The sequence below is a fragment of the Apium graveolens genome, chromosome 5 (genome assembly GCF_009905375.1).
Source record: "Apium graveolens cultivar Ventura chromosome 5, ASM990537v1, whole genome shotgun sequence".
Taxonomy (NCBI): domain Eukaryota; kingdom Viridiplantae; phylum Streptophyta; class Magnoliopsida; order Apiales; family Apiaceae; genus Apium; species Apium graveolens.
The window spans coordinates 205,641,242-205,713,330 of record NC_133651.1 but is presented as its reverse complement, the minus strand read 5'-3'; the positions used below and the strand labels follow the sequence as shown (position 1 = coordinate 205,713,330).

General features: G+C 35.1%; 1 protein-coding gene across 1 annotated transcript; it reads right to left on the bottom strand.

Moving 5' to 3' along the window:
- Window positions 1-26,147: 26,147 nt before the first annotated feature.
- On the bottom strand, window positions 26,148-27,314 carry LOC141660604 (uncharacterized). Its single transcript, XM_074467593.1, has one exon. The coding sequence runs from the start codon at window positions 27,312-27,314 to the stop codon at window positions 26,148-26,150; it is 1,167 nt and encodes a 388-aa protein (XP_074323694.1).
- Window positions 27,315-72,089: the final 44,775 nt, after the last annotated feature.

Sequence of the window (72,089 nt, the reverse complement as noted above, 5' to 3'; positions counted from 1 at the left end):
CTTATCTCTAGCATAGGTATTATCAACTGAATCAACAGATATATGTATAAAGATTACGAAACAGGCATGCATATATACCATATCACATGCTACAATATATCGCAAGAATTTGCTAATTAACCATCATGCATTTATCACAAGACAATGCATATACATATATACATCACAACAACAGTATAGCGGGTAGAAAACTTGCCTGAGTGCTCCCGGATAGGCTTAAGCTTAGAGTGGGTCCGCTAACCTATGAACAACAACATAAATCGGAATTAAACCCCGGTCGCTTAAGAAACTAGACTTTAACCATTTAGAGTCCTAACGTTCGCTTTCGCGCTTAACGATTTACTTAAGTCGCTCGAGTATCCTCGGCTCCACCAGTTTTAATAAATTAACCATTAAGGGTTTTAAGGCGATTCTTTCGCGAGTGTATTACCAACTGCCTAATACACTTTAATAAATGTTTCATACTCCAATTAGCCCTTTTAGGTCATTAACATATGTTTCAAATTAAGGCGAGGGGTAATGGTTCGTTCGCGAAACGTCGTTACCTAAAACGGTCGTTTCTCCTAAACCGTACATCGGAATCTAACGAACCACATATCAAAACGAAGCTCGTAACATGAACTATCTAAGCATGGAAATGGTCAAAACCTAGCAGGGAGTTCTCGGGTCCTAATGTTATGAACAAAAGCAGTCTAAAGTAAATCGAACATTACGACGGCTATGTTTACGCGATTTCCCAAATTTTTACCATTCCAAAGCATATCAATCCAACTACCAATCAACAACAACTCAAGATACACATCAATGCTACTGATTTCAGTCATAATAAGCTCAAGGATCTCAATCCAATCATATATTATAACATATCCAAATTCAACTAAACTACTTAACAATTAAGCTCGAACCATACTTATCATTCAAATTACTACTCATCCATCCAAACCATCTCCAAACTTCAACATTCAAACTTATTACTAAAGGGTGTGAAGATTTATACCTTCCTTGGGAGATGTTAAGTTGCTAGGAAGCCTTAGGGAGCCTCCTACAAGCTTGATCTTTTCAAAGAAATCAAGAACACAAAGTTAGGCTTTGAAGTTTCTAAAAGTCCGATTTAAAGAACTGTAAAAATGAGGGTCTTACCATGCTTATTTGGAAGAGACTTGTGAACAAGAGTTGTAGGACATCTCAATACCTTTCCAACCAGCTATGTAACATAACATTTGAATGGGTATTGAAGGAGATATGGCAGTTTGAAGTTGCTGGGTTTGTTTAAGCCGAGAGGTTTCTTCTTGAAATGGGAAAGTCAAGTTCTAATTTTTTGTGTTTTATGATATTTGCTTGGTTGCTTCTCCTTTTTGCCTTGGAAAATGTTTTAGCTTTTTACCATGGTAAATTTTACATGGCCCAAAATCAACCAACAAAACAAAACCCCTTGTCATGCTTATGTCATCTTGCACATGTCATAATGCTTCCACTTGTCCACACCTTGTTGGTTTGATGACATCATCATCCCTAACCTCCTTGATTAACTCCTAATTGTTTGCCTAATGACCGCTGATCTGTTATACGGTTCACTTAACTTTCGTTTTCGTTTATCGTTTGAGGGATCATACCCGGGATCTTATTACTTAGGTTTCTTTAACATTTCTCAATACATTATATTCCTTTCATGATCCTCTCTTATAATCCTTGAATTTAAATCCTTTTTATTCTGTTACCTTATACTCAATTCTTTCTGTATCTGGTAGATTTTCGGGAAAAATCAAAGTGTTCGAATTTGGATTCTGACGATCTTTACATACACTTATTTATCATATAGAGTACTAATAATATCCCAGAAGATCAATAAAAGAGCCCCTTCATAGTGTGGTATGGAAAGTTTTCTTATTCAGCATAATCAGCAAAATCACAATTCATAAGGGTTTCAAAAATTCCAAAAATTGAGGTTATTACAGTCTCCCCTTCTTAAAAGGATTCCGTCCCGGAATCAGTTAGAAAATGAATAGGGATACTTTCTTAGTATTGCACTTTCTAACTCTCGAGTAAATTTTCCCACATTGTGGTCCTACCACCAAACTCTGCCTAGTTTGATAACCCTTCTCCTAAGCACTTGTTCATTTTCACTCTATAACCCTTCCTGGTTGCTCCATATAGGTTACGTCGGGTTGCATGTCTATGCGCTCGTATGCCCCTATTTATCTGGCATCCGAATTACACTTTCTTAACATTGATACGTGGAACACGTTATGAACTTGCTACAGGTTCGGGGGTAGGGCTAGTTCATAGGCTAACTTCCCAATGTCTTAATATATCCAAGGATCCAACAATTCGTGGACTTAAACTTTCCTTTCTTTCCAACCCTCATCAATTCTTTTTAAGGGAATACTCTTAACAATACAAGGTTCCCTCATTCATACTCTTTTTCCTTTCATTGTCAAATTAGCATACTTCTTATGTCCATCTTGGGCTACTCCCAGCCGTCCTCTGATTAGATCTATTATATCCCTGGTCCTTTGGACTACTGCGGGTCCGAGCATCTTGCGCTCTACAACTTCATCCTAACATAAGGGAGATCGACATTGTCTTCCCTCAAGGATCTCATAAGGCGACATCTCGATAATGACATATGATCTATTGTCGTAAGAAAACTCAATCCGTGTTAAGTGATCATTCCAATTTCTTTCAAGTCTATTACACAGACTCTCATTATAGCTTTTAGCATTAGAGCTTTTGCTTCTCAATACCCATTCTTTTCCAGTTCGTAATCGCTACTACCTTCCGTTCCTAATATTATACTGGTTATACTTTTGCTCGTTAGCGTTCTATAACCTTTTAATAACCTCGTCAACCTTAGTATCACGAATGTGTTAGGATTGGAATACCACCGTACTGATACTACTTCCTTTAGCTGCTTCCATCTTCGAAAGCTTGGTCCTTCATATAGAAGTAAAAGAATTTATTGAGAGATCACTATGATCATGAACACTTGTTACATTACATAGTTAGTACAGAAGGTGGCCAGCCTTTAGTACTTGACAAGCAATTAAACAATAGCCGGTATCCTACTCGGCTTCTATCACACAGATAGATAGTCATTCGGCAATACCTCCCCTTCTGGAAGGGTTGTTCTTCTCAGCTTACATGAAATGAAAAGAAGAGAAAAGAATGAACTGAAGAGAATTGTATATACGAAAAAAATATACTGCCACAAAATATCTGGCTTGGAACCTACCTCTGAATCATAGAGGTTTGTCATAGGAGAACAAAACATATGTGTATATATATCAACATCAATTATTATCGCATCGCATTTCGCATGCTTAAATATTTTTGCTATTCCGTCCATCATTCTATGGACCCATGCTCTTCCTTGAGCTTATACACAATCACCTTTGAAACTCCCTCGATATCGAAAATCGAATCTGGGATCTCATTCTAGACATCATCGTTACTAGAATTCTATGCTTGCATCGCAACCTTTCTTGTATAGTAATACGACTCTCTATTGATAAGAAGGAATAAATATTCAATAGGTAGATACTCTACTTAATTAGTCTATCAATGATAACTTATACACTACCACGACCCGATCAGTGGTACTCAGTCTCAACATCCACTCCAATACAACTCTCACGGTTGTAATTAGCTCATTACTTGCAGAATCATTGCTGCATTACTATGGTCCACCACTGACCTACTGTCGTCATTCACTTTCCATGAAATCTTAATATCTAACCATACGGAGTCCATATATGTCGTATAGAATACTTCTAAGGAGTTAACATAATCACCAATCATAATTCATGAAGAACACTCAAAACTCTGACGTACTTTCATGACATGAAGTAGATAAAATTGCAGAAGAGTTTCAGTCAAAGCAACGATAGCAGGTTAATACCATTCTTAATCGTATGCCCTAAATAGAAGACTTAACTCAAGGGTTCATCTAGTCCTTTTTGAAACATGGTCCTGGCTTATCTCAAGATAGTATCTTCTGAGATAGATAGCCCGCTCATGGCGATTACACGAATTAAACCTTTACCAACTACTATTACGGTTGGGTATTGCACAGTCATCAGAAGGAATGTCAATCTTCCAAACCATAATGCAACCCTCATAGCTTTAACCTTCATCACTGTATTTCTTTGGCACAAGCGCCTATAATTATCCTCTTACCTTTAAAGTGTCGGCCACCTCTTTGGCCTTTCCTGATAGTAAAATTTCCTTACAGTCAATGTCATTTTAACCACCTCCAAATAAATTTTCTACCTCATTTCAAACACAGCTTATGTGAAGATGTTTTCCTTAAAATCTGATGAGTAAAAAAAAATCACCATTTTTCCATAAGTTATGGCCTCAGTCTTTAGAGGTTAATCACTGTCACGACTGACTCTCAATCATACTTAGAACATCTTTTATCTTAAGTCCTAATTGCCCTGAACAATTTCGACCATTATCCTTGAATCGTTCCTCCTGTATTCCCTAGATACAGGGCATATCAAGATACCATTTATTAATACCAGAATCATTGTCTATATACTTCTGAAAATTTCTCCACTGATCCTTAAAGGTTGTTGTTACCTTAACCCTTTCCAAATCATACTATCAAAACTCATACTGTCCCTATTAAGGGTGAAATGCCAACCTTTATGCATTCCCCTAGGATTCATTTTAAGTTACCGATGTTCTATCCTTAATTCCTACCTTTAAAAAGGTACATGCATCCTTCCATGGATAGATCAAGTCATATATGCCTGATAAGGGTGTCTTATTCAATCATTCCCACCTCGATAGTATTTGCCTAATTTCACAATAACATCTGTATTCCAAATGAGGTCAATCAATTATGGCCTCCAAAAGATAACAGCGGTTATCCGCTTTTCTTTCCTAATTTGGTAATGACAACAGGGATGTTCTGGAAGATATTGGTCGTGTTCAACGTGAACTTCTTCTTAATAATTCCATATTTACTTTTGTTATTTATCTCAATAGTCATCTTAATGTTGGGATATCTTTCATACCTGGCGTCTCCCTTTCTGGGTATCATGCCACCGGTCTTATACTTCACATTCTTGAAGGTCCTTCCTTCATCCAATTTTCCTAATTTCTTACTTTCTTGTCTCTTCAGTCTATCCGCATCTCATTATTTATCCTTCGAACTATCTCAAGGTTTCCTCGAATCCTCCCAACTTACAGGGGATAAAATATATGTATCTCTTATACCTTCAACCATCAATTTAACTCATGGTGAATCACCCTCATCCTGACGATTACATACTTTTCTATTTCTATTACTACGAGTCTTTAGGGTTTTCTCATACCCAACTCCCTTATCATTCCTCAAACTCTATTGCCTTTATATTCCTTTCCACTTCAGTTTCTTTTTTTTATTTTCCTTTCTCTTATCATTATTTCATGAACCAACACAACATAAGCATTGATTTCATACATCCCGTCATTCTGGATTCGTGTCCTCAGAACGAATCTTGATAACTTTTACAACTTAGATTCATAATTCTTCATACTCGTCTGCCTTTGTTCTGGCTCTAAAGCTTTTACACTATTTCCATAACCTTGGGAAGTACTTTCCTGAAAACAATTGACTGAACTTAAATCAGTTTATTATAATCTCTTGCTCTGTGCCTTCCTTGGCCTTTCATCAGCGGATGGCCTCTCTCTTAGGAGGGTAAGTGACAAAAACAGTCTTTTGTGGTTCGTCAATCATTTAGAATCTCAAATGATTCCTATATTTCCTTTAGCCAGGCTCTTGCCTCGACTGGGTCAACCTGTTCCTTGGAACTCTGAGAGCTTAGTGACTTAAAGGTCCTGAAAGAATTTCTCACCGCATTGTTTCCTCAAGGTGGTGGTTGGGGATAATAGTCTAAGTTTTTTTTAGACAGGTCCATGAATTGCCGTATAGGAGTACCGTCTCGGGTCTCCTTTCCTTACTCGACTTTCTGTTTCCTTAGTATAAAATGTTTCATCCTTCTCCCATACTTGGGGTTATCTTATACGTTAAAATTCTCATTTTCCACTTCATTATGTTATGGGTTCCTTCTATCTTGATGGCGACCTCCCTGACTATCAGGTTCAGGGTTTGCTCTAAATCTTATTCCTCAAACTAGATTTTATCTAAGATCTCATCTTTAAGCTCTTGAACATTTGGAACCCAAATTCTGTAGGAATACCTCATTATTCCCTTCTCATCTTTCTCGGTATTAATCTTTTATCTAATTGTTGGCTCTTTGCCTTCCTTCATCACTTTTTCTGGCACAATATGTTCTTTTCCAATAATTCGGGCTGTATTGCAATCTCAAACAGCTTTTCGGTACCGGCTCCGGTTACCTTCACTTCTATTTCCATTTCCTCAAAATCTCTTATCAACTCTCCCAAAGACATTTTCATCTTGAGTCTCTCCTTTTTACTAAGGGTATCAGCCACCACATTGGCTTTCCCCGAATGATAAAGAATCTCATAATCGTAATCCTTGATTAGCTCTAACCACCTCATTTGGCGCATGTTGAGCTCTTTCTGCGTGAAAATGTACTAGAGCACTTATGGCTTAGGTAATTCTCGCACTTCTCTCCATACAAGGAGTGCCTCCAATCTTTAGGGAAAAACTATTGCCACGAGCCCAAGCTCATGGGTGGGGATATCGAATTTTATATTCCCTTAATTATCTTGACGCGTACGCGATTACCTTACTGTGCTGCATAAGCACGCACCCTAATTCCTTATGCGAAGCGTCAATACAAATCACAAAATCTCCTTTTTCCATCCGGCAATGCCAACATAGGGGCCATCACCAATCTTTACTTCAGTTCTTAAAGGCTGTTCTCTGTCCATTCAAACTTCTTAGTCTTACGAGTAAGCCGCGTCAAAGGGGCTACTATCTTTACAAACTTGAACAAACCTCTGGTAGTGACCGGCCAATCCTACCTCTGGTAGTTTCCCTAACCATGGTCATCAATTCCTCAGTGGTCCTTTATTCATTCTTGTCAGGATCCTTCACGGGATCCTCCTCAGCAACAATCCCTTCTAGGATAACATCCTCAACCGTTATATCCTCAATATGAACATCATCTGGTCCTGCGTTAGGAAGCTCTATCGGATCCACAATCCGATCTCCAATTAGTAATAAAACATCATCGCGTTGTTGCTCCTCAACCTCAGGGTTCGGAGTCCCGCTACCATATACGATAACGAACTACGCTTCTATCACGACATTTATAAGGGTTCCCATAAGGGTTTTGACTGTCAGTACTACGTTAGGTAGCTCGACTATGAACTTGGCAAGAGTTCTTATTATCTTAGTTATTATCTTAACGACACATCATCTCTGAGGTTTATAACGCTTAGCTCTGATACCACTTCTGTAACACCCCCAAATCCGGGGTCGGGGATCCGGGTTGTCACGAGTTCCATTTCCCTCAATAACACCCAATCTTAATAAATAATCAACTACTCTATACTGTGACCCCACAATAAACACACACACCACAAGTTATAGTCTCAGAGATGAATATCCAAAAATAATCACAAGTCGTTTTATTCCACAATTATATGCCAATACACCTTAAAAGGGTTTCTGAATAAATTTACATTTTCCTTGCCATTATTACAATTCATAAATATACATAAGTCTGGTACATCAAGAGTTGAAAGCCTAGCCTATTGGTAGATCCTACCTCAGCTACAATGGCATCAACGCCTACAAGAAACTGCGGAACGTTTCCTATCCGCTCGCGAATTGGGAGCTTGATCCTGTTCATCTTGTCTATCTGATGTTGTGTGATGAAAGAAGAAAGCAAGGGTGAGCAACAAGCCTACCAAAATAATATATATAATAATTAACAATATATGAGCATTCTCATAGTACTCATGAAAGTCTTGGTCAAGAAGAAATGAACCAAGCTGATATCTTAACGCGACCAAGTCACAAAATATTCAGTATATATATATAAATATACTTTTCATAATCTTTGAAATCCTCTAACATGTATAATATACACAGAGTTCCAGTTTATAACTGTATAAAAATATCGTTGCAAGGTGATCTCATATATCTAACCTTGTCTCAACGTTTTTCTGAAAATCTTTGACATGCACAAGATAATCATTTACTAGATATAAGTTTAAAAGATGAAGTTACAACATACTCCAATATACTTATATCTTTTCCGAATACTACTTGAACTACCACCGTTCAATGTATAAATAGTTCCTCCCATAGATTAAGGTACAAGACAAAACTTGTATAGAATCAATCTTTAAAATATCATAAAAATAAAATGAAGTTATGAGATACTTCATTTGATGCAAACATCATTTTGAAAACTCGACCCTGCCAACACTCAACAATCGCCCAACCGTAGCCTTTCTATCGAAGTGCTCTGGGTAGTGTTGCAGAAATATCCAATTGGATGATGAACTCATTACGGGAGTTTGCCGCGCCAGGAAGACCACTTACGATGATCAGTCGTAGTAGTGCAACCCCGCCATTTTCTACATGTAGAGGAGAACCTGTCGGATTTACTTGTCAACCGAACACTGGACTCCTAAGGAATGTACCGTCTTAGCGGAACTTCCAGGCCATTTGGGCCAATATATTAGGGCTGGGCCGGTGCCACTCGACCACTTACGCCACTCCTAGTTCAGATGAAATCCATGACTCTGAAACGTAAAGCTCGTCCCCCCTTTCCCCAAGTAGAAACTTGTTGATACGGCTCCACCAAGAAGTCGTATCTAGTTGGAAAGGAAAACTCACCAATATTTCCCAGGCGATGCCTGTTAATGGATTAACTTGTTCCAAGAATTTTACTTCCCGAGTGTTGGGTAAGTAATCAAAAACTCTTTTATCAAAACAGCAACCTTGTTGCGAATATAAAACACCCCACAGAGCCGGATCCCTCCGGTTTTGAGCGAATATTTAAATCCCCTTTAAAAGGAAGATCTTAAATATAAAAATGAGTTTTGGGATCCGCCCTAACCTTTAAAAAATCATTTTGAAGACTCGAAAACACTTTAAAGAGTGTTTGGAGTAATGCTGATTTAATGAAATAAATCAGTCCCAATATATTAGAAAATATCTGAATATTATTATTTAAATAATATTCTCATAAAGAATAATCTTTATAAGAATAATTGAAGTAGAAGTTTTAAAACTTATACTTGCAATGAATATTAAATAACCAAAGATATACTTATACGAAAGTACTATCTTTATTTGAATAATCAAAAGGGAGTTTGATTATCGACACATTATTCCTTAATAAAATAAAGAATAATAATTAGTAATTAATCGGAGTCATAAGTCCTCGAATGAATATTCAAAATAATATTCATTAATAAAATAAACGGAGTCAAAAGCCCTCGAATGAATATTCAAAATAATATTCATTAAATAAAATAAACGGAGTTATAAGCCCTTGAATTAATATTCAAAATAATATTTATTAATAAAATAAACGGAGTCATAAACCCTCGAATGAATATTCAAAATAATATTCATTAATAAAATAAACGGAGTCATAAGCCCTCGAATGAATATTCAAAATAATATTCATTAATAAAATAAACGGAGTCATAAGCTCTCGAATGAATATTCAAAATAATATTCATTAATAAAATAAACGGAGTCATAAGCCCTCGAATGAATATTCAAAATAATATTCATTAATAAAAATAAAGTTATCGAATAAACCTTATTCGAATAATAGCCTTGAAAACTATTCATATATATATAAATATATAAATATATACTCGGGAACATCGACTCCCGGTTTTAGAAAAATGTTCACCTTTGGGTCCCCTATACTAAGGGTATACGCAAATACCGCTTATCTCTAGCATAGGTATTATCAACTGAATCAACATATATATGTATCAAGATTACGAAACAGGCATGCATATATACCATATCACATGCTACAATATATCGCAAGAATTTGCTAATTAACCATCATGCATTTATCACAAGACAATGCATATACATATATACATCACAACAACAGTATAGCGGGTAGAAAACTTGCCTGAGTGCTCCCAGATAGGCTTAAGCTTAGAGTGGGTCCGATAACCTATGAACAACAACATAAGTCGGAATTAAACCCCGGTCGCTTAAGAAACTAGACTTTAACCATTTAGAGTCCTAACGTTCGCTTTCGCGCTTAACGATTTACTTAAGTCGCTCGAGTATCCTCGGCTCCACCAGTTTTAATAAATTAACCATTAAGGGTTTTAAGGCGATTCTTTCGCGAGTGTATTACCAACTGCCTAATACAGTTTAATAAATGTTTCATACTTCAATTATCCCTTTTAGGTCATTAACATATGTTTCAAATTAAGGCGAGGGGTAATGGTTCGTTCGCGAAACGTCGTTACTTAAAACGGCCGTTTCTCCTAAACCGTACATCGGAATCAAACGAACCACATATCAAAACGAAGCTCGTAACATGAACTATCTAAACATGTCAATGGTAAAAACCTAGCAGGGAGTTCTCGGGTCCTAATGTTATGAACAAAAGCAGTCTAAAGTAAATCGAACATTACGACGGCTATGTTTACCTGATTTCCCAAATTTTTACCATTCCAAATCATATCAATCCAACTACCAATCAACAACAACTCAAGATACACATCAATGCTACTGATTTCAGTCATAATAAGCTCAAGGATCTCAATCCAATCATATATTATAACATCTCCAAATTCAACTAAACTACTTAACAATTAAGCTCGAATCATGCTTATCATTCAAATTACTACTCATCCATCCAAACCATCTCCAAACTTCAACATTCAAACTTATTACTAAAGGGTGTGAAGATTTATATCTTCCTTGTGAGATGTTAAGTTGCTAGGCAGCCTTAGGGAGCCCCCTACAAACTTGATCTTTCCAAAGAAATCAAGAACACAAAGTTAGGCTTTGAAGTTTCTAAAAGTCCGATTTAAAGAACTGTAAAAATGAGGGTCTTACCATGCCTTCTGAACAAGAGTTGTAGGACATCTCAATACCTTTCCAACGAGCTATAGAACACAACATTTGAGTGAGTATTGAAGGAGATATGGCAGTTTGAAGTTGCTGGGTTTGTTTTAGCCGAGAGCTTTCTTCTTGAAATGGGAAAGTCAACTTCTAATTTTTTGTTTTTTATGATATTTGCTTGGTTGTTTCTCCTTTTTGCCTTGGAAAATGTTTTAGCTTTTTACCATGGTAAATTTTACATGGCCCAAAATCAACCAACAAAACAAAACCCCTTGTCATGCTTATGTCATCTTGCACATGTCATAATGCTTCCACTTGTCCACACTTTGTTGGTTTGATGACATAATCATCCCTAACCTCCTTGATTAACTCCTAATTGCTTGCCTAATGACCGCTGATCTGTTATACGGTTCGCTTAACTTTCGTTTTCGTTTATCGTTTGAGGGATCATACCCGGGATCTTATTACTTAGGTTTCTTTAACCTTTCTCAATACATTATATTCCTTTCATGATCCTCTGTTATAATCCTTGAATTTAATTCCTTTTTATTCTGTTACCTTATACTCAATTCTTTCTGTATCTGGTAGATTTTCGGGAAAAATCAAAGTGTTCGAATTTGGATTCTGACGATCTTTACATACACTTATTTATCATATAGAGTACCAATAATATCCCAGAAGATCAATAAAAGAGCCCCTACATAGTGTGGTATGAAAAGTTTTCTTATTAAGCATAATCAGCAAAATCACTATTCATAAGGGTTTCAAAAATTCCAAAAATTGGGGTTATTACACCAAATTGGCCATGAGCTGCTGTAGAACAGATTCCTCCACTGTTGAAAAAGTGCAGCCTTCTGGTAAATGGAGAGCTTTACGAACTGCTCCAGGAGTTACCACATGCTCAACATCATTCACTTCAAAAATAATGCTTGGAGTACCAGTAGCACCACCATTATCAAAATGCCCAGTCCGCCAGAACGTCATAACTTGTTGGCTTGAAATGACTTGAGGTTGGGTCAACGCATACCCAATCTCACTGTGTGCTAGAAGATCTTGCACAAAGTGCAAATCAGATGGAGCTTCAGCATTGTTCAAGATTGCAGCATAGTTGTTGGATACAAACTTGGCTCCATCGATAATCAAATCCTTAGGTCCCATGAGAAAAGTTGAGAAATTAGGTTGCCTGTAAGGTGTTTGATAAAATGTCTGTATGAAAAACCGTCAGTAGATGAGAGAGAATAGAAGTAAAGAGAGAGAGAGAGAGAGATAAAATGTGAAAGTAAATAAAAGATTTTACAATCTTTTCTCTCTTTTACTTATACACGGTAGAAAACGTAACCGTTAGGACACCTGTCAGACATGCAGCAGTAAAGGATAATTAATGGGAACGGGAATTCAGTAATCATTACTTATCACATGCAGTTTTTTAAGGAAAACCCGTTTCACTTACCAAGTAATCCCATTAATCAAGGTAGTTCAGTTTTATTTTAAAATTTAAAACTGTTCCCACTTAGTAAATTATTTTCACTACGAGACCAATATTCTGTAAAAATATGACCAATGAGAGAGTGACCATAAAGAAACCAAGTAAACAAATATTGCCACGTCAGAATCAGAACTTGATTTGTATCAGAGCTAAAACGGTCATAAGAATATGGGTAAATCAGGATTTAAAAATGCATCAGAATATCAAATGACTCAGAGACAAAATCTTGCATAAATATAAAATTTCATTAATATATTGAACAAATAAATTTTATGAAATTTAAATTACATCACAAAATTACAAGATTGTCCTAAGCTACAAATCCTAATATCAACAGCTTTTGTCCTAAGCTAAGAATCCAGACAAAGCTGAAGGTGAAAAGAAACAGGTAGGAGAAATTATTTCTTCTTCCTGCTCTCAACAAAAAGAATAGCGAGACGAATAATTCGCTCCTGCTGTTGGAGAGCTTCCAACCGTTCTGCTTCCAGTCGCTCAAGATGGTGATGGTAGTCCATGTAGAAGAACAAGAGGTCTGTGAGGACCTCTTGGGGAATCGAGTCCCAAATCTTATCAGGAATGGCAGTGACATGCCATTTCTGCTGCCATTCTGTACACCTCAATGTGAGAGTGAAAGTATCATAGTTCAAAGCTAAGTCGTAATGAACCATGGTTGTGATGAGTGAAAAAGAAATGAGTAGGAGGGTTTGAGAGAAAGTGATAGATGTGTTGGCTGAAATGAGGTGTTGGTTTATATAGCCAATAGAATGCCAAGAGACACAAAGAAAATTAAATAGTGATAGGTAAAATTAATTCTACCTCGTCTCCCTAGACTGATGAGAAGAAAAACAGCCATTGGAAGTTTAAAACAGGATTTAATGCGCACACAAAACAAGTATAAATTACTGTGCACAGACGTGTACCACTAACCCAAATTATATCGATTGTTAATGTCTCACCCAAACATATTCTGATTTTTAAATAAGACTGTTTCAGATTTTAACCAAAAATAAGTCAAGTAAAGAATCAGAATTTAATATCAGAACTTAGACGTATATCAGAACTTAACAGTCATCAGAACATGATTTCTTAACTCGAAAAGGAAATGCCTATTTCTGCAATTCTTCACACAAATTATGATTTCATTTCTTCAGAACTTAATCATCAGAACTTCCATCATAACTTGTCCTCAGAATTTATGTAACTAACACTTAAACATTCATCTAAGATACCATTTATCACCACAGTAATTTTCATCATTCATATGGAGTGTATGTGTGTGCAGTAAGCTAAATATCATATAAAGATACAAACTCTGATAGTATAAATGCTGATAAGAAAAATGTTAATATAGACTCTGATGCTAAATCCGCTGTAAATGTTAACAAACTTAATAAGGCTACAGGATCCAAGCAAGTCTGGGTCCTTAAAACTAATCATTAGTGATCTTTGTGATTGCAGGGCAACAGGAAAAACATCCTAGTTCTGGACAGTGGATGCTCAGGACATATGACTGGAAATAAAGCCCTGCTATCTGACTTTGTGGAGAAGGTTGGCCCAAGTGTTTCTTATGGAGATGGCAACATTGGAAAAACATTGGGATATGGCAATATCAATTTTGGGAATGTCATCATTAAAGAAGTAGCTCTGGTCTCAGGACTTAAACACAATCTGCTAAGTGTTAGTCAAAACTGTGACAGAGGTTATCATGTGGATTTCTTTGAAGAACATTGTGAAATTGTAAGCAAATCTACAGGCAAAGTTGTTCTGAAAGGATACAGGCATGGTAACATTTATGAAGTCAAGCTTTCAACAAGTACTGATGGGTCTGCAATCTGTCTGGTGAGTAGAGCATCAATTGAAGAAAGCTGGAATTAGCACAAGAAACTCTCTCATTTAAATTTCAACAATATAAATGAACTGGTCAAGAAAGATCTTGTGAGAGGACTGTCAAAATCAGTATTTGCTCCTGATGGCCTTTGTGATTCATGTCAGAAGGCTAAACAAAAAAAATCTTCATTCAAGAGCAAGACTGAATAATCAATTCTTGAGCCTTATCACCTACTTCATGTAGATCTATTTGGAATATGCTATGGTCATAGTGGATGAGTTCACCAGATACACATGGGTGTATTTCTTGCACATAAAAAGTGAAACTGCATCTATCTTGATCAGTACTTAAGGTTCAGGAGATATTTATCAGGAGATAATATCAGAACTTAAAGGAAACTTTCAGATAAGGAAGGCGGCTGATTGAAAGGAAAGAAGATCAAGACAAATGTAAGAAGAGATATGCATGAAGAAGGAATTCTGTGAAGAATGGAATACTTGGAAGAAAAGATAACTGATTGATATATTTTAGGAAGCAGAATTGTATTCCATATCAATTAGCGATTATCTTGTAACTGTGTGATATATAAACACAGACATAGGATTTACACTATAAGTGTTATCATTATCGAGAATATTATTCATTGTAACCCTAGCAGCTCTCTTGATATTTGTTCATCACTGAGAGAGGACAGTTTCATATTGTAACAGAGTTTATTGCATTAAATAAAGTATGTTTTCTGTTACTTGTGCTATTTGAATTCGATTTGATTGTGCTATACACTGTATTCAACCCCCTTCTACAGTGTGTGTTACCTAACAAATAGCCCTTAATATTAAATGTTTAAATAAAAAATAATTAAGTAAGGGTAATTTAGTAATTTCAGTAAGTACCGACCGACTACCAAATTTTTAATATTTCATTTATTATAATATAGTATATAATACAGAGAGAGTTTTTCTATTATGTGGGCTAGAGCACCGCGGGCTAAAGTTATAAATTTGAACATATTAATTGAGTTAATTTTTGTGTATACACGGTAACCACTATTAAAAACTAGCATAATAACGCGTGTCATTTCTAGAGTTTTATAATGCATGCAATTATAATATTTTTAGTTATTTTCTTATTTGTAAATGTTGTATAATGTCTAACGTATATGAAATATAAGTTGATTGTTTATCAATATTTATCATTTTCAAACAAGACATTATTAAATTACACAACATTTCCCATATAGCTCATTAAGCAAAATACATATTTATATATTCTTATTTGTGTTGTATAATTTGTATTTAATGAATGAATATAAACATAGTAGTCAGTGTACGTTTAAAACGAAACAATTAAGCTTAATATGTAGAATATCGTTGGTATATTTACAAAGAAAAAACTAAAAATTAACATATATGTTAGATACAGAGTTGACTAAATTTTTTAAATTTTATTTAAATAAACTATATGTACTGGTCTATATTATTACTTAGTTCACTACTAACTTATAATTAACTTACTCAATTTAAAAAGATAAAAAATGAATAACTGAATTCAGAATTACTTGCAATCATAATATATAATAATGTAACATTTACACTACTATTAATATAAAAGTTGATTTTAATGAAAAATATTAGTTTTTGAAATTCAACCTATGTATGTATGAAAAAATGTTAGTTTTTTACACTATTGTTAACAAATTAAGTTATATGTGTCTGTGTTAGCATGTAAATTATCGTATTTACATTTCTTAGGAAATTATGATGGTTTCAAATATTTATATGCTAAATATTGGTTCACGTGATTTGCAGGCTATTGCGTGAGCCCGTAGGGTTTTTAACGAGTGCGCAACCGAAGGGTAGCGGCTACGGGTTACCTACGATAAAAAAAATCTAATTTATGTACATGTATAATCATTATTAACATCTAGTGAGACAATTGATTAGTTAAATAACAAATATTTATAATTATTCAGAAATAAAATTATGTAATAAATAAATTGCGATAATTTATATATGGTATTCACATGATCACTGATAACAAACCATACTTATTTTTTACGCAACCGAGTATCAATCACGATTGTAACATAAAAATAAATTATATATTGTAAGGCTTATTATTGGTGTTCATGATTTGTTTTAAGAATTCGATGGAAAAATTATAATTATATTGTTATTTAAACTATTTTTAAGTTTTTTTCATTACAACTCTAATATTTATTCATATAATAATTTGATAATATTGTCTACTATTCTCCTAAAATTAAATATATTAAATTCCATAAAATTTTATAAATATTAGTTGAACTAGTTAATTCCTTCAAATTATTGAACAAGATATATTTTTTTAATAGTATAAAATGAATTGAATCAATGCTACATTATAGTATAAATATAACTTTAATTTGAATAACTCAAAATATTAAAATAATTCAAAATATTTGTACAACATTATCTTGATTAATGAATATTGTATATCTAAAAGAATTCATTTTAAAATGTTTTTTAAAGTGAAAAAAGAAAAATAAATCGATTTAATATATCATCGTAGTTTGAACAAATCTCGTGAGATCTCATATCAAATTTCAAATATTTTAAAAATCGGGACAAGTCCCAAAACACTAATATGCTACTAGTGAAGTTAGTAATTTTAATACAAATAATCAATTGAATTGATCCTATAAATACCACAAACACATTAATTTATATTAATATAAAATATTAAAAAAAATCAAATTATTGGTAATATATTCTCGCCGGACTTGTAATTTAAATTTACTAAAGGTAAAATGTGACAATATTTTTGGGCCGGTCATGTAGTCAAATTAGTATTTTTTGAACAATAGGCTAAGTTCTGATTTCAAATTCAAAATAAACTAAAATTTATTTACTCATTATAATTCGAACTAATCTAAATATTTTAATACAAATCTAGATTATTTATATGTAAGAATATGTCAAATATATGTTAAATATTTCAAATTCTATATGTACATTTTAATTACTTTTTATTATAAAAATATATGAGATATATTTTCAAACTAAAAAATAATAATAATTAAGATAATAATCCATTTATGTACTATGCCTAACTTTATATTTGAAATTTAATTTTTTAAAATTAACTGTACAAATATTCAAGTAACTTTTTTTTGCAGAATTCAAGTAACTATCTTTAAAGTTAAATAAAATATTTATACAGGAGACTTACATATTATGTGTATGATAAAAAGCACATTAGTATGATGTAGTGGTATGAGGTTATATAGAAGAATGAAACATCTCGAGTTTGATTCTCACAAAACACATCTTTTATATGAATATTAAAAATAAGGATAGTTTAGTATTTTTAATGAGACTTTACTCGCTCTATCGAAAAATTAATGTTATACTAACATAAACTTTTCTTTTTTCTCAAGAAATTATTACTATCTTATCCTCTACGATTCTTTTTTTTTCTATCAGCTTCGCCTCCTCTTAAACGCTTCGCCTCCTCTTAAACATCGACTTTCACCTGTTTATCGGATAAAAAGCCCCGTATCCTTTTACTTGTTTTGTTTGATTTATTTCTTTTAATAATCTTTCTCCTACAGGAAGGAATTCTATTCTATTGATTATGTTTGATTTGTTTTTCTAAATCTACATCATCGGGGTTTTCAGTTGGCTTTTTTCTTCAACTCAGACGTGATTTCTTAGATTCGAAAGTTAACCACCCATTTTTTAGTTTCGACTGTCAGATCTAATTTTTTTTGAATTTTCATTTATTTTTAATTTATTTGTATTTCGGTTTTTGGCTTATATTTTTAGGTTGTTTTCTTTTTCTTGGTGAGAGGTTTGTTTTTCAGTTCTTGATTATACAAAGGGGTCTTGATTTAAATGAAATTGATTTAAATGAAATTTTGTATGTCATGGTTCTGTTCAAGAGCTCAAACGATAGCTCGATCACGACATGATGAAAAGGCCAAAAGTGTACTAGTATTTTAACGAGAATGCATGAAGTGTGTACTTGTATTTATAAATATATTATCTTCAAAATATCGTTTAATTATATTTTCATGAGAACATGCTATTAAAATTTACTGTTTTTTGACTCGGTCCTTTGTGTAAATATCGTATGACTTATTATTATTAAATTAACACCTTTGTTCTTAAAAAAAATAAAATATACTTGAGGCTTTACATTGAAGAGTTTTATTAAATTGATATCTTAAAACTAATAACCAATTAAAATATGACATTTATCATTTGAGATTTTTTTTAAAAATTCAATTTTTAACAAAGCATTTTTATGAATATAAATAATTCGACAACACTAATAAATAAAGTAAGGTTGGAGGTGTATTCGATCAAGATTTTTAAGGATTTTTTTTTTGAATTTTAAAATTAAAAGGTATTTAATTTGAATTCTAAACAATCAATTAAAGTTTGAAGGTATTAAACTTATATTTTTATTTTTTTGAAACAATATTTGGGTATTTAACCAGGATTTTAAAAATAATTTAATAGTCGATGATATTTAATTAAAATTTAAAACAATCCAATAAAATCTCATTGTATCAAAAAATCATGAATTTTTTTTGAATCTAAAAAAATGATACTCCCTCCGTCCAGAAAAATGATAAATTAATGGAGAAAAGTTAAAAAAATGAGTAAAGTTATAGGACCAATTAGTATTATCTATACTATTATATTAAAAACAAAATATTAAAAGTTTGGTTGTTGGTACTTGGTCACTCAATCTAGAGCCGTATGATCCCTGATGATAATCGTTAGATATAATCTTAAAAATTATTATACAAGAAGTATAAGATTCAAATTCTACCAGTAATATATTAAAATTAATACAAGAAGTATAAGATCAAACGATTTACTACTAATTTAAGTTTAAAATAATAAAATCATATATAGTCATAAATGATCTTATTAGATTCGTATTTATGATTACTTTAATAAAATGAAATTTTTATATTTAATACTAATACAAAATTAAAAATATTAGCAATCGTGCATTGGTAAACGTGTCCAACACAAATACGAAATATTTTTAGATACGGATGCAGTATTTTTTTAACAGAAATACTCACATATTCTTTAGTCTCTAGTTATACTTATACTTGTTATTCTCCTTTGTATTTTTGCAATATTTCTCTTTTCCTTATTTAAAATATACCTGACTAGATATAGAAAAAAAATAAGAATTTTCTTTAATCTATGCATCCCCTTTTTTTCAATGCAGGACGTAACCAAGAAAATATACTCGAGTACGAACTTGTCCACGTGGTCATTGACAGCCAAGCGTCTCACTTAGAGTAGTTGGTCGCTGGTGTCTTTAGCTCGCTCGGTCCAATCCTGTATCTTTGTCAAATAATTTTTGTAGCTGATATATCTTTTGTATGTGACAAGTAAAAAGAAGTTGGTGTTCTTTTAGTACTAAAAACGTCTGTGTTCATTTCTTCTTTTGCTTTTTAATTGAGCCAGGTGATTTTGATTTTGTAGTTTTTTGTTTGTAAAATCTTGTTGATTTGAATTGATTGAACATTTCAATATTTCTTCATGTTTTGTATGTAAATGGAGAAAGGTGCAAGTGCATCTTTTTGTTTACAAGTATGTTTATTCGATGATATGAATTGATTGAAAACATATGGATCTGTTAATTTTACATATGTTTTACTTGGTTTTCAATCCGTTAGCTACTCCATCAAAAATTGATGGAGTTGATGGACCAAAAAACATCCTATGCATTAATAGAAGTCCATCAGTTTGTTGATTGTTTTGACATATAACTAATTTGATTTGTACTAATGCATTAAAAATATCAAAGTAGATGAAAAAATTGACTGCACTGAATAGGCAGCTATATACCTCTTTAAAAAATTCAAATGATTATTGTAAGCTTCTCACCTTTTTTTGTTGCTCTCATTTCTGGCCTTCACAGAATGCATCAAGATCTTGTGGCATAAAATTGTCGGAGCCTACCCACAGACCTAGACTGCTTGGTCTGGAAGGGAATTCTTCTTCTATAAAAGATAAGGGCAAAATGAAAATGATCATAGAAGAAGAATCAAGTGAGGAGGACGACGACTAGGGCCTGCAGTGTGATCTTTGTGGATCTGAGCTTAAACAGACCCACTGAACCATTCGATATAACTTCCTCATAAATTTTTAGGTTTTCAATTTACAGATATAGTTATTATGACAAAATGCTTAATTTTTTGGTTGAAATTTGTTGTTTTTATTGTTTACCAGGAGGAGTAATCTGTTAGTTTAGTTATATTACATTTATTTTCCATGTCTGCAGTTAGCGATTAACAAAACAAATTACCTCAACAGAACAAAGTTTTATGGAGTCATTGTGGGTAAATAATGTGAAGTGATAACTTACGGTATGCAGTTGCAACATTGGCTTTATAAAATAGGCTAAAGTACGGAAACATACATGATTCTATATCACGCTTGGCCCTAACTATAAATTTTAAGGAAACAAAAACAGTGAATATGGCAATGCAACTGAGCCTTGAAATCTATTTCTGCCAAAAAAAATTTCTGTGAATGCAAGTTACAAATCTCAATACAGTATAGACCATGCGAATTCAGCAAACTTGTGGAGCACTATGTCGCTCTCGTGCAAGGCCACAAACTATTACTTGGTGACCGGATGTGATTGTAAAGTAATATTCACCAATGAAAACATTGTTGTTTTATATACAGATCTCCAGTTCTAGTAAAGGTCATAAACAACCCAAAGTGGCCAAACCCAACTGTAAACTGTGCCCGGAAATGCAACCCCCGTAGGTACTCGCTACATTTGCGGTCATTCATTTAAGAAAGAATTATATATGGCATGTGATTTGTGAGGACAGAACCCGAAATTACTCTCAAAACCGAGCTCAAAAGCCTCAAGGTTAGAAAAAGATGTAAGGAGTATAGATTACAGAGTATACCGGTAGAGAAGAATAAAATAATAAAGTACAAAAATATAGTTCGAGTCACGTGAAAACCACGCTCTCCTTAAAACAGATAAGCCCCTTCCGTGTGGTGCTTATGTTGATTGGCTTCTGTCTCCCGGGATACAACGAACAAAGGTGGTTTTCAAGCACTTAACAAACCCGCCTTTTACGCACTGAACAAACACCGCTACTATCTCTCTTAAATAGAACCTAGAGTTCTAAGAAGAATGAAAGAAAAGAATGAAAGCAGCTTCTAATTTTTCACCACATAATAATGAAGCCAAAGATTTTATTTATAGGGGAAGAAAGATTTATAACTTACAAGTCATTAATTTGTAACCTATACATTAATGAACAAAATTAAAACTAGCTCATTAGTATAGGAGTTACACAAATTAAAATATAAGTTAGAAAATAAAAAATAATTAAAGATCAATTTGAATTTTATTCAAATAATCCAACAATCCCCCACATGAATAAAATTCACATTGCAAAACGATATCTTGACACGGAGATAGAGCGCGCGGTAGATACAAGCATATGATAGATAGGAGTTACCCCTTGAACCATCCCTTATAAGAACATATTTACATTTCTAGAAAAATCAGTAGTGGCGTTGACCTTGAACTATATTTTCTGTATTGTGAAATGATGATATATCCCCCACAAATGTGGTCCCTATATTTGTTCAGTTCTCACTATTGAGCCCATTTTGGTCGTGAGATTTAGCATGGTTCTGTGAGTTTTACCCGAAATTAGCCCTCATAATTCCTTCTTGAAGCGACCCCACTTCACTCACATAGGTTATCTCTTAAATAATATCAACGTATTATTTGATCGACATATCGATACATAAGGATCATTAAAATCATAGCTTAACCTTTGCAATGCACCCCCACACTCATAAGAATTTTGAGTGTTCCACATTTAAACTACACTAATAAGCTGAAAATCATACTCGTCTTCTTTCAGTTTAGGTGCATCCTCGATTAAGAACCTCACAAGGTTCAAGGTGGTCAAATAGAACAACAATTTGTTTTTCCACCTTCTGAAATTCAGCCCACTGACTGAATTTCAACGGTTTTTTTCGTATGAGCGGTTACCGTTTCAGCCGTATTTGGTGCCACAAAGGTCACCGCATTTAGGCACTGCCTCGGTAATCACACTCCCATCACCCGTCAAACTGACCCAATATTCCGTCGTATCTCAAATACACGGAAGAGACATAAGATTTCAATCACCCATATTCAGTGATTTATTCAGTGATTCTTGAACATCTGATGCGTTATAATTGACAACATGTTGAATTTTTCTACATTTTCAACATTCAAAATTATAATCCATCTTTATAGATTAGACATCCTTTGAATTATCTTTATAAACTCGTATGTCATTATCATAACACACCCACACCAATACAAGAAATAATTAAAAAAAAATTGAAGGAACAAATCCAATATGAAAAATAAATATCTTAATATGCAACTCCAGAATATTTGCAACTCGTCAATATTTATTTCCAGATAAGCATATGCAATCTCGTTATAAAATTATTTGTAATCCAAGAATATAGATTTGGTAACAAAAAAAATATTAGTCACATGCTCAAGCTACAAAAGCACAACTACATTGTACAATTACATGTATATAAAAATATAGCAGCACCAATCACATATATTTTCTCACTATGAGATGTCATTTATTAAAATAAATGCAACTTAATGGTAATATTAATGAGCTAATAACACACGTTATAGAAAGCAAAAAACTTGAATCATCAACCAGTTTTTTTTCTTCTCAAAACAATGTTATATCAAACAATATTAAAATATGCTATCTTTCGGTAAAATTCCTTATTGTAACACTAAATAGATGTCATATCACTATCTATCCAGATTATTCCTTAAAAAATAACATCCACATGCTAGAGGCTAAGCATTATATCCCTAATAAATAAGATCCAAATTAACCTTAAAAATAGATCCACATCTGATATCTACACGTAGCATTTATAGCAATCACAAAGAAAAGCAAAGTACTACCAAACCTATTAGATACACCAAGATTGATATATAACTCATGACAAACACATGCACTTGTAATCACATAGTTGCAGAGACATGCAATTTGAATAATAAAAGATACATGCAAATTATCAAACATGCTTGATAATTGACACTAAAATATCATTTAAAATATAAATCCAGTATATCTGATCAGATGAACCGTTGACTAGCACATAAAGAGGTAGTATAATATCTAATAAAACCAACAAATTTAAGGTAGTTACAAGGTTCCAAAAATTAAATGCAGTGGGATATTCTCATGGCATGAATCAAAATGACCCGGTAATATAGTTAAAAAAAAATGTCACCACGATCATCCAAAGGACTAAAAAATGATCAAATCAATCAAGCCAAATTAATCATATTTTTCCTGTAATGCTCATCTAAAACTAAAAGAACTAATTCATGCATACATGATCAAATACTAATAATTTTTTTTTAAAAAAAATATACCACATAAAATCAATCTGCTCGTTCGTATACTCCAAGATAAGACACACAAATCAGTTTATCAAAATTCTAGAATTATATGTTTTAAGTTTGTAAGGATTATAGATTACGAGTATAAACTACGAGTCACTACACCAGAAACTGAATCAGACAACACCTATTACACAATGGTGGCCAATAAAACTGTTGTCTCAAAAAATCAGACAACGATTAATTGGTAGTTGACCAAAAAGCCTTGTATCATTCTGTTTCACACAATGGTGATTCAACTTATTCGAAATTGTTGTCTAAATGGTGCCCCTGTGCTCCAATGAGACAATGGTTGTATTTATCCTCATTGTGTGACATCTATTGGTACAAGTATTGTTTAGGTCACAATAAACCAGTGTGCTTTCTATGGTTTTACATAATGGGTTTTAAGCACTGTTGTGCAACTTAGACAACGGTTTTCCGGTACCAATTTGTTATTTATTTGAGACAATAGTGCAGAAAAACCAATGTTAGAAACAAAGCATAACAGACAATAGTTTATCACCCCTGTTGAGTAAAAGAGTTTCAGACAATGGTGTCTTACTCGTTGTCTGAATCACCTGCATTAGAAAATATGTTACAATAACTTTTATGAAAAACCGTTGTCTAATTTTCAGAGGTTTTTAAAAAAATTGCCTAAAACATAAATCTTTAGACAAAAAGCAAATCAAATGCTTTAAGAACATTGTCAAATAAATGCTTCCAACAATTTGTCAAACCAGATGTACAAAAAACTTCTCAACCTAACTGAAAGGTACAAATTACATATAACAATTCTTGGATAAAAATCAAACCAAATCCTTCAAGAACAATGCCAAAACAAATCTTACAATAAACTGTCCAACCAAATTTGATTTAGTACAAATTATAAGCAAATGGGATAATATAGGCACTTATAGGCAACATCTGATCAGTTGATATAATTATGGAAGTTGAATAATCTCTTCTTCCTCCCGCATGTAACTGCTATTTTCTTCCTCGACTTCATCAACAGTTGGGAACATGGTGACATCTACATCATTTTCAAGTTCAATTTCTACGGATCCCTCATTTTCATCGTCACTTTCATCATCGAACTTGTTTGGTAATTTTAATACAACTGGCCAGAATTTTTCAAGAGGGTCGTCAATGTAACAAACTTGCTTGACATGTTTACCTAACACAAAAGGGTCGTTCAGAATACCTAACTTGTGTAAATTAACAACTGTATATCCTAAATCATCTATCTTAACCCCTTTGTTCATATCTACCCAATTGCACTGAAAGATAGGGACTCGAAAATGGTTATAGTCCAACTCCCAAATACTTGTGATTACTCCATAAAATGTATGTGAAATATGCTCAATGTTCTTATCCTTATCCTGCACGAGCATTGTATCAGCATGAACACAAACACCGTTGCATTGAACTTGTCGCGTATCATCACGATCTTTTGTGCTGTAGGTAACACCATTGACTTTATAGCCACTGAATGTAGGGACATACTTGGTAGGCCCTTCTGCAAGCCACATTACCTCCTTAGATACCATACTTTTCACATCAAGCAATTCTGACGAAATCTGTCCAAAAAATAAAATACTAAAGCAATTAGACATTTACTTGATTTCTTTAAATTAGAAAGAAATTATTGTCTAGCTATTACCTTCTTTTGAAACCAATTAGGGAATGTTTCATTTTGCTTGTTCTTAAGCCATTCTTCATCATTTTCATGTAATGGATATCTTGCCACCAAGAAGGCCATATGTTCACTGTGAGTAAATCAATTTCAGCTTTTGTTGAAAAAAATCATAAAATCATGGAACAAAAAACAGATGTATTTATTAATGAAAAATCAGAAATCTAAATAAAGAAACTTACTTGAAATATGGGGTCAATTCATTACTGTTTTGAAGAAGACACAGATGTGCTTGGTGCAAATCCTTGATGCTCGGCTTTATCATTGTTGCACCAGATAAGGGTCTATATTTCTCCTTGTTCTTATCCCTTCCCGGTAACCCAACTGTTGGTTCTTCAAAATTAACTAAACACTCAACCGCCTCTTCTGCTATATAGGCCTCAGCGATGCAACCTTCCGGATGAGCCCTGTTTCGAACATATCCCTTGAACGTCTTCATATATCTCTCGAAAGGATACATCCCACGTAGGAAGATAGGACCACAAAGCTCAACTTCTCTTATAAGATGAACTGAGAGATGGATCATAACCACCATCTTTTTGTAAGTAGGCAACCTGGTAGCTTTTGTTTTATCAACACAAACTACACAAGCATTATATCCTTTAATGATGTTACCCGACAAGTTTCCTAAGGCTGGATAATCACTAATTGTCCACAATAAAATTCCTCTTAGTATGAAAGACTATTTCTTAAATGCATCATAAACTTGTTTTCCATGCCACAATTTCTGCAAATCTTCTATAAGTGGTTGAAGGTATACATCAATATCATTTCCAGGCTGATTTGGTCCGGATATCAATAGACTTAGCATAATGTACTTTCTCTTCATACAAAGCCAAGGTGGGAGGTTGTAAATTGAAAGCAACACAGGCCATGTTGAGTGATCACTTCCTGGTCCATGGAAAGGATTAAATCCATCAGAGGATAAAGCTAACCGAAGGTTCCTAGCCTCTGCAGCAAACTCAGGCCACCTTTGATCGACATCCTTCCATGTCTTTGAGTCAGCCGGATGTCTAATTTTACCATCATTTTGTCGCTCGGTTTTATGCCAAGTCATGTCCTTTGCAATCTGAGCTGTATTGAACAAATTTCTCAATCTTGGTATTAATGGAAAGTACCATAGAACCTTAGCAGGGATCCCTTCCAATTCTTCTCCTTTCTTGTTTAACTTCCATCTAGATGCCCCACATATTCGGCAAATCGTCTCATCTTCGTCCCTATCACCGCGGTATAAGAGACAATCATTCGGACACGCATGTATTTTTTCATAATCCATGCCTAAAGTACATAAAGTTTTCTTGGCTTCACCAAAAGATGAAGGCATAATGTTGTCTTCCGGAAGCATTGATGCAAGCAAAAGAAGGACATCGGAAAAGCATTTATCAGAAATACCATGTTTTGCTTTTAAATTATACAACTTGACTAAAGCTCTCATTTTTGTAAAACTCTCGCATCCAGGATAAAGTGGTTCATTTTCACCTTGAACATGATTCATAAAATCAGAAGAATCTAACAAAATATCCTCATCATCGACAATATCCTGCCTCATTCTCATGTTTGTAGGATCAACGGATGATTCTGAAGTTTCCTGTTCAGAAACTACATGACTCTGTACATAATTTGACTCTCCATGCCATATCCAACACGTATAGGTTTGATCAATACCATATTGATAAAGATGATCCTTAACAGTCTGAGCATTCCAAGATTTACTATGAGCGCATCTTGAGCATAGACAACTAATTTTATTTTCTTTAAACCCATTCGGAAATGCAAAATTTAACAATTCATCCACTCCAAGTTTAAATTCTTGTGTTCTTCTATCTGCTTTCAACCAAGATCTATCCATTTTTACTCAACCAAGTTTAAACCCATTCTTTTGCTCAAATTCCACAAACATATATATTCCATAAAACTCGATATGGACCCTTATTAAAATTCTCCAAATAGATATGAACCCTAATTTCAAGTTCTCCAAATCGATATAAATACCAAATCCCCAAATTGATATGAATTCAGCAGAAACTTACCTGAGTTCAGCAAAGTGAAGTTCCCCTGGATTACTTCAGACATCAAAGAACTGAGACAAATATATGGTTAAGAAATGTTGTATGAAGGAGACAATAAAAGAGGCATAATAAAACATAGATACTTCAGACAGACAATGATCATGTATAATAATGCTAGTCAAACTACTTTATTGCTAGTCAAAATTATTTACACTTTCCCCCTCTTTCACCAGTGTTCCCACTTATATATTTTTTGAAAAAAATAGAAATTTTCTTAAAGTAAAAGAATTTGGTTTCTTGGTTTATTTAAAACTCAGGACAATGGTTTCAACAATCTTGCATTGTAAAAAAATGTAAACACAATGGTTTGTAGCATAGTTTATTTCAAATCTTGGACAACGGTTTCAACAATTTATCATTGTAGTAACACCTACAAACAAGTGTTTTTTCAATAAACCATTGTCGTATTATATCAACTTTTTCGACAAACACAAGGACTATAAATGATTTTGTAGGCTTCGAAGACATGCAACAAGAGGAACAATTGACATGTTAAAACTTACATTATTAAATATATATTTAAATATCACTAATTGTTTATGAAATAAATTACAAGTGTCTTCTTTTAATTTGTTACATTGTAATCATATACTATATGTGCATTCAGTGGTTACTTTCGAACTATATAGTCGATAACTCTATATAAAAAATTCGGGATTTGTTAAGTTTTTAAATAGATACTATATCTGTTACAAAAGCGAAACGAGTCATTTTAATGTCGACAAATTTGAATATTTCGCCTTTAATTTTTGTTAATTTTTGTTTGATCTAGGGTTATAGGGTTTAGGGTTTAGGGTTTAGGGTTTGGTGGAATAATTTTTTTTACATAAGACAACGGTTTTTGCAATTTCCCATTATAAGAACATGTAAATTATTGTGTCGTCCTTATCATGTTGTGTATTCAAAATCCAAATACAAATACTAAATTATCGTGGTGTGTTAAAAATTGTCGGGTGTAGCTTATATAAACAACTTTTTAGATACACTTAATTTATACATGACCTCGTTTACTTACAAATTCATTGCCTTTTTCTAATTTTTGGAAAATTACCTTCGGGCATGATACTCAAGATTCCTGGTATGTTATGAAATATTCCCTAAATTTTGCCAACATACCAGGAGAATATTTCATAACATACCAGGATTCTTGAGTATCATGCCCGAAAGTAATTTTCCAAAAATTAGAAAAAGGCAATGAATTAGTAAGTAAACGAGGTCATGTATAAATTAAGTATATCTAAAAAGCTGTTTATATAAGCTACACCCGACAATTTTTAACTCAACACGATAATTTAGTATTTGTGTTGGGATTTTGAGTACACGACATGATAAGGACGACACAATAAGGTACACGACACGAGATACACAACTGAGAAAATTCAAAATTATGAATTAATTAATATCGAAATTATTTAGAAAAAAATCAAAATGTTACTTCAAAATTTTCCCAATCGTAGATTAAGGATAGATTTAATAGTAACTGTTGTTTAAAAAATATTTAATATTCTCTTCTTTTCAATTAATTTCTAAAAATTATGAATAATTCACTCATCAATCAATTAAAATACACCGTTGGATTGGTAAAACACTAACAATCCAAGCTGTTGGTTTATTCCCCAAAATTATTTCACTTCCCCCTCTTTTCATTTTCATTCCCCCCTTTTGTTCCCCCCTTTGTGATTTCTCTTTTCTTACCCGATAATACTTCATTCCCCTCTTTTATTTCTCTTCCATTTTCTTTTCTCAATTTCTAATCGAAGCAAATCTAAGAAAGGTACTTGCATGTTTTAATCTGTTCAGTTCTTGGTTGTTGTTGCATGTTATTTGATTAAGCTTGTTATGTTCAGTTCTTGTTTGCTCTTGCTTGTTCTTTATTGGTTATGTTCAGTTCTTGCTTGTTCTTGATTTGTAATGTTTTTACTTGTTTGTTTTGATTCTTATGCTCTTCTTTTCATTTTCATTCCCCCCTTTTGTTCCCCCCTTTGTGATTTCTCTTTTCTTACCCGATAACACTTCATTCCCCTCATATTTCTCTTCCATTTTCTTTTCTCAATTTCTAATCGAAGCAAATCTAAGAAAGGTACTTGCATGTTTTAATCTGTTCAGTTCTTGCTTGTTGTTGCATGTTACTTGATTAAGCTTGTTATGTTCAGTTCTTGTTTGCTCTTGCTTGTTCTTTATTGGTTATGTTCAGTTCTTGCTTGTTCTTGATTTGTAATGTTTTTACTTGTTTGTTTTGATTCTTATGCTCTTCTGCTGTGATTCTTTTATATTTTGGTTCGATTCTTGTGAAACCCTCGTATGTTATGTAGTTCTTGTTGGATTTTTATAAAACTCTCATATGACTTGTTTCTTTGGTATTTTTTTAATTGTTGTTACTTGCTACTGATTTAAATGGTTCACTTTGATGATGTCTTGGTTAGTTATTAGATTTTGTTTCTCATAAAACCCACATTATTAGAGATATTTTGGTGGTTAGATTTTGTTTCTCATAAAACCCATATAATTTCTTAGCTTGGCAAATCCTTCCTTATAATGGTTTGTGGTACACAGATTATGGCTCCTCCAAAGAAGAAGACACAAGCTTCTCATAAAAGAGCAAAGTCTTCTCCAAACAGAACAGCGATGAGAGTTGTGAAGGCTATAAGGAAAACACAATCATTAAACAAAGTTAACCCCTCTTGTTCTTCTCCTATATCTGTCAAGAAGAATCCGATATCTGAAAATTTAAAGAAGAAGTTGTCAAAGAAGAAAAAATAAGTGGATTCTAAGAAAAAGCAAGTGGATTCTAAGAAAAATCCAGAAAAATCGGAAGGACTAAAACTATTGAAACGTGGTTGTGTCACGATGCACAAAATTCTGAGACGGAAGATAATGAATCAAAAGCTTACTATGACCTTCAATGCAAAAGGGGAGTCGTATGGTGATGAAGCTGGAGAGATGCAGTTGTACATTGGAGTTTTGGCAAAGGACCAAAGTCCCCATTTGGCATGATAGTTGGAAGCAAGTTCCTGAGCAGACAAAGAATAAAATTTGGGACTGTGTGCAGGTATAGTAAATTGTCTACACACACATGCCTATCTTTCTCTTTGATATTGGTTTTTTTCTTTTCTTTCTATAGATTTTGTTCATTCGTTAACTTGCATATTTGAATTTTTTTATTTCTTATGTACGTAGATGGCCTTTATTGTACCTCCAACAACAAGGAAACTGGTATGGGAATCCGCTTGTCAAAAGTGGAGAGAGTTCAAATCCCGGCTCACGACAGAGTACATCCTTCCACACCGGAATCAACCAGAAAAGCTCACTTTTCCTCCAGCTGACTACACGTTCATAGAAAAGTCGCACTGGGAGATGTTTGTTGCTGATCGTCTCGGAGATGATTTTAAGGTAAACTTTTTATTATTTTTATTTATTTATCAATTTCAATAATTGGATAGGTATTTAGCGTGATGTTTTAACCTTGTTGGTGCTTTTTTCTACAGAAAATTCATGAAGAACAGGTGAAAAGAAGCCGGATGAATGAGTATCATCATCTAATGTCTCGAAAAGGTTATGCCAACCTAGAAATGGAATGGGTTAGTGATGACAGCCTAAATCTACTTAGTCTATTTATATACTTTGTGTGGTCAATATGAATTTGTATCTTTGAATCATTAATAAAACATGTCGTACATGCAGTTGAAAAAACATCCAGAAGAACCGATAGATCGATCGGATGCCTGGGTCCTTGCAAGGAAAGACAAAGATGGTAATTTTAAAAATGAGAATGTTAAAGAAAAAGCTGAGAAAATAGTAAGTTATTCATTTATATTTCAACCGAGAATATTCATCATAGTTCCAATTTGATTTATAACTTCTTCTATACTGTGGTGTTTTTAGGAGTTGCTCAAGAAGAAGGTTAAAGAAGGGGAATTGGTAGAAGAAGGTAGAAATGATGTGTTAACCATGGCGCTCGGTAAGCCTGAGCATGGAGGCAGAGTACGTGGGAAGGGGAGCCACGTGAAACAGTCTATCTATTTTGATCTGCCGAGACAGAAAAAATCAAGGACTATTGAGGAGAGGATACATGAGGGGGTTAAAAACTTTATGGCTGAGGAGACTCCGAAAATTATAAAACAGAGAGATGCATTTTGGAGTGCTGAAATTGAAAAGATCAGAGCAGAATTGAAAATGGCTAAAGGTATTGGTCAAAAGGGTAGCCCAATCATTGATTCCCAACAAGGAAGCTGCTCAGATTTAAAGGGCGTGCCTCAGTTCGTAAACGAGAATGATAGGAATGATATTGTGAGGAAAAAGCTGAACATGGAATCTGGGGATGAAGGTTCAGATCATGGTGATGAGGAGAATGTAGAATGTTTTTCTAAGGACAATATTGGATATAAAAATATTGAAGAGGAGAATGAGCATAATGTTTTTTTCAAAGGTGAGGAGGCCTTTATGGTTGACGCTGATAATGAGTTTGTTGAAATTGAGAATCATCCTAAAGGGTTGAAGTTGGATGGTTTATCCGGTGTTTGTCAACTGGCAATAGGATCAGTAAGCAACATCGTAGCATATGGCCGGGTTGATGAAATCCCTCTTGCTGAAGGATGTGAGCCGTCTCTTCACGGAATATGCCTTTCGAAGGAAAATGCAAGAGTGTCCATTTCTTATGCAATTCAAGAGGATGCTAAGATCCCATTTCCCGTAGGAGATGAAATTGTAACTGTGAAACAAGCAATAGGTTCTTTTATTGCATGGCCAAGGGATCTCGTGGTGGGGAACACAAGCAGTACCCAAGTTTTGTCTACTCCAAAGGTAAAGATTGATGATAGTGTGTGTGTAATTGATATATTTTGTTATGTTTTTACTGTGTTAACGTGCATGTTTTTATTTTCAGAATGTCAAAAAACGTGGTGCGAAGAAAGTTGGTTCCAAGAAAACAAAGAAGCATGTAGTGATAGAAACTGATGATGTGGAGGATGAGCTTCATGTAAAGATGGGTGTAAATTATCCATCATCTTTAAAACGGTTGTGGATGTGGGCAAATGATGCTTTAAGCGATGGAAGAACCGTAAGTTTTCAGTTATATGAACAAGCATTTGCTGTCACAAAGAAGCAGGTGATCTTTCTGCAAGATATACATTCCCTATGTGGTAGAGGTGAAATATCCGGATCGATCATTACCATATTCATTCAGTAAGTTTCCACGTACATTAGCTTTTTCAATTTTTTGTTAATTATCTTGAATTAAAAATGAGTGCATTCTTATTTTAATTGTTCTCTAAATAAAATTAAATTAGATTCCAACTATTGTTTAATTTGTTTACAGCTTCTTGTATGAGTTTTTGAGAAAGAATAAAATGACGAATATGATTGCTTTTGTGGATCCGGGTATGGTTGGAGCCATTGGTTGTGGCAATGCAGGGGAGAGGTCACGTGCGCTTGCCAACCGTTTTATGAATGCTAAGGAAGGACAATGCTTTCTTATTCCTTTCAATGACGTGTAAGCATTTCTCACTTTATAAGTACACTTCATATTTTATGATCTCATTAAGATGTTTAAGTACTTGTAATTTAATTTTCATTTTTTTTATATTTTTAGTGAATTTTAGAAATTTGTAGAATATATTTGTATGGATGGAATTTTAAATTTGGTAACTTGTAAATTAATTTGCTAACTTGTAAATTGTTAAATATATAATTAAATGAGATATAAGTAATTTATTTAATTATTTCTTCAAGTTATCTTTGGTTATTTTTGAGGTAACATCTAACTCAATAATTAAATTTCTGAATGACACATCTTCTCATGCTTTGATAGGAATCACTGGTCACTAACCGTTGTTGTTCCAACGACGGTGGTAGTATACCACATGGATCCTCTTAAGCGTCGTATTGCAAGCGATGAATGGGTAGAAGTTGTTGATAAGTGAGTCAATATTTTTAATTGCTTTAGGTAATTTACGCAAAATGTTTTTTGTTGACTTGTACTACTTTCTAACAGTTCGATAAAGATGTACAAAGAGAGGCTGAATAAGGTGAATAAGGTTGCCAGGAAGAAAATTTGTTTGGAGAATATGGCGGTAATAATATTTTTTTATAATTTCTCATATATGCAAGTAAAATATGTGATTAATTTTATTTTCTATTTTTTTTCAGGGAGTTCCTTTGCAGACAGGGGTACGGGACTGTGGCCTTTTTGTCATGGGATATATGAAAGAAATTTGTTATGACAAAGAGCTTCAATTTGCAACTAAGGTATGATTTTTTCTTGTTTTTAATTTTAAATTACAACTTTATGTCGGCTGGTACTTTATTTTCATTATCAACACAGTGGCTTACAAAACTGTCAAAACTTTATTTGATTTTCAGTGGATTCGTAGAGGCAATCTGGCTTACAATGAGGATGACTTAAACGTGATCAAGATGGACTTCGCCAAATTCTTCATGAAGTTTTATTCATGTTAAGTTAGTCTCGCGAATAGTTTATATGTAATTTGTGATGGTAAGATGAACTAGTTTAAGTTATATTGACGTTGTTGGTATGGTGTTTAAGTGGAGTTTTTCTGAACTTTTTATGGTTGTTGAAGTTTGGTGGATATATGTACTTATGGTTGAAGTGGATCTTTGGTGTAGTTGGTAAATTATGAAGTTTATCGGATGTTATGGTATTTATCGCATGGTACATTTGGTTTTTGAATGGTTTGGTATTTGATTTTATAATTTGTATTTGTAAAGGCTTTATTTATAAATAGAATAGGTATAGAACCATTGCTATGTTTGATAGACAATTGTTTAGTAAAATAAAAATACCTATTGTGCTAAGTTATACTAGACAACAGTTGGTACATAAGTAAACCATTGTCCTAAGCTATATCAGACAATATTTGGCACAAAAGTAAACCATTGTGCTAAAGATATTCGACAATGATGTTTTAAAAGGCATACACTTGTATGAACCAAACTTATACAACTGAATAGTAGAACTTAAACATTGTGCCTTTATGATTTGCACAATAGATCAAATTATTAACCCCATTGTATGTACAAATCCTAACAACACTCTGGGATCACTACATACCATTGTTAGATTAGCTTCTAACAATATCTTGGTCATTACAAAAACTGTTGTGAGCATTGCTAAAACACAATACAAAAAAACAAAAAACTGTTGTCTAAAGTATGTCATACATTTATTTTCTTAATAAAAACCATTGTGTAACTAGATGAAATAAATACATAAACCGTTGTAGGAGTCAATTCACATAACACTATTTTTAACTATTGTGCCTCTACATTGTTACAACGGCTAAAAAACTGTTGTTTGTAGAATATTAGAAAGGGTCATATGCGTTGTGTGAATAAAATGAGATAAAGGCTTTATATTCAGTTGTGTGATGTATTTGTTACAATGGTGCGTAACCATTGTATGAGTACCAAACACACCGCCCCCGGATAGACAACGAAATATTCATCTTTTAGACAACGGTGTAAAACCATTGTCTGATTCAATATTTCTTGTAGTGAGTATACCTGTAGAGAAGAATAAAATAATAAAGTACCAAAAATATAGTTTGAGTCATGTGAAAACCACGCTCTCCTTAAAACAGATAAGCCCCTTCCGTGTGGTGCTTGAAGGTTGATTGGCTTCTGTCTCCCAGGATACAACGAACAAAGGTGGTTTTCAAGCACTTAACAAACCCGCCTTCTACAAACTGAACAAACACCGCTATTATCTCTCATAAATAGAACTCGGAGCTCTAAGAAGAATGAAAGAAAAGAATGAAAGCAGCTTTTAATTTTTCACCACATAATAATGAAGCCAGAGATTTTATTTATAGGGGAAGAAAGATTTGTAACTTACAAGTCATTAATTTGTAACCTATACAGTAATGAACAAAATTAAAACTAGCTCATTAGTATAGGAGTTACACAAATTAAAATATAAGTTACAAAACAAAAAATAATTAAAGATCAATTTGAATTTTATTTAAATAATCCAACAAAAAATACCAACATGATCTTATTGTTGGGCTTGCTGAGCAAGCCTAACTCCAAATTAGTATGATATTATCCATTTTGGGTCGAGATCTCACGGGTTTATTTTTGGATCACTCCCAAAAGGCCTCATACTAATGGAGTTATCTGGATGCTTATATTCTAGAAAATTGCCCCTCCCACCTTCACACATTGGGCCCGACACCTGTCGATTCTGCTTCATGATTGTGTGATATGGCTCCCCTTCGACGCATACTGGAAGTCCACCTGGCCCTGGCTCTCCGTTGGCCCACATACCGAAACGATCACCTGCCTTTTCCTTGAGCACATACTGGGTAGCGCATCTGCCGCTTCCTAGGTCCATTCTGAGAGCGCAACTGAGATTGTTATGGACCGTCATAACCTTAACTCTAATACCACTTGTTGGGCTTGCTGAGCAAGGCTAACTCCATATTAGTATGATATTATCCGCTTTGGGTCGAGCCCTCACGGGTTTGTTTTTGGGTCACTCCTAAAAGGCCCCATACTAATGGAGTTATATGGCTTCTTATATCCTAGAAAACGGTCCCTCCCACAAACGATGGGGGACAACTCCTAACAATCTCCCCATTCACACATCGGGCTCGACACCTGCCAAATCTGCCACCTAATTGTGTGATTCGGCTCGCCCTTGACCCATACTGGATCCATCTGGCTCTCCCTAGGCCCATACTGGAAGGTCCACCTGCGTTTTCCTTGAGGCCATACTGGGTTAACACATCTGCCTTTTTCTAGGCCCATCTGGAAGCCTAAATTAGATTGCTATGGACCGTTATAACCTCGCTCTAATACCACTTGTTGCGCTTGTTGAGCAAGCCTAACTCCACATTATTATGATATTATCCGCTTTGGGCTGAACCCTTACGGGTTTGTTTTTGGGTCACTCCCAAAAGGTCTCATACTAATGGAGTAATCTAGCTACTTATATTCTAGCAAATTGTCCCTCCCACGAACGATGTGGGATAACTACTAACAATCTCCCCTTTACACATCGGGCCCGACACATGTCGATTTTGCCTCTTGATTGTGTGATATGGTTCCCCCTCGACCCATACTGGAAGTCCACCTGGCCCCGGCTCCCCCTTGGCCCATACTAGAAGAACCACATGCCTTTTCCTTGAACCCATACTGAGTAGCACATCTGCCGCTTCCTAGGTCCATTCTGAGAGCACAACTGAGATTTTTATAGACCGTCATAACCTTAGCTCTGATACCACTTATTGGGCTTACTGGGAAAGCCTAACTCGACATTAGTATGATATTATCAGCTTTGGGCCGAGCCCTCACGGGTTTGTTTTTGGGTCACTCCTAAAAGGCCTCATACTAATGGAGTTATATGGCTTCTTATATTCTAGCAAATTGTCCCACCCACAAACAATGTAGGACAACTCCTAACACTTATATCTTAAACATAAACCAACTAATAAATCTATAGATGCACTATACTGACTAGAAACACAGTTGTAACCGCTGATAAAATCTCAAGATGACCTTCCAACATTAAAGCTTACAAGAAAAGGTGTCACGTTCTAATTTTCCCGAAAATCAGTGTGTTGGACTGTTACCAATACTCCTTGAAGGAACAACTACCCTCATTAAAGTGATAAATTTGACGATTAAGAGCCGTAAAAATGAGTTTTTCTACCTTGTGACAATCACCACAGATATTCGATTTCTTGATTATTCTAATTGATTTCAGAGGACCGATAGTTATGAGACCAAAAGCGGTTGCAAGCTTCTCGCTGTGTCCGAAAAATGTAGTTTCCTCCTCGTCGTCAAAATTGTATTTAGTTAATAAACCATTAGTCTCACTCTTTTAGACATTTCATTCAGCATCTCATCAATCTCGTCAATCCTGAGATATGTCGTATACCAGTAGTCTCAATGGCACTGCAACCTGGAGTTTTAACTGTTGAAGAATATAAGATATGACCTTCCTCTACCACCTTAAGATTTTTGTGTGACTGGTTACTTAACATGGTATCAGAGCTCGGTTTAGGTAGGAATTCGGGTTTGAGTCCTCCCACCCTCATTTATTTAATTTAATATTTGTTGTTGGTGTGGTATATATTGGTTGTATTTATTGTTGGCAATCGTAACGAAATATGTCATACGATTGAGGGGGAGTCTTGAAGAGTATAAGATCGTGTTGGGACATTACTCTAGTCCGACTCTGGTTTGAGACATATACTGATGTTTCATATAAAAGAGTCAATTAGCTTATGCAGGAAATAAAACCTCAAATCATCTGTTGTTGAAGCTGAGAGAATGAAATTATTTAAAACACCATTATCAAATAGTTATTTTTGTATAATGAGTAGAGTATAGAAATGATTTTTAAGAATCTTAGATAAATGAAAAGAAGCTCAATTAACATTTAAATAATTAAAATTTAAATATATCCAAGTAGTGTGAAACATAAATATAAAATAGTAATATATGTTATTAAAAATATCCTTTCATTAATTCTAAAATTTTCTTTTTAATTTTGTATTACTGCACACAATAGTTTTTAAAAAAAATAATTATGTTGTGTAATTTATTTCACTTCATAATTGTTCAAATATAAATTACCATTTCTCAAGAAACTTTCAAGGTGAAAGCACCAGTTAACCACTTTTTTAGATAAAAGACTCAAATTACAGATTGGCACGAAGTGGTAGACAAATATGTTAGGGCGAAACACGCGCTAATAATTCACGCAAGTATACGCGTTCGCAAGTAGTATAAGATATAAATCAGATTCGTTCCCACAGAGACTGGCTTTGGTTAACTAATTAATTTATGCACCTAAGCAACAATGTATGGTTATTATTCAATGCTAGGACGATAACAAATTGAGGTTGTTTATACTATGAATTAAACTAACAATTATAACTAAGAGAGTAAAGAGGGTTGTATATTATATGAGACAAACATAGGATTCTAACTTCATTAAATACTTTATTCAATAGCCTTATTGTTCTTAACCTTAGCATGCAATGGTGATGACACTAATCGGATAACACGGAACTGCTAAACGCCAACTTTCGTTGCACGAATAACATACTATCAGACATCCACAAAAGAGATAGAAGTTGAATAGACACCAATTATATTGAGACCCTATATATCTATAGAATTTGACAACATAAAGGTTTAAAGCACAAGTTATCTATCATGATTACACAGGGCAAGTAAGATGGTTAAAATTACCCATGAATCATGCATGACAATTACATGAACCTATGCTAGCATGGCAAGTTCTAAATCCTTAAATTCATTGTCGCTCCATTAAAGATTAACACGCTATATTATAAGTTCGCGACGCTCAAAAGACGAATACGCACAACCAATAATAAGTTATCATACAATCACCACACACTAAGGCATCGAAATAAATTAACTAAAGAAATCCATAAATAAATCCGTTAGAACCCCACGATAATGATTAGCCCATAATCGGACTCATCATCAACGTGGGTTCCGATGAAATCATGGTATAATAAACGTAGTCTTTATACTTAAATAACAAAACCAAGTACGAAATAAGAGTAAGGTTCACAAGTAAGAAAACTAGCATCCAAGTTACAACTTAGAACAAAGATTCATAAGTAAAAACAAGATCTTCTTCATCTTCATTAAATCCATGCTAAAACGGTATTCTTACGGCTCTCCTTGCGCTCTGGTACGTCTCTCCCTTCAAAATGTCCTTTATTTGAATATATATAGCAGCCCCATGCAATCCAGAAGTATCCAATTGTAATTATAATATAATCAGGATTCTTTGAATTTGCACCGGCGGGGGCGCGTGCTATCACAGCGCGGGTGCGCTGCCTTTCTGACATCATGGCGTGGCCGCGCACTTGACCATCACGGGCCCGCCGTACCTCTGTAAAAAACTTCATATTTCTTATTTTCTTTGCTGCTTCGAGTCGGCTTTCCACGAGCTTTTATTCCAACACCATCTTCACACCAAATTAGCACCAAAATAATGCTAATTCACCTGATTACCTAGATAATGCCTGAAATACAAAAACACTAGAAAATACGTTAAAACACTTAACAACTTGAGTACAAACGTATCAATTCAAAGCTTAATATAGCATTATAAAGTGTCATAAATGTCACTCAATAAAATACCCCGCTAGACACGCAGCTCTGAATGGCGCGTTCACTCCACACGTCGATGCCAAAGGCATAACCGTTTACTATTCCTAGAAATGTGAAGTAAATTTTATCAACATATACAGGTCGTTAACGTATGCGGCTGACACGCTGATCACTACAACGTGGCCCGATGACACACCAACAACTGAGTCGAATTTTGTTCATTTATAAGCTAAGGAAAAATTGGAAATTTATCTTGCAAATTGCGTTCTCCTCAAGGTAAGACTTCAACATGACATTAATTTGAATACATCTAAGAACATCTAGTTAAGTTATACATATATAAACAACTTGCCTCCTTTTCTTGTATAGTTGTAGATGTGGGATATGTTATACAGTTAATATGATATATATATATGTTATATATAAAATTATATGAATTTTCTATTATTTATTTTTCTAAATGCTTAACTTTTACTTATCAGTTTCATTCTTCAATGTACAATGCAAGTTAAGAGCAACTCCAAAAAGTTTCTAATTTAACTCTGGAGAGAATGTAATGAAAATTAAATTGAACAATCTCCTAAGTTCTCCTCAAAATTTTAGGAGTAAAATTTTTTTCTTCATAATGAGGATTCTCTCTTCTCTCGTTGCTTCATTTTTTATTAGTATATCTATCTTTTCTCAATTTAAAACATTATGATTTTTCCTTACCCATATATTTAAAATAAATTTTATGATAAAATTTAATTTAGGAAGAAAAGAATAAAAAAAAAATTTTGTAGACAAAAAGTAGGATAAGATTTTCTATTGTTAAGATTCAATATTTTAATATTTTTTAAAAAAAATGTAACTAAAGTATATTTCAGATACTTTTGCCACAGTGAAAATCATATAAATAGAAGCCATATATTCATAGCAGTAACAGTACTGTCCGATTATAGATAACAGGGTACACATCTTTTGAGATATATGTATTCAGAATAGGGATTAAAAAATAGATTGAGATAATTTGAACAGGGCTGTTGAGGTGAAAAGTCAAATTTATCTCTTAATTGACTCAGAGATCATTTTATAATAATTAATTCGAGGATATGTGCTAGGAATTCCAGAAGTTGCACTAAAAATTTTAACTCCAAATAATTTTAAAGTACCAAATTTAATATGTCATTCACACTCTTGAACCATTTTACATTTTACATGAAGACTCATGCGAGTTGACTATCAAAACATATTCATACATCAAAGATGATACATTCATAGTATACAGTTTAAGGTTACTTGCAAATTTCAGTTGAGTTATCCCTATAATTGAGGATACGCCCATTATAGTGCCGCCTCCAGTAGGTAATTTGGGCAGTACCTTGCGCCATGGGTATTATGGGGCAAATGGAAACCCAAAACATGTATTTTGGGCATTTTTCCTAATTAACCAATTTTTTGAGATACAATACCCTAATTACCAATAATAGAAATTGTGGTGAGAAAAATACCTTCTAGACACGCTAATCTGAAAGGCGTGTTCAACACATACCCCGATTCCAAAGGTGTGACTAGGGCTGTAATTCGAGCCGAGCTTTTTTGAGCTCGACTCGAACTCGACTAACTCGACTTGACTCGAAATCATTATCGAGCTTGAGCTCGAACAAGATTTTAGGCTCGATTAAAAACTCGAGCCGAGCCGAGTTTTTTTGAACTCGACTCGAGCTCGACTCGATAAACTCGAACTCGAACTCGACTCGACTCGAACTCGAACTCGGTTAATTTTTTATATTTTATTAATATTTTTATTTTTTATATATGTTATTACTTATGTTATTAATATTACTTATGTTTTTCTATATTTTTATTTTTTCCATTAATATAACTTGATGCTATTTTTATTTGTTATTTACATGAGTAATGATATTTTATTTTACTTATATTATTAATATGACTTATGCCTTTCTATATTTGTTATTTACATGATTGATAATTTTTTCTGGATATGTATATATATTTTGATATTGGTAGTCCTTTGTCACTTTGTGTATATTTGAGAGGACCCCTTCCATACTTTTATTTGTTTGAAAATATTTGCATTTGTTATCGAGTTTCGTTTGATTTTATTTTAAAATAAAAAAGACAGTTACGAATTTTACATCAAATAATCTATTCAATACAGGGTTTCTATTTTTTTTGTTTAAATCATGAATCTATAGAATATTCCTTTATTTTAGATTCAAAAGTTATCATTTATTTCAAAATCTAGCGGTCCTTTATAGTAATAATGTATTACTACTATATTGATATTTTATTATAAATTCGATTCATAATTTTGATAGTTGTCTAAATTCTAATTGAGATGTCAACTAATCAGATCTAAATTTACAATTTAGTGATAAGTTAATATTATACAACTATGATATAAATTAAACCAAAAAAAGTTTTATTATGATGTATTGCTATTAATTAAAATTATTATTTTTATAATTGTTATTTATTAATGATTTAATGTCTATTGCGTCCTTTTTTAAAAAAAGGATAAAAATTACTTTTCTCCCCCGAGTCCCGATAATAATAAAATTATAATTTTACTTTATTTATCATATATATAAGATATACAATATAAAATATATAAAAATAAGTACATTTTTAAGAAATATAAAGATAGAGTTAAACAAAATTAATAAAATAAATGATTTGAAAAATTATACTAACAAAGGTGTTGTTATTTATTTTCTAGTTTATACATGTATTTGAATATTCTGTTAGATTTACCTCAGAACACATGTATGTTATTTTGAACATTTATTTATTGTTATTAATAGTGAAACTAATGTTTTTAAATTATAAGTCAAAATTTCAAAAAAGAAATATTTTTACGAAGGTAAAAATAAAACTCGAATAACTCGATAAGAACCCGATAACTCGAAAACATGTTAAAAACTCGATAAAATCGTAGGCTCAATAAACTCGATAAGGACTCGATAACTTGAAAATATGTGAAAAAACTCGATAAACTCGAAAACTCATTAAAAACTCGTTAAACTCGAAAACTCGTTAAAAAACTCGTTAAGTTCGAAAACTCGCGAACTGCTCGAACTCGGCTCGTATATTACCCGAGCCGAGCTCGAACACACAATTTAGGCTCGATTATTTTCAGGCTCGACTCGACTCGATAAAAAAACTCAAACTCGACTGTAAAAAATTTGAACTCGGCTCGAATTACAGCCCTAGGTGTGACCGTTTACTATTCCAAGAAATATGGCCATTTTTTTCCAACACGCCTAAGTGAGGCTAACAAGGCGATCACCACAATGTGACCCGATGACATGCCAGCAATTAAATCGAATCCTTAACATTTCTGAACGAATAAAAAATGGAAACTTTGTCTTTCAAATTACATTGTGTTCAAGCTAAGACTTTAACAGGTCATTAATTGCAAGACATCTAAGAACATCTACTTAAATGATATCATCAACCTGCCTCCATTTCTTATCTAGTTGTAAATGTGGGATAGGTTATATAGATCACATGATACATATATAAGTTATATAGAAAATAATAGGAATTTTGTATTATTTATTATTCTATAGGAATAATTTTACCTATCAGTTTCGCTCTTCAATATACATTATAAGTTAAGAGCAACTGAAAGAAGCACCTAATTCAACTCTTAAAAAAAATTAGAGGGAATATAATGAAAATTAACTCCAATAATCTCCTAAGTTCTGCTCAAATGTTTAGGAGCCAATATTTTCTCCTCATACTTAGAATTCACTCTCCCCACCTTACTTCATTTTTTATTAGTATGTGTCTCTTTTATATAGATAATACTTCTATCAACATATATGAATAAAAAGAAAAATATTCAAATTTATAGTAAAAAAAATCCAATTTTTAGTAGAAGCATAATTTTTTAAAAGTTTGTTATAAAATAGATAAAAACTATTATAAAAATGATATAGTAATTTTCAGAAAAAAGGAAAGATTACGTGTATTTTTTATAACGGGTATCGGCTTAAGAAAACGTGATATAAATCGGTTTAAATATGAAAATTAAAATTCAAAAATTTAAATTCGTTTAAATCTCATCACATTGGAATGGGTCGGATATCCATTAGAAAATTTTATGTTAGGTCACACACAGTGTAGAGGGGGTGAATACAGTGTAAAGTACAATCAAATCGAACTTTAATATCACAAGTAACAGAAAACAAACTTTATTGAAATAATAAACTCTATTACAGTATGGAACTGTTACCTCTCAGTGATGAACAAATATCATGAGAGCTGCTAGGGTTAATACGAATAATCTTCTCAATATGATAACACTTATAGTGTAAACCCTATGTCTGTGTTTATATACTACACAGTTATAAGATAATCGCTAATTGATATGGAATATAATTTTGCTTCCTAAAATATATCAATCTGATATCTTTTCTTCCAAGTATTCTATTCTTCATAGAATTCATTCTTCATGCATATCTCTTCTTATGTTTATCTCGATCTTCTTTCCTTTAATCAGCTACTGTCCTTATCTGAACGTCCTTCAGCACTTAAGTTCTGATATCCAACTTCTGATGATTATCTCCTGATAATATAAGTACTGATATCCTTAAGTCCTGACTTCCAGTAAGTACTGATTTATCCTGTTTAAGTAAGATCTGAAAACTAAACATAAATCATATTAGCCATGACATTATCAAATATATCTAACAATCTTCCCCAACTTGTAAATTAGCATAATATACAAGTTTAATAGATATTTGATGATGTCAAAAACATTAAGTACAAATGCATGAGAATTAGACTTGATAACTACAACTTATAGTCCCTAAAGCTTTACCAACATTTAACTTCTGATAACAGCTTCAGTCTGTACAAATATCAGAATTTAAACAGTTGTAGATCTTGACTTGGCTTCATCTTTTGATCTCTCTGATGTCAGGAGTTGTTCTGAGATAGTTCTTCAACAAACATCTCTCAGCATATCTAAGTTCATCAATCATCCTCCTTTTAGCATCTTTAAGCTATGTATTATCTTCACCAATTTGAAAGATTGCAGCCCTGAGATCATTAACTTTGCTTTTCTTATATCCTGATCCAGTCTGATCAAATAAGCTTTATCAGACTCAAGATTGAATTCCACCGCCCTGTAACCTAGAAAGGTAGTTATAATCTTAGCAGTGTTGGGCTTCATTTCAACTATATCACCCTTGTGATCTCTGTATTTTGGAAGATATGTGTTGTCAGACTTAACAGAATAAAGCCTTTGCTGTCTCTGAATCTGATCCTTCAAATAGTTTACAGCACTTTCTGTTAATCTGTCATTCACTTGAAGTAAGAATAGTACATGCTCCAGTTCTTCAAAATACTTCAATGGAATGGCATTTTTCCTTATATGATAAACCCTACCATCTATTATAAAGTACAACAAGATGTGTTCTTTCAAGTAGGTATGGTAAACCATTTGTACAGATTCCAGTTGATTCAATCTCTCAGGAGTTGCTCCAATACCTGGTTCACTCAAGGAAGTTGGATCATTGGTAGTGTTCTGTATTCTTCTTTCATCAGCACTTCCCAATCTAGTTTTATCTCTTGCTTCCTTTCCAGTAACTACTCTTGCTTCAAAACCACTTGCAGCAGTCTTCAAAGGTTGAGTCTGTTTTGCTTTAATGAATCCTGGTAGGAGTGTCTTTGATCTATCTTCTGATATCAAGTTAACTTGAGCTATGTCAGAGGTTACTTGCTTCTTTGGAATATCAGAACTTACTGTCTCTTGACTCTGAACAACTTGAGTCATGTTAGAGGTTGTTTTAAGAACTTTTCTTGAAGTCAGAGCAAGATCATCCTTTTCATCAGTGATTTCTTCATTCTCAGGAGGCACATAAACCTTGATAGGTTCACCAACCTTTTCTTTACCCTTGGATCTTGGATCTATATGCGGTTGTGATTTAGCCAATATTGCTTCAGTATTTGTCCTTTCTTTTATCACAATGCCTTTGAGTTTTGGAAGTGTCTTTTTACCAGAAGCTTCAGATTTAGATGTGACTTTTTCTGATTTAAGTCTGGCTTCGTCTTCCATTAAACTCTCCAAGTCCATTCCTGGATTTTCCCGAAGAAATAACTGTCTTGACATTTCTTCATCAAGATCTAAAAGTTCATCAGAACTTATCCTTTTACCAGTAGCAGAACCAATTCTTTTCCCAGTATCAGAACTTGTCCTGTAACTTGTGATTTCAGCTTTTTTTGATGAGAAACCTCTACCTTGACTATGACCTCTACCCATTCCAGAGTTTCCTTGATCATCCTTTTCATCATCCTTCCCTTTCAGTGTCTTGGCAGTCTTGCATTTGGACTTAATTACTCTCTCCCCCTTTTTGGCATCAGCAGGTAGTAGAAGAGAGACAAGCAATTCCACTGAGGCTTGGATTTCAGTAAGTTGAGATTGCTGAGAAGCTTGATTTTTCAGAATATCATCAATCTAAGCTTGTTGTTTCTCTTGAGTCTTCTCAATATAAGCAATCCTGTCAAAGGTAAGTTGGAAGAACTTTTTCTTGTCAATTTTCTGAATTTGGTCCTGTTTGATGAATTCTTCCTGAATCTTGTGTAGCTCTGCATGAGTAGTTGAATGGAGACCTTGTAGATGTTTAGTACTCAATGCAGTGACTCTAAGCTGGGTTTTTAAAATCATCAGTATTTAACATCTCATCAGCTTTTGTCAAGTGCTCAGCCAGATTCTTTGCAGATGGAACATAAGTAATTGAGTTCCATTTCTTAGTCCACTCCTGACCAGCAGGAGTTTCACTCCAAGGCACTGGTGCTTCTCTGGTAACAAACTTCTTAACAAGTTCAGATTTAAGAACTGTTTGTTGAGGGGCATATCCTGAAGGACCTACTTCATCAGTATCTGCTTGTAGAGCAGCATCACCAGTATCTCCAGCATTTGCAGCATCAGAACTTACAGAATCAGTATCTTCTGATAGAACAACAGTGTGAGTAGCAATGGAGGCTTCAGCATCCTCTAATTGCTGATCTGGTTCCATGTTCTGATCAACAGCCATATCCTGATGCTCACCTATATTCTGATCATCAGCATCTGGATGCAGAGAAGGTGTAGTAGATAATTCTGGAGTTTGAGCAGCATCAGTAACAGGTGTTGTTGATGGATTAGTTTCTGTTGGAGCTTCTAAGTAAAGTACTTCATGCATAACCAAGGTCTGAATATCGATATCAGCAATTGTGCCTGTATTAACAGGAGATACAGACTTTTGAACAGGAGACACAGATGGTGTGTTGGCCTTTTCAGTAACAGCTTCCTGAGATGGAGTTGATGGAGAAGTAGGGACTTTAGCAAATTCCTTTTCTTGTGAGATCAGAGATTCCTGATCTCCTTCCTTAGTTGCTGCTTCTTCATCTGAAACTGGCCTTTTTGCCCTCTATTTCTTGTATCTCTTTGTAGATATGGATTCTTTGGGAGTTTCAGGAACAATCATTCTTCTAAGCCTCTTGAGAAGCCTAAAGCCCCCAATTTCAGAATCCTTCTGAGAAGTGACTTTCTCAGCTTCTTTGACAACAGGTTCTGATGTAGAAACCTGTTCATCACTGTCATTCATGTAGGAGTACCACTATCCCTAACTATAGTGACTATTAATCTTCCACTTCAACAGTATTCAGGTTTAAACTAAGACTGTTGTCAAATTTTATCCACAAATAAGTCAAGTAAAGAATCAGACTGTAATATCAGAACTTAGACTTATATCAGAACTTAACAGTCATTAGAACATAATTTCTTAACTCAAAAAAGGAATGCCTATTTTAGTAAGTCCTCACACAAATTCTGATTTATATTCTTCAGAATTAATCATCAGAACATGCAATCAGAACTTGTCCTCAGAATTTGTGCAATGTGACACAATGACTGTTCATCTAAAATAACATAGATCCCCACAATGATTTTCATCATTCATATGGAGTGGTTAGTGTGTGCATTAAGCTAAATATCAGACAAAGAGAAAAGTCTGATTCACTTCAGTACATCTTAGAAATAAGGCATAACTAAAACTTTACTAAAAACCTGTCAATATTCTGAAACCTACTATTGAATGAATTCATGCTTGAGTCCACCTCAACTATTTTGTGCTAATTTTGTGCATCTTTTTAAATTCTATTTTACAGTGTAAGTGAGTCACGACTGCTTATCAGAATTTATGCTATTATCAGAGTATTTCTCCAGTAATCATAGAGTGTGAAAAGTCACCAAGAAAATATTTTATTTGCTTTCCTGATGCATATTACTTAATACCAGCAATGCACTTGTGTCTTCCCTTGCACATTTATCCTCTAGATCTCAAAGGAGTACCTGATTTTTAATCCTTGTTTCTCTTTCTTTTTCTTTTGATAAGTGAGGTTTATCAGCACTTAGTACATTCAACAGATTTACTAGCATCAGAATTTAAAAGATGAGTAGCATTATTCTAGTTTGTGACTTAGTAATAAGATAGACAAAGTAAACTCAACTAAGCTCAATTATCAGAATTTGCTTATGTCAATAGATTTCCACAGAAATAATTACTTCTTACATGGGATCCCTTGTTTATTGAAGACCACTAGGTCAGCATCTAGCACAGTTATCCTCATAGGATTGAATAGTTACCTAAACAGACATATCTCTATCAGAGTTTAGAAATATTGATCAGACAACAGTCAGTACTTATACATATTTTTCAATTAAGCACAGAATACACAAAGAGATTGAATTCTGTAAATACTGATCATAAAGTCTGATGCAACAGAACAAAACTAAGCAGATTTAGAGAAAGAACCTGAAATCATTCCAAGTTCATTTACCAATCTTGTAAAAGTAGCTTCACACAATGGTTTTGTGAAGATATCTGCTAGTTGTTGATCTGTTGGAACAAAGTGCAATTCCATTGTACCTTCATCTACATGTTCCCTGATGAAGTGGTACCTGATGCTGATGTGCTTTGTCATAGAGTGTTGAACTGGATTACCTGTCATAGCAATAGCACTTTGATTATCACAGTAAATAGGGATTTTGAAATATGTTAACCCATAATCCAGTAACTGATTCTTCATCCAAAGAATCTGTGCACAACAGCTTCCTGCAGCAATATATTCTGCTTCTGCAGTTGATGTGGAAATTGACTTTTGTTTCTTGCTAAACCAAGAAACCAATCTGCCTCCAAGAAATTGGCAGCTTCCACTTGTGCTTTTCCTGTCAATTTTGCAACCTGCAAAATCTGCATCTGAGTAACCTATTAGTTTAAAATCTGATTCTCTGGGATACCATAATCCCAGATCAGCTGTTCCCTTAAGATATTTGAAAATTCTTTTCACAGCTGTTAAGTGAGGTTCTCTTGGATCTGCTTTAAATCTTTCACAAAGACAGGTAGCATACATGATATCAGGTCTACTAGCAGTTAGATAGAGTAGAGAGCCAATCATACCTCTGTAATCAGTAATATCTACTGATTTACCAGTATCCTTATCCAGTTTTGTGGCAGTGGCCATGGGAGTGGATGCACTTGAACAATCTTGCATTCCAAATTTCTTCAGCAAGTTTCTGGTGTACTTAGTTTGACAAATAAAGGTGCCTTCTTCATTTTGCTTGACTTGGAGGCCCAGAAAATAGCTAAGTTCCCCCATCATACTCATCTGATACCTTGACTGCATCAGTTTGGCAAACTTCTTACAAAGTATGTCATTTGTAGACCCAAAAATGATATCATCAACATAAATCTGGACCAAAAGTAAGTCCTTTCCATGGTTGAGGTAGAACAGTGTTTTGTCTATAGTTCCTCTATTGAATCCACTTTCCAGAAGAAACTGAGCTAAAGTCTCATACCATGCTCTGGGAGCTTGCTTAAGTCCATAAAGTGCTTTATCAAGCCTGTAGATATAATCTGGATGTTTGGAATCTATAAAGCCTGGAGGTTGTTCAACATATACTTCCTCCTCCAATTCTCCATTGAGAAAAGCACTTTTCACATCCATTTGAAAGACAGTAAACTTTTTGTGAGCAACATAAGCCAAAAATATCCTTATGGCTTCTAACCTAGCAACTGGTGCAAATGTTTCATCATAATCAATTCCCTCCTGTTGAGAATATCCTTTTGCAACCAGCCTTGCCTTATTCCTTGTAATTATGCCATCACTGTCAGTTTTGTTTCAGAATACCCACTTTGTACCAACAACAGATCTATTCTTTGGATTTGGCACTAGGGTCCAGACTTCGTTTCTTTTAAATTCATTTAACTCTTCTTGCATTGCTTGCACCCAATCAGCATCTTGAAGAGCTTCTTCCACTTTCTTTGGCTCAGTCGAGAGAGAAAAGAATTGTAAAGACATTCGTTTGAAGTACCTGTTCTAGTTCTGACACCTGCATCAGGATTTCCAATTATCAAATCAGGTGTATGTGATTTAGTCCACTTCCTTGCAGATGGAAGGTTTTCTCTAGAACTGGATGCTCCCCCATGATCCATGCTGTCTTCATTTTCATTTTCCGATGCTCCCCCTAAAACTATGCTCTCTGAGTTGGATTCTTCAAAATTTAGATTTTCAGAACTATCAGAACTTGGCTTATCAGAACTTGATGAATCAGAACTTGAAGAGCCAGATGTATGTTCTGATGCTTCTTGAGATGTGGTATGTTCTTGAGTATGCTCCCCCTGCATAGGTGCATCTTCCTTTGGCGTAGTCACCACAGTTTCAATAACATCAGAGTTTAATCCATCAGAGTTTACAGTATCAGGACTTAGACTGTCAGGATTTTCAGTATCAGAATTTGAGTCTTCATTTTCAAATCTCAGATGATCATGATCAATAAAATCTTCAAGACCAGTAATATTCTTGTCATCAAAAGAGATATTGATAGATTCCATGACCACTCTTGTTCTCAAATTATAGACTCTGAAGGCTTTTGTGGAAAGTGGATATCCAACAAAGATTCCTTCATCAGCTTTTAGATCAAATTTAGATAGCTGTTCAGGATGAGTCTTGAGAACAAAACATTTGCATCCAAATACATGAAAGTACTTCATATTTGGCTTCTTTTTCTTCACCATCTCATATGGCGTTTTTCCTTTCTTGTTAATGAGTGTTGCATTTTGAGTAAAACAAGCAGTCTACACAGCTTCAGCCCAGAAATAGGTTGGAAGCTTTGCTTCTTCAAGCATTATACGTGCAGCTTCAATGAGAGTTCTATTCTTCCTTTCAACAACTCTATTTTGGTGTGGAGTTCCAGGAGCAGAAAATTCCTGCTTAATTCCATGGTTTTTGCAGAACTCTTCCATTATCAAATTCTTGAACTCAGTGCCATTATCACTCCTTATGGTTTTCACAGAATCTTTGACCAATTTATCCAGATGTTTGACATGATCAATCAAGATAGATGCAGTTTCACTTTTTGTGTGCAAGAAATACACCCATGTGTATCTGGTGAACTCATCCACTATGACCAACGCATATTTATTCTTTGCAATAGACATGACATTCACTAGACCAAATAAATCAACATGTAGTAGATGATAAGGCTCAAGAATTGATGATTCAGTCTTGCTCTTGAATGAAGATTTTCTTTGTTTGGCCTTCTGACAAGAATCACAAAGGCCATTAGGAGCAAATACTGACTTTGACAGTCCTCTCACAAGATCTTTCTTGACTAGTTCATTTATATTGTTGAAATTTAAATGAGAGAGTTTCTTATGCCAATTTCAGCTTTCTTCAATTGATGCTCTACTCATCAGTACTTGTTGAAAGCTTAGCTTCATAAATGTTACCACGCCTGAATCCTTTCTGAACAACTTTGCCTTTGGATTTACTCACAACTTCACAGCGCTCTTCAAAGAAATAAACATGACAACCTCTGTCACTGATTTGACTTATACTCAGCAGATTGTGTTTAAGTCCTGAGACCAGAGCTACTTCTCTAATGATGACATTCCCAAGATTAATATTGCCATATCCCAATATTTTTCCAATGTTGTCATTTCCATAAGAAACACTTGGGCCAGCTTTCTCTACAAAGTCTGATAGCAGGGCTTTATTTCCAGTCATATATCCTGAACATCCACTGTCCAGAACTAGAATATTTTTCCTGTTGCCCTGCAATCACAAAGACCACTAATGAATAGTTTTAAGGACCCAGACTTGCTTGGATCCTTTGGCCTTATTAAGTTTGTTAACATTTGCAGCGGATTTAGCATCAGAGTTTATGTTAACAATTTTCTTATCAGAACTTACACTATCAGACTTTGAATCAGAATTTACACTAGAAGGAACAATGGAAACTTTCTTCAAAGAAGGTTTTATTTGATAATAATCATAGTACAAACTATGATATTCCTTACAAGTATAAATGGAATGCCATAAACTACCATAATGAAAACAAGGATTTTGTGGTTTATATCTAACAGACTGACTCTTAACTCCTGATTTTGAAGGTAGGAGTTTATGTTCTTATTCTTCCTGCAAAAAGAAGCCAGATGGTTAGAACTTCCACAGTTATGACATGTTTTCCTAGGAGCATCAGGAACAGGTTTATAATCATTGCTTTTATTCACACCTTCCTTTCCATTCCTATTTTTCCTAGGTGACTTTACCTTGTTTGCATTCTTAACATCTTTCAGCTTATGTTTAAGATGTTTCTTAGTCATTAAGCCTATGTTTACTTCAGCTGTCTTTTCCTGTTTTAGTTTGTCAGAAGTTAATTCCTCTTTAACTTCTGATTTCTCATTATCAGACTTTACAGTTACAAACTTAACAGGTTTTAACTTTGGCTTTTGCTTAGTAACAGGCTTAATTTCTACAGTTCCTTTATCATTCTTATCCTCTCCATAACCTAAGCCCTCTTTCCAATTTTCACTACTTAGCAAATTTTGAGTTGTTCTGCCAGAGTTAGTCCAAGTCCTGATAATCTCTCTTTCCTTTTCTAACTCAATTTTTAGAGATTCATTCATTTTTAGCACTTCATCCCTAACATAAAAAGCATCATCTCTATCCTTCTGAGTTTGATGGAACATAACTAACTCTTTTTCTAAGAAATCATTTCTTTTCTTAAAAGCAAGATTTTCAGAAGTTAATCTTTCACATGTTAAAGTTTGATCTCTATAAAAACAAACATGGTTTTAAGATATCTTCTCAACTCATTAATATCATCAGTATGAAAAGCATAAGTAGTCTGAGGTACCTTTATTTCAGCAGCTTCAGAACTGCTCTCAGCACTTTCTTTATCAGCATTTGCCATCAACGCATAGTTCTCCTCACTTTCAGAGTCTGAGGTGTCTGTCCAGCTTTTCTTCTTTGTGACAAGAGCCTTGCCTTTGTCACCCTTTACTTTCTTGCAATCAGGAGATATGTGGCCTTTCTCACCACAGTTATAGCATTTGACATTGGTATAATCTCCTCTATCAGACTTTCCTCCTCTGCCCTCAGATCTTCTGAAATTCTTCTTATCAGAACTTGTGCCTTTCCTGGAAAACTTCTTTCCCTTCCTGAACTTCCTGTATGCAATCTTTGTGATCCCTTTCACCATAAGAGCACACAGCTTCATCATCTCCTCATCAGCATCAGTCTCAGGCAAGCTTTCAGAATCTGAGTCATCATCACTTTCAGAACTTGATGACTCAGTATCAGACTTTATGAAAAGAGATCTACCCTTGTCTTTCCTTGAGGTAGCTGCCTTGGGGGATTCTTCTTCAGCCTTAAGAGAAACTGTCCTTGACTTTCCTCCTTTCCTCTTGCTTCTTTGTTTGATCTCAAGTTCATGAGTCTTGAGCATTCCATAAATTTCATCAAGAGTTGTTTCATCAAGACTGTAGTTGTCTCTTATTGTTGTTGCCTTCAAATCCCAACATTCAGGAAGAGCTAACAGGAATTTAAGGTTTGAATCTTCAAGATCATACTCCTTATTAACCAGTGACAGATCATTCAAGAGTTTGACAAATCTATCATATAAATCAGTCAATGACTCATTAGCCTTTGAGTCAAAGTGTTCATACTCTTGAGTGAGTATTGTCTTCATGTTCTTCTTAATTGTATCGGTTCCCTGACACCTTGTTTCCAGAGCATCCCATATCTCCTTAGCAGTCTTGCAGTTAATAACCCTATTTGACATTACATTATCAATGGCACTATGCAGTAAGTGTCGTACCTTAGCATCGTTAGCAATTGATGTTATATCTTCAGCAGTATAATCACTGTTCTCCTTTGGTACGGTCTTTGCTGCTTCACCTGCAACTGCAACAGCGAGCTTGGTTGCTTTATGAGGCCCTTCCTTGATTCTATCAAGATATTCTAGATCTGTTGCTTCCAGGAACATGGTCATCCTCACCTTCTATATGGAATATTCAGATGGTCTCAGTATGGGAACTCTGATGGTCTCATACCGACTTTGAATTTGTGTCTTTGGTGGTTCTTCAGTTTTGGTAGGCTTAGTTGGAGTTTCTGTGTCAAACATGATTGTGTTTGGATCTTTAACTGTATGTGCGTTAACAGATAGGCTCTGATACCACTTGTTAGGTCACACACACTATAGAGGGGATGAATACAGTGTAAAGTACAATCAAATCGAACTTTAATATCACAAGTAACAGAAAACAAACTTTATTGAAATAATAAACTCTGTTACAGTATGGAACTGTTACCTCTCAGTGATGAACAAATATCACGAGAGCTTCTAGGGTTAATACGAATAATCTTCTCAATATGATAACACTTATAGTGTAAACCCTATGTCTGTGTTTATATACTACACAGTTATAAGATAATCGCTAATTGATATGGAATATAATTCTGCTTCCTAAAATATATCAATCAGATATCTTTTCTTCCAAGTATTATATTCTTCATAGAATTCCTTCTTCATGCATATCTCTTCTTATGTTTATCTCGATCTTCTTTCCTTTAGTCAGCTACTGTCCATATCTGAACGTCCTTCAGCACTTAAGTTCTGATATCCAACTTCTGATGATTATCTCCTGATAATATAAGTACTGATATCCTTAAGTCCTGACTTCCAGTAAGTACTGATTTATCCTGTTTAAGTAAGATCTGAAAACTAAACATAAATCATATTAGCCATGACATTATCAAATATATCTAACATTTTGTCATTCTATCGGGTATCAATCGGATTTGAATAATTTGTCTTCCAAAATATTTTTCATGTAAATGTGAAATGAAAGAAAAATATTTTTATTTAAATTTGTATAAAAGTACTTAATTTTTAATTATTAGGTAATTATAGATTTTTATCTATATATAATCATGTACCTGATGATGACCTTAGGTTATAACATTTTCGCATATAAATGCACGAGGTTAATTTTGTAAATTCAGAATAAAAAAATTTTATTTACAAAAATGCCATTAAAAATGTATAAAATAACATATAACCTTAGGGGAGTTACCTGAAGTCATCTTCAGACCAATTTTTATTTTTTTTATCAATGATATTAATATTCAGTCGGACGAAATTGTAAAATAAGAATATGAAAAGGAGGGGGAGAGAAATAGGATTTGCGGACAGGAAAACGGGTGGTGGCTCTAAATATCACTTTAATGTAAAAATTGGTCCAAAATATCACCTCTAAAAATTATGGCCTAAAATGTCTCTTCAAGACTTAACTTCGTGTAGCATTTAGATAATAAACCTAAAACGCTACATCATGTAACGTGGATGTCATTTAACTTTTTTTTCTTTTAAGGTGCAAAATGTGAGATGGTGTAGTGTTTTGGAACCAAAACACAACATCATATAGAGTTTTGGCCCAAACAATTACTTCATCCCTGGTTTTACACATATTTTTGTTAAGAAATAAATATTTCTAAACCCAAATAAAAAATTATTAAATCCTAAAATTATATAAAAATATATTTTAAATTATTTTTAAAACCTAAAAGGGGGTTGGTGAACCGTAAAATATTAAAAAAATATTAAATTACACCCATAAATTTTAAAATTGTTTAATTTAAAGTTTACATATTTTGTTTATGGAGTTTAGGAAGATTAAATAGAGTTTAGACTCTAGGGTTTTGGGGCCCAAAAAGACTATAACGTTACTTCATGTAATATTTATGACATTAAAAAAAATAAAAAGAAATAAGAAAAACGCTATATCATGTGGCGTTTTGGCTTGTTTTCCAAAGGCTTCACGATGTACTGTCTTAAAGTGATATTTTGGGCCAAAATTTCCAGAAGTGATATTTTGGACCATTTTTCATCCTAAAGTGACATTTTGGTTCATTTCTCGGAAAAAACACACGTTGGGGTAAGACTGTTAGGTTAGTTTTTATCTAAGGGTCAATATTCATTGTAATAAGTATCACACGGATCGATGACGTGGAGAGGTGGTGGAAAATTACAATAAACAGGACCCTCGGTTATTTAGTATTTTCAACGCATTTCACAATTTGAAAATAGTTAGAAAAGATGATTGTTTCGTCAGTTGCCCCACCTCCTCCACCTGATGATAACAAAATCCCGCTCATCATCTCACACGCCCATCCCGCCGGGAAAAAAAATGCCGAGTAAAGCCACTTGGAAAAAACCCAACGTTCCTACCTTACAGAGCAAAGATATGCCTAAGCGAATCACTCATGTTATTAAAGAGCAAGACAATTCTGAAAAAATTGAGGAAATGATGGGTAAAGATGGTGGAGCAAAGCCGACTCAGCAACCCCTTCCTTAGTTTAAATTGTAGTATGCATTTATATATATATATAGTTCTAGCTTTTATAATTGGGGTGATGGAATGATCAGTGGTGTTTTATTATGGTGTATTTGGTGGATAGTTAGGGAGGTGTTATTGTATTAAAATTGTAATCGGTTGTTTGGTATATATTTACACACACTATTCTTATTAAGATTTATGATTCTCGTTTACGTATTTACATTTCCATTTATCCTCGCATTTTGTTATTTTGGATTATAGCTTATCGTTCTACTGTTCTGATTCTAGGTTTTAATTTTTTATATTTTGGTTTCAAATCTATTGATTTTGTTGTTGATTAATTATATAGCCTGTGTGCTTATGCTTTTTTTAACTTGTTTTTTTAGTATCTCACTACTTTAGATCTGTAATTGATTAGCAGTTCAAATTTACTTGATCTTCATTTTTAAGTTTATTTTCTCCTTGTGCATGTGTTTAATTTGTCGATTGTTCAGCTTTACATGTTGCTAAGGATTTATAAGTGGTAATGTGATTGGTTTATTGGATCTAAAGTGATATGTGTTGTGTTAAAGAGTATAAGATCATGTTGGGGCCTTCCTCTAAAATCTTAAGGTTTTAGATGAGTTCGTTACTTAACATGGTATTAGAGCTCGGTTTAGTGAGGGACTCGGGTTCGAGTCCTCCCACCCCCATTTATTTCATTTAAATATTTATTGCTGGTATTGGTATTGATTATATTTGTTATTGTCAATCGATAAAAAAATATCATACGATTGATATATGATGGGGGTTTTAGAGTGACATATGGTCATGATAGGATGGATGTTCTTGCTAAACTATCATGATAAGGCCAGGTAGTAAAACCTATGATGCTCAGACTCTTTAAGAAGGATCAGACATGAATCAGAGTGTATGATTCTTTGAACTTTAAAATCAAAGACCCAGGGACACGTTTTATAAGGATCCGACACTTGGATTTGGACACAGCAATTAGTATATTTGATATATTTTGATAATTTTTATATACAAGTACTTATCATTTTATATACAATAATATATAATTTTTTGAAAAACAAGGGTAAAATAATATTTATTATAGATATAAATTTATAATAGGTACAATATCAAAAGTTAAAGGGTTAATATAATAAAATATTAGAGATAGGCTATCAAATGTCTTAGATGAAGTGTCCATTTTCCAAATGTCATTTGGATCTGAATCCAAGTGTTGGTGTCAGTGTCGTGTCCACAGGACATGGGTATGGCAGGATTTTCGGAAGAGTCTGAGCATCATGGAGAAAAACTGATTACTCATTTGGTACTGTAGAATATTCCCTCAGTTATTGATATATGATGGGGGTTTTAGAGCGACAAATGGTCATGATAGGATGGATGTTCTTTCTAATCTATCATGATAAGGCTAGGTAGTAAAACTGATTACTCATTTGCTGCTGTAGAATATTCCTTCAGTTCAAAAGTGTGGTTCAACAGCTTCTATCAATTTCATTGTTAATTCTCAAAGATGACTAGAACTATCTCTATGATGTAGCTTAGGATTTTTGCAAATTGCAGAGTGAGTTCCGTCTTGTGTTCTAATATTTATTATTTTCTAATGGTGCGGTGTTATCTTCACTATCAAAGTAGATAAGTTGCTTTCCTGTATATTGGTTTTTCCGAACCAAATTATGTTTATGATATGAAATATTAAATAGAATATGCTGAACCGGGCCTAGAATTAGGGTTTTACAATTTTAATTAGGTTTACTAGAAATTGTGATGATATATTATTGCAGCTAGAAGAAATGGTAGTTATCGTTGTGAAGAATTTATTGATCGTGACTCCGAAATTGATATCTCGATGAGAGAATTTGGTTTTTTCAAGGGGAAGAATGAAAGGGTAAGGAATGGGAATAGGGATTATATAAATAATCGAGATGGTGGTGGTCGAGGTAATAGGGATAGGGGGAGGGTTAGGCAGAAGGATATTAAAGAGAGGGAAGTGAATAACGGTGGTTCTTATCATTCTGTTTCGAGGAGTAAGTCGGGGAGTGGTGGAAATAGAAGTGAAAGTAGTAGTAGTGGTCATGGTGGTAGAAGGTTGCCTGGATTATCAATTCGTTTGGCTAATCAGGAGCCTGCGGAGTTGTCGAGTGAAAGTGGGCCCAAGGAAGGGATTAATTGGGTATACGGTGATAGTAGTGATTATGCGAAGAAGAAGAATGGGAATTTTTTGCCTTATGAGAGTAAGAAGAGGTAGTTCTCGTGGGATAAAGAGAAAGTGAGCAATTTATCTAAGGGTAGTGTTGGCTATAGGCCCACCGAAAGAATACCCATTAGACAAATATCTTATTGGGCCGAAGGTCCAGACAGATCCACGAACCAAAGGCCCAGTTAGCTCAACAGACTGAGGTGCACTTCTATTCCAACCGTTGGGATTACACAATCATAACGCCCCCTTTTCACTTCTCTTTATTATTAAGATGCAACGGACGAAGCATTAATAGGGAAATCGGATATAAAACCCCTGAAAAAGTAAGAAAAACACACACTCATTCTCTCAAATACTATGGTATGTTTTATCAAGCAAAAACACCAAACAAAACATGTCTAAGGTATGTTTAATCGGGCACCACATGCAAATAAAATTAATCCACTAAATATATGCACAGTACCACAAAATCACTATACTCCGGTAAAAGTAATTCACATAAATTATTCTACAAATCAAACTAACTTATACAAAATTAGTGAGTTATCTTTCTTAAGCTTGTACGATGTATAGTAAAAGTGTTACCTGAAATTGGGATTACTTGAATTTAAAATACCAGAAAAAGTTCGACGCACGTGAAAACCATGATGTCCTTAAGACAGATAAGCCCCTTCCATATCATGCTTTAAGGTCAATCGGCTTCTGTCTCCCATGATACAACGAACAAAGGTAATTTGAAGCACTCGCAAATTCACCTCCTACGAATCGAACACATATTGCTCTATCCCAGTGAAATAATCATCAAAATCTCTCAAAGATGATATATGATATATATATATAATTTTAAGAAGTTATATGTTTTTTTTTCACCCCCAATTTTTCCAAGACACTAAATATGTATGAATAGATCTAAAATATTTTATAACTTACAAAACTCATTAATAGTGTAACCTCCACAATAATATAACAGTAAATTAAGAGTTACAAAATAAAATATAGAAATATAATATAATTTTATTCATACTACTCCAACATCTCTTTCTAAATAACAGTATTGGTAGCAATAAGTATAAGATAACCCTTTCTTATCTTTGCCACTATTTCTGTAGGCTTCCAGCTTTAGGTGCTTCTGGTCTGATTTAATAGCCTCAACTGGTGACATTAGAAGGGACTTTTATCATTTGTCCTGATATGCCTTGAATATTATTTAATATTTAAGACACTAATCTTTAAGGAGATCTTTTCTTTATTTAATTAGCCAACCCCCTTGAATGAGGTTGTTGCCTTGTATTTATAGGAAGTCCCAAATGGGCTCTCTTTACAAATGGGCCTTCTTGGGCTTTACATCAAAGTTCAATAACTATTATAACTAAGACTTCTTGGACCCCTTTTCCTTGGTTCAAGGTCCAACATTTGTCCCCCTCTTTTTTCTGAGCAATATCTTTAGATTTGCTTTGCGATATTTTTCTTTTGTTCTCTGCGAATAGGATCCAAAGAGAAATAAAATGCTATTGAGGTTAATAGTTAGTGTAGAAATAATGAAATAAAATTGAATAGAATAAACAAAAATAATAAAGACTAGAGTGTGATATGGTAATAAGTGGGGTTTGTTTATTTTTTTTGGAAACGTATATAACTATTTTTTCTAGCCATTTTGAAGATTGATAATTGGACTATTCGGCTTCTCTCTGTCTCAACAAAAAGGAACGATGCGCTCTCTTCTTTCTCTACCGTCTGCCACCAACTCTGTAAGTTCTTTCTCCTCCACTTCATTACGACCGTTTTCTTTATTTATTTGCTAGGTGTATTTTATATCAGAAACTCAGGTTTGTTATTGTTCCCGTTGTAATGGCAGAGGGTAGTTCTTCATCTTCTCGCACCATTATTAACCGGAATCCTGAAAAATGACCCCTCGATGAAGGAGATCAAGAATGTTTTTTAAATCTGAATAATTTAGAGATCCCCGACTTGGCCCAATGCGGCTCCTTTGATTTTTTAGAGGAAGATGAATTCTTGAAGGGTATTCTTGATGGTCCGCTTCCTTCACCTCCTCTGAGTCCTCATACCCTAGAGCTTAGGAGTTGGATTTTAGAGGCTAGCCTTCGACTGGGTAGGGAGGAATTTTGAGATAAGTCGAGCCTTAACTATCTTAGTTATTACATTATTAAAAGTCCGCTGGTGGATAAGTTGAAGGTGTACATTGACTTGGAGAATGGGTATCGATATCGTGTCCCGACTACAGATGAGCGCGTGTGGATGATGTCGGAGTTTGGGATGCACGGTATACCAATGATTTTGTTCCATTTTGGGCTTCGATTGTCGATGCATCCCTTTTTCCAGGAGATGTATGAGGCTGTTAGATGTGGGGTAATCTAGTTAACGCTCATCTTCATTGCCCAACTTAGTGGATTTGTGGCTTTGTGTTGTGACATGAACAGGATCCCCTCGATGAAGTTATTTTTCTTAATATATGGGGTTCGTTACCATGAGGGTCATGTTTACTTCGACTCCCGGCATAAGAGAATGAAAATTGTTAGGTAGAGGTCGTCGAACTCTAGGTACCATGCAAAGTGGTTGTATGTCGGGGGTCCGGACTTGGAGTTTGTAAAGCCTAGTAGTAAAGTAATCCAGGACTCCATTAATTATTTATACAATTTGGAGAAATATGATGCGGCGTATTTGAACGAGTTTCATGGGTCGATTAAATTATATACCCATTCACAGTTATCGGATTCTAAGTTTTTGGAGATGCATGGTTTTAAATGGGGATGTCCTTAACCGGAATCCTGAAAAATGACCCCTCGATGAAGGAGATCAAGAATCTTTTTTAAATCTGAATAATTTAGAGATCCCCGACTTGGCCCAATACGGCTCCTTTGATTTTTTAGAGGAAGATGAATTCTTGAAGGGTATTCCTGATGGTCCGCTTCCTTCACCTCCTCCGAGTCCTCATACCCTAGAGCTTAGGAGTCGGATTGTAGAGGCTAGCCTTCGACTGGGTAGGGAGGAATTTTAAGATAAGTCGGGCCTTAACTATCTTAGTTATTACATTACTAAAAGTCCGCTGGTGGATAAGTTGAAGGTGTATATTGACTTGGAGCATGAGTACCGATATCATACCCCGACTATAGATGAGCGCATGTGGATGATGTCGGAGTTTGGGATGCACGGTATAACGATAATTTTGTTCCATTTTGGGCTTCGATTGCCGATACATCCCTTTTTCCAAGCGATGTATGAGGCTATTGGATGTGGGGTAATCCAGTTAACGCTCATCTTCATTACCCAACCTAGTGGATCTGTGGCTTTATGTTGTGACATGAACAGGATCCCCTCGATGAAGTTATTTTTCTCAATATATGGGGTTCGTTACCATGAGGGTCATGTTTACTTCGACTCCCGGCATAAGAGAATGAAAATTGTTAGGTAGAGGTCGTCGAACTCCGGGTACCATGTGAAGTGGTTGTATGTTGGGGGTCCGGACTTGGAGTTTGTAAAACCTAGTAGTAAAGTAAGCCAGGAGTCGATTGATTATTTAAACAATTTAGAGAAATATGATGCGGCGTATTTGAACGAGTTTCATGGGTCGATTTCATTATATACCCATTCACAGTTATCGGATTCTAAGTTTTTGGAGATGCATGGTTTTAAATGGGGATGTCCTTAATAGTTTCTCTTATGTTTAATATACATTTGTTTGTTGTGAAAAATTATATATGTACTCTATCTCCCTTTTTTCTTTTGTTTTTCATTTTTGGGTTTGGTTGACCCTTTCTCTTTTTGTGTTTTTGTTTACATCTCAGTGGCTACAGCTTCTTTGAAGAAGATTCTTAGAAGCGGTATCCGAGAGCAAATGGACAAAGAGATGTTATTGCTTGTTCAAAGGGCGTCACGTGTTGTTGTTGATGTCTCCAAGGTCGGCCCATCAAAGTCTGGACACTCTATGTCTATTGAGCTTCTTGGTGAGAAAGGCAATAAAGTGATGGAGGATTAGGGAAGGGTTATATCGGAGGCTGAGCCCGTCAACCCTCATAAACGTCTCTGTCGTGGGGTCGAGAGTGAGGAGAATCTTGAAGCTAATCCTGGTGGAATTGAGGCGGCATCTGGGATGGTGAATAAGACCGTTACTTTGGTTAGAAACCGGGTTTTGATGTCGAACACCATCGACCCCCAATCTAGGGGGAGGCTGTTAGGGTGAAGATTCAGCCCACCGAGCGTTGGACCGGTGGGGCCACAGTGCCATTGAGAGCTCTTAAGATTTTTAATCTTCCTCAAGATGCGGTTGCTTATGAGGGCCGGCGTCGGGATGAGCTCGTGGACCAATACAAAAGCCGAGCTGGTCGGGTATGAATATTTTGTTTTGTAATTTCTTTTGTTTCCATTACATCAGCTTTACTTTCGCTAATCATATTTATTTGTTATCATTCTTTTGTATCTCTTGCTTTTGTCAGTTCCTTGCGGATTTTATGCATATTATGGAAGAGTTTAAAGCTGATAGCGATGGTGACATTCGTGCAAAACTGAAGGCTGAGATATCTGCTATTAAGGGAGAAAAGAAGAAGATTGGGGCCAGTTGTTCCAAGCTGGAAAAGAGATCAGGGGATCTGAAAAGTGCAAACTCTACATTATCTAAGAAGATCTGAGAAATGGAGGTTACGGAGCAATCATTGACTAATAAAGTTTTCGAGCTCGAGACTCGGCTTCGCAAGGTATAAAAGGAACGTGATGAGGAAAGGACTAAGCGCGAGGGCTTGGATCATCAAATCGAGGGTATGAATGGGTCGTACAAGTTGATAGTTAAAGAGAATGATATCTTGAAGCTCGAGGTTCAGAAGGGGATGGAGGATATTGTTGAGGCTCTGGGCGACGGTTATGGTCGATGCGTTCATCGGATGACCGAGGTTGGGATTAAAGTGGAAGGTCATACCTTTGAGGATTATCTGCGAGACTTGGCAGCCTCGCAGGGCGGTGGATCGTGAAGGCGGGGAATGCCCCGTGGGTTGATGTAATAATTTTCTTTCTACTTTTTTTATCCCTGGTTTTTGTGAACTACGTGTTATTATCGTTTATCATTTGGATTTGGGATTTTATGTTCTTCTTATGAATATTTGCTTATTTATCATATCTGTCAAGATTTGCAAATATAGTTTTGCCATTAATGTTTTACTTGATCAAAAATTTTGCTTGTTGTTGGGTACCATTTTGTAAATATTGTTTTGTTGCTACCTTGATTTGTTTGGCTTACTAGCTTGGTGACTTGAATTTACCTTGTTAATTATGGAGTTAGTTGTTTTATGTTATGTTGTGGAAACTGTTACATTTTTGCCAAGCTTGGAATTGTCACGGTGTTGAGTTTTTTTCACATTTTTCACCTCGATGAGTTATGTGGGAACATGTTATCAGAATCTTACAGATTTTTTTTATTATTCATATCATAGATATGAATTGACTTTTGAAAATTTGGTTTCACTAGTGCTAATTTCTGTGTATATTGTCTAATTCGGGTACTTTGCTTTTCGGTCTAACTAAATTTGTTAGGAATGGACCTTGTTTTCTGAGATAATACACAACTGGCTTTAGATAGGTTTTGATGCATTATGAGTTTGAAGTTTTCGATTATCGACGTGTAACTTTAAGTAGATGACTTGTGCTTTATGTTCAAGTTTTTGGTTCTTCCTTTGAAGAGAGTTTTTATATCGTGTATTCTTAAAAGATAAAGTAGATAGACAATGAGACTTATTGTTAATTTTGAAATAACTTAAAAGATAACATTGTCATTAATTAAGAATCCCTCGATGGGGGTCTCATAACGGCCCCCATTGCATCGAGGGTTGGTTTTTGGTATGACAGTCGTTGTCTCGGGGTTTCAAACATTACAGACAGAAATATAATATTGATAAAATATTTTAAGATGAATGTCGTTCCAGGCACTTTTGATTGGCTGACCATCAAGATGAGCGAGCTCGTAAGTTCTTGCGCTAACCACCTTTGACACTCGATACGGGCCCTCCAATGTCGGTTTGAACTTTCCTGATGCGGCAGGCTGTGATGCAGCAGAATATCGAAGAACGAGGTCATCGACCTTAAGGTTCTTAGATTTGACTTTTATGTTGAAGTATTTTACAGTCTTTTCCTGTTGTGTGATCATCTAAAGTCGGGCCTCTTCTCTTGTTTCCTCGAGTAAGTCGTTGTGAAAGTGAATGCCCGCAAGAGCGAGTGAGGGATCGAATATCTCGACCGTGAGAAACTAGGCTTAATTCAACAGGTAGGACGACATCGATGCCATATGCGAGGCCGAATGGGGTTTCGCCTGTTGTGCTTCGAGGTCTCGTCCTGTAGAACTATAGTACATTTGGGAGTTCATCAACCCAACAACAGGGGATTTCTTCAATTCTTTTCATTAGGACTTTTCGGATGGTTCTATTCGTTACTTCTGCGAGTCCATTAGCCTGTGGGTATGCAATTAAGGCCTTGATGTGTTGGATTTTTAGTTCCTCTAGAGATTTCTCAAATTGAGCTCCCACAAACTGTGTGCCATTATCGGAAACTAAAATCCTTGGGATTCTGAATCGAAATATAACATACTCCATAAAAAACTCAATCATTACTTTCTCTCTGATCTTAGAAATGCGCTTTTCCTCGACCCATTTGGTTGAATAATCCACCGCGACCACGATGTATTGGCATTGATTTTTGGACTTTGGAAAGGGGCCTACAATATCAATCCCCCACTGGAAAAAGGGACATGGAGCAAGTATCGATTTGAGTTCAGTCGTAGGTTGATGGCTTACGTTCCCATGTAGCTGACATGTTTGATATTTTCTAACATATTCCTCACAATTTTTGCGGATTGTGGGCCAGTATAGTCCCTGTCTGATGATTTTAAGAGCCAGATTCTTTCCTCTGAGGTGTTCCGCAGATGCTAGTATGTACCTCGATCATCGCTTATTGAGCTTCCTCCGAGGTCAAACAGTGGAACAGTGGAGCAGTGGTTCAGATAAAGTGCGCCGATACAATGATGAGCTGATAACACAGTAGTTTCTTGCTTTAAATATGAGTGAACGGGCATCGTTCTTTCCCTCGGGGAGTTTGTTCTCGAGGATATAGTTGAGGAATGGTTTTCTCCAGTCGAGGTTATTCTGAATTTGATTAATAGATAGCTCATCGATGACAGGGGACGTTAGAACGTCGACATATATTGGATCAAGATTAACAGGTAAATTGGAGGATGCTAACTTGGCAAGGGAATCCGCCCACTGATTTTCCTCTCTATCAACATTCGAGAGCCTTCATGAAGGGAATTTTTTAAATAGCTCTTGTGTTCGTGCAAGGTATTGAGCCATTCGATCATTATGTGCCTTGAACTCCCCGCTTATTTGTTTAGAAACCAATTGAGAATCCCTGAATATATTAATAATCTTAGCCTCGAGGTCCACTGCCAACTTTAAGCCTGCGATATGTGCCTCATATTCGGCTACGTTGTTTGTAGCTGGGAATTCGAATTTGAGGGCTTGTTGGATCTTGAATCCTTCTGGGCTGATTAAGATTATTCCTGCTCAGCCTGAGTCGGCGGTCGAAGACCCATCGACAAAACAGTAGCCACGGCCTTAACTGATCTTCGTCAGATTTGTGTGCTTTGGCTTTGAATTGATATTCAACAACAAAATCTGAGAGAACTTGAGGTTTGATCGTAGTTCGAGGTTTATATTCGATATAAAATTGGCTTAGCTTGATGGTCCAAGCAGCGAGTCTTCCCATCATGTCGGGTTTATGCAGGATTCTCTTGAGAGGTTGATTCGTGAGCACATGAATTTCCGTTGCTTGGAAGTAGTGCCGCAATTTTCGGCTGGCGACAACTATGGCATAGACTAGCTTATCAACCTATGGATATCTTGTTTCTACGTCTCAAAGTGAGTGACTAATGTAGTATACCAGGACTTCTTTTCCTTCGTCAAAACCGAAATAGGACTGCCGCGACGGTTTCATCGCAAGCTGAGAGATATACATGCAACGGCTCGCCTGGCACGGGTCAAGTGAGGATGGGTGGATTTGTTAAGAAAATTTTTAACTCAGAGAAACTCTTTTCGCAATCATCGTTCGATTCAAAATGCGAGGATTTGGAAGCTTTCTTCATTGCTGAGAAAAATGGGATTCATCTTTTTGAAGACTGGGGAATAAACCTTCGAAATGCGGCGATACATCCAGTAAGTTTTTGCAAGTCCTTGATGGATCTTGGTTTCTCCATTTCCATGATTGTTTTTTTCTGAGATGGATCTGCTTCAATACCGTTTTGGGTGACCAAAAATCCCAGGAATTTACCCGCGGTGAGACCGAACGAGCACTTGGCGGAGTTTAGCCGCATATTATTGCTTCTCACATTCTCGAATGTTTCACGAAGGTTGGACATATGGTCGGTGGAAACCTTCGATTTTATAATCATGTCATCGACGTAGATTAGCATATTTCTCCCGATCAGTAAGGAAAATATCTTATCCATCATCTGTTGAAATATGGCCCCTGCATTGATTAAACTGAAAGGCATCACTCGGTATCCGAAGACCCCTCTGTGTGTGATGAATGCAGTTTTCTGCCAGTCTTGGGAGTCCATCTTAATCTGATTGTACCCTGAAAAAGCATCCATAAAAGATAGGAGTTCATTTCCTGCTGTCGCATCAATGAGCTGGTTGATGTTTGGTAGAGGGTAAAAGTCTTTGGGGCAAGCCCTATTCACATCCGAGTAATCGATGCACATTCTCCACTTTCCATTATTTTTCTTAACCGGGACCACGTTCGAGATCCATGTGGAGAATTGTACCGGTTCAATAAAACCGGCTTCGAGAAATCTGTTAATCTCTTGGTCGATGGCCACTCTTTTCTCGGCGGAGAATGTTCGGTGTTTTGCTTTACTGGCTTGATGCTTTTGCTGATATGTAGCGAGTGTCGAGCGATGACCTCCGGGATCCCAGGCATGTCCTTGGGGTCCCAGGCGAAAATGTCAGAGAACTCTCGGATGAGGTTCGTGATATCTTCCTTTAAAAGTTCGGGGAGATTTTTATCAATTCTTGTAGTTTTTCAGAGTTTCCTTCAAATACTTCTACCTCTTCAGTTTCTTCGATAGGAGAGCAAGAGTTATTTGTGCGTGTGTCGACTAACTCCATGAGGTCGATGTCAAGCACTTGGTTGACTCCTAGTTCCTCATCTGCCTTTTTCCTTGGAGAACCCGTAGTTAAATAGCATTGTCTTGCTGTTTCCTGGTCTCCGGACATTTCTCTTACACCAAAGTCTGTGGGGAACTTCATTTTCAAGTGGGAGATAGAAGTTATAGCTCATAGGCCGATGATTGTAGTTCTTCCCAGTATAGCGTTGAAGCTAGAGGAGGCACTGATCACATGAAACTTAACCACCTTCCAAACTTGACACGGGGAGAGCCAAAAAGTACCAGCATATCGATGGTTCCTACTACGTGGACTTCATTTCCAGTAAAACCATACAGCGGGGTTCGAGAATTTTCAAGTCTTTGATCACCGATATCCATTCATGAGAAGGCATGATGATATAAGATAACGACAGAGCTTCCGTTGTCAACCGGTATTTTCTAACTATATTGTTTCCCACTCGTGTGGTAATGACAAGGGCGTCTTGATGACCTTCGATGAGTCCGGGATGGTAATCATCATCAGAAAAGGATATGACTGGAGAAGGATTTGCTCTAGGGCGTTTAGTTGTCGAGGGATTGACATTAAAAACTTCTCGAGCATAAGATTTGCGAGAGCTATGAGAGAATCCTTCGGCGGCGACACTGCCAAAAATGACGTCAATGACGCGATCTTCCTCATCCCGATGGTGTCGTCGGGGAATATTATCTTGTTGCACATAATGGACAAGTTATCCTCATCCAATCTTACTTTTGATGAGATTACTGATTTGGAAGTATTGTTATGTTGTGTGGCCAGTGTCTTCGTGATAGTCGCAGAATCTGGAACTCGGAGGTCTGTCGGGTTTCATGGGCCTCGATGGGAAATAGTCTGGATCTGTTTTTAATACTGCTAGAATCATCGTTTTCTCGGTATTGAGTTTGGTGAACTCTTTGTCGGCGCGATTGCGAGGTTGCCAATCTCTTTCTCTTCGATCTCTATGAGTGTAGTCAACTGCCCGGCTCTAGCGAGAGCGATGGCAATCTTGACGTCTCTCCCTCGCGAGTGATCGCGGATAGCTTCGACGCCGTTCATATCGTGAGGAGCGTTGAGGTGACTGTATGCAGTTCACCGCCTCTTGGAGCATCATGCGATGCTCTATAATCTGAAATACCGCTTGCAGAGTTTTTGGCCTCTTCTCAAAAATCTCCTCTAGAAGTAGTCCATGTCACGACTTGTCGATACCCGCTGTCAGGAAATTGATGGCCATTTGTTCAATGAGGTCGGAAATTTCTGCTATTTCTTCTCGGAATCGAGTTAAGAAACTCCGGAGGCTTTCATTTGATCGTTTGTGCATGGTCATTAATGACGTTGTGACCTTTATTCCCTTATAATTTCTGGAGAAGCGAGCCTGGAATTTGCTTTTTAATGTTGACCACGAGTCAATAGAACGTGGTGGAAGATTGTTATACCATCGAAGAGCCGTACCTTGGAGACATGTGGAGAAAAATTGGCATCGGGCAATTTCAGAGTGTCCGAAGAAAGCCATACGACCGTCAAAAGTATTGAGGAATGCCAAGGGGCCGGACGACCCATCGAAGTGATCGAGTGCCGGTGTCTTTAGTGTCCTGTCGATGCGAGCTTTCTCGAGAACGAGAGATAGGGGGCTTTCGCTAACAATTTCGAATGCTGACTGATTGCGCATTATGTAACGCATTTGAGCTATCTCTTCTTGCATTTTGGAAAACTCCTCGTGAGAAATGGATTTTGTAGACTCTGTCCTTTGGGATACGTCACTCGACGGTACCGTGCGCTGTTGGCGTTCACGAGGTTGTAAATACGTCGACTCGGTAGAGGTCTCATACTCATATTCTGCATCATCTTCATCATCATAGTACTGCTCACCCGACCCTTGAAGTTCTAACATCGTCTGATGTAACTCTCGTCGAAGGCAGTATATTTCACATTTTCGCTCTAACTTGGCCTGCAAGAGGCGAGCTTCTTTCTCCATGAACTCGAGCTCTTCATCTGAGTGCATCGGAGCCTCTGGTTCTTCTGTTTCCTCTAGCTTCGCACGCTCCTCTTTTTCCAGATGCAAACGCAGATCACTAGAAAACACATGTTTTCCTGCCAAGGTTTGTATTCTCTAACGCTGATCTGTTTTACACTTGCCCTTTCTTGCTTGTGAGTCTGTGACCACGATATCAAGCTGTTGATCGTGACTAATTTGCTGAGGCGGCGGGAATAAATATTTCGGTTGTAGCGGTGGCTTTTGCGGCGGCTCTTGGTCGTCGCGACGCCTTGTTATAGTGCGGTCGCGACACCTTGTTATAGTGGCGATCTATGCTGTTGTTTCCATGATTTCGTTGGGATCAATTTCTTCCATAAATTCGTTGGATTTGAGAATAAAGAACGCCCTTTTTCTAGTGACAAATGATATGCCTTGAATATTATTTAATATGTAAGACTAATCTTTAAAGAGATCTTTTCTTTATTTAATTAGCCAACCTCCTTGAATGAGGTTGTTGCCTTTTATTTATAGGAAGTCCCAAATGGGCTCCTTTACAAATTCGTCTTCTTCGACTTTACATCAAAGTTCAATAACTATTATAACTAAGACTTGAGCCCCTTTTCCTTGGTCCAAGGTCCAACATGTCCATTTAACAAGAGATGTATTTGTTTCAGGTACAATCTGTTAGCAATCTTGTATGATAAAGACATTGTTATATATATGTTAGGAATGTATGTGCATTAGTTTGATGATATGTTTAACAAAATACTTAAGTAGAAATTTAGTGTCTGTAGCCTCAACGGATAAGACCACTTTGGCTATCCGTTGATGGTGTAGCTTTACTTAGAAATAAGTCTAGTGTTGTAGCATATTTCAGTCTCTGTATTTAAAATGTAATTCTTGGAAGTTGAGAGAAACTATGAGTCATGTTGACTACTAGATGATATGCAGATAGGAAGGCCAATTGTAAATACTTCATGCCTTGTAATTTTGTATAAGTGAAGTGGTATCAACGGATGACTTAAAGACCTTCAACGGATGAGAAGCTAAGCTTCAACGGATGTCTCTAAAGCTTCAACGGATAAAGTCATCAACGGATAACATCCTTCAACGGATGAGTGCATCAACGGATGAAAGCTTCAACGGATAACATCCTTCAACGGATGAGTGCATCAATGGATGAAAGCTTCAACGGATGTTCTGATGATTAGCCGTTGATAAGGGGTAGTTGTACCTACAAACAGAGGCACATGGGTTGATAGAGACAACTGAGATGTGGTAGCCGAATTTCAGGAACAACAGAAAAAGCAGCCGTTCTTCTCTAGTACAAAGATGCAATAGTCAACAAAGTACTGGAGTGAACAGGAAAAGAAGCAAGTGAAGATCTTATTTTATTACTGTATTTTATATTGTTCTTCACTTGTACACTTGGTAATATATAAACCAAGTAGAAGCTAGTAATTAGATGAGAGATTTTCCAGAGCTGTTTAGAAAAATATTGAGAGAAAATTCATCTAGTTTGTACTAGGATGCAGCTGTGATCAACATTGTTTAATCACAGATTTTCTAAAATACCATCTCTGGTGGAACAACAAATCCACCAGAAAAGTTTTTAAGGTCTGTTGTGTTCTTTACATTTGTGCTTGAATATATATCTGTCTGTATTAGCTTAAAGCAATTCACACACTTGTTCTTCTTGAACACACAACTTTCATAAACTGCTCAAAACTTGAAAAAGTTTTGAGATTTACATTCAACCCCCCTTCTGTAAATCTCATTGTTAGTCCACTAGGAATAACAATTGGTATCAGAGCAGGCTCTTGACATACAAAGAGTTTAAAGATCTTGGAATCTAACAAAGATGAGTAAGAAGGATATTGGAGTAAAGATCCCAGTTCTTGACAAAGACAGTTATCACCATTGGAAGGTGAAAATGCACCTTCATCTACTCTCCCAAGATGAAGGTTATGTAAACTGCATTGAGAATGGTCCTCACATTCCCCACAAAGTAGCAACAGTTGCTACAGCCACAGTTGCTGTTGGTCAATCCATTCCAAAACCTAGAGCAGAATGGACAATGGAAGACACAGAAGAAGTCCACAAGGATAAGAAGGCTATGAACATTTTGTTTAATGGTCTTAACATGGATATGTTTGATAATGTGATAAATTACACAACTGCCAAAGAGGTTTGGGACACAGTTCAACTACTGTGTGAAGGTACAGAACAAGTGAAAGAAAACAAAATGCAGCTTCTCATTCAACAGTATGAATACTTTCATTTTGAAGAAAATGAATCTTTAAATGAAACATTCAATAGGTTCCAAAAGCTGTTGAATGGACTGAAGCTGTATGGAAGAGTGTACCAGGTGAAGGATTCAAATCTTAAATTTTTAAGATCCTTGCCAA

Coding starts and splice junctions, on each gene's coding strand:
- LOC141660604 (XM_074467593.1), bottom strand. CDS start 27,314: ATGGATAGATCTTGGTTGAAAGCAGATAGAAGAACACAAGAATTTAAA.